Raw genomic sequence first — 72,089 nt, 5'->3', positions numbered from 1 at the left:
TAAATAACAAACTTAATGAAAACATTCTACATCCATTATTAAAAATTTTCAGTTATAAAAAATAAGAAACTTTTCACCTCTTCCGGAATTCTCACTGACAATCAAATTAAGCAATTTCATAGCATCCAAAGTATTTCTTTAATTCAAATCACGCAACGACAAAGGAATTTCATCCACAAACATTTTTAATCCCTTGATTGGAATTTCTTCCCTTCGCATAACTTTTGAAGCTTTACTCGATAAATTTCATTGGGTGGTATTCATGGAAGAGTAAATACGACAAAAATTACCAATAATCTTGACTCTTTCAAAACAATAGTGGATACCTCGACCAGATAAAAAAATTGACACTCAAATGAAATGAACATTTTCAAAAAACAAGAACATTTCAAAATATATTGCTAACAGTTATTTTCGTATAACTAAGTTTTTCAAATTGAGTTTGGGACCATTGACTTCACTACTAGCTAGGTTTTGGAATAAAGTACAAAAATAAAATTATACATTAATGTCTACAATAAAATAATTAAAAACGTTTCAGGATCAGGTCTAATATCATTCTAAACACGAAAAAATGTATTAACATCGTATGAGAGACAGCTTATATGCTCAAGGTTCATATACCTTCTGATATCCCAAGAAAAAAAAAGGCCGATGATTTTCAAAAATAACCAAATTCTTCAACATTCTTAAAATATAAAATTAAATTTTTGCAACTTAAAATTTAGTGAAATTATTGGGTAGACTCTAAACCAGGAAACTGAGTAAAGCGTTTAATTGCATCTGTTGATCCCAGTTTAGTAATTATTAATTGTAAAATATTAAACTTAACAAGCCATGGCTTATGTGTTTCATAATACCATTTCAAAATTAGTCAGCATATCAAATTATACATGCTTATCAGGACCGATCAACTGGGTGAGTGCAGCGGATGCTATGCACCGGGGCCCACCATAGAAGGGGCCCCCAACGTGATCAAGAAATAAAATAATGTTCTGAACAATAATAGCTTTTTGGAAAGAAATTTAACTGGAAAAATTGATGGATTTGTAAATATATGAAGTTAACAGATATATTATAGTTTATTACAAGTGTACAACATAGGGTAAGGAGATATACGGTCATTTACCTAGCCGAATAAATTTGGTTGCATGTAGTATTTTGAAAATTCATACAATAAAATGTTTAAAATTATTAGATATAATCTCAATATTGTTATATCTAATCATGTCCATGAGAAGGAAATATTCCTGTAGGTGTCAAAAAAAGAACATTAGCAAGAAATAAAAAAGAAACAAAGCTAAATTTAAGAAATCATGAGTCGGTCTGCCTTCTTGTCTCTGAAATAATTCTGGCAATGAAGTTACTTTGACTCCAGAAATTACAATTCAAGCATCAACTGTAGAGATTATATAATTTTACAATAAAAATGTGTAAACCGAAATTCGTTGAAGAACTTCATACAAATATGATAGAATCATAAAATAACCACGAAATTGTCGATAATAGATATTGTCAGGTGAATATATAACAATCGATTAGTTTAGAATCTTTTGTGTTAAAACCGGACCTGTGCACCACAAAGGAGTTTTTGATAGGAATATTGAAAGAAGACCATTTTCCACTACATTACTGCTTTAAAAAAGGCCAAATGGTGAAACCCAGCTTCGCAACTGGTAAATTTATTCAAAAATACAAGACTTTATATTTTGTTTTTGATATATGCTATTTTCCAAAAGAAGAGGAAATGAACAATCTACACGATTTATAGGCGACTAGAATAACTGGACAAAGTTTCTAACTGTAATTCGAGATCATGAGAGTTCTATTTGTCACTTTAATTCGTTTATTGCTTGTAAAGAATTATTAAATCGACTAAATTTATATTCGACTGTTGATAAAACAAATCAAGTAACTATACATAAGAAAATGAAACGACTTAAATTACTATTTCAGAAAACTATAGATGTAATTCTATTTTTAGCATGTGATAATTTTCACTTCTAGGAACCCATGAATGATAGGAATGTCTAATAATGGAATTTTGTTTATGTTTAATCAAATTTTAAGTAAATACGACTCAGTTAATAGATCATATAAACAGAATAAAGAATTCGAAAAATAGATTTATACATGATTTAGCACATAGATCACTACAACAAATAATTTGTGCGTTAGGAAATGAAGTCGTTACCGAAATTAAAGACGATATGATAGCACTATCGTATCCAGATATTTCCCGTAACGATCGAACTTCAGTCATTATTAAGTATGCAAATTTTGAAGAGAAAAGATGAACTATAAATAAATTTTTATAGTGTTTATTGAAATAACCAATGGAACTGGAGAAAGGGTAGTAAAAATTATTGAAAAGGTTAAGAGAGTTTGATTCAGATATTGTAGAAAAATGAATGTGGTAGCAACATGGTAGCATGGTCCATGGTCCATGACTACGGTAGCAGCATGGAAGGGAATATAAAGGCTGCTTAATCTAGAATTGTCTAAACCATCAAACAATTTATGTGTCTTGCCTATCACATTCTTTTAATTTATTAATTTGTGATACCGCTTTCAGCAGAATATATTACAATTTTTTTTAGATATTGCAACGTTTATATCGCTTATTTTCTGTATCTACAAAAATGTGGGAAATTTTACAAAAATATTTAAATATTTCCTTTAAACCATTATGCCACACTCATTGGGTAGTCAAAATAGATTCTATTAAAGCAAATAAATTCCATTAAAGATAATAGATTTTATTAAAGTAGTGTACATACAATTTGAACAAACAAATAATGCTCTAGAAGAATTTATTGACGCAATAACGATGACACAGCGGTATTGGAAGCTATAAATATATTGGATTAAATAGAAGAAATGTCATTTATCTTATGTTTAACAATATGGTTTGCAATATTGTCCAAAATTAACACTATCTATAAACTATTATAAGCAAAACTAATTGTTATTGATTGATTTAATTTATAATTCGTAATTTGAATATTTCAGAGCATTTTCCTGACAAACGAACTCGAAAAAGAAAAAGATTATATTTCGATATAGCAGAAGATGAAGTTATAAAATCTCCGATAGGGAAATTTAGATGTTATTTTTTACACTGTAATTGATGCTGTTATTTTACTGAGAAAATAGATTTAAAAGTATTTCACATCAATCACTGATAAAAAAAAAGGAACTTTAGAAAAAAACAGGAATTTGAAAAATGTCCCAAAAACTTTGTAAAGTTTTATAACTGCGATGTAAATGGAAACCTAACCCAAGAAATTGGTTTCCTAGGAGATTAGATTTCGATGGAAAGGGACGTAAATAACGCACAGGACATACTATATTGCTCACTAAATAATATCACCCTATACGTGAAGTTGATGTCAAATTGACTCGCTTCCTTATAGGGCATACTCGCTACACGCATAAACACCTCATTTTTGGCGAGGCGGCACCAAGTGCCCTTCATGTCATGTGGATTTTAACATAAATCACATTTTAATCGAATGTCCATCTTTTAATTCCTCTCGTTCATACTTTTTTTAATCATCATCATTGACTTTGAATAATCTGGTAGGTGAGAAATACCACCCAAATATTTTTTAAATTTTTAAAAGCCATTGGCTTTTATCATCATATTTAGCTCTTTTTAACTTCATGTTTGACCTTCTAACTGGATTTATTGTTTCACTTCTATCTTGCATCGGTGTTTCATTTAAATACATTTAATACTGTACATACTTCATTTTTTTATTAATATTATCATTCTAAAGTTGATATTTTCTTTTACATTTTAGCAAGTATGTTTTTATAATTTTCTCTCTGCCTCCACCATTTGCTTGGCGCAGAATAGCCAAATATGGCACTCTTGCGCCAAAAAACAACAAACAAACAAATCACTAAATGATAATTATAATAAATTATTTCTAAATGTATTAACTGTGTTTAAACATTTCTTTACATTGCCAGTTACTATATCAAATGCTGAGTGCTCTTTCAGAAAAAATCAACCAAGAAATGTCTTCGGTCAAGCTAAGTACAGAACGCTTTAATGCATTTGCTATATTAAGTACCGACAAGGAATTGGAATTTTTCTGAAGTAATTAATAGCAAAAATAAAGTCACGCATTAAATGAACATGCAATAGTAACATATGTTCGTGTTTGCTTTTTTTTTTTTTTTTTTTTTTTTTTTTGCTTTATCAAAAAATTTAGGGCCCCAAATGGTTTCTTGCACCCGGGTCCCTTTATGAAGAAGGCCAGCTCTGATGCTGATCACAAGTCATGTAAATCGATATAATTATATTGTTATTAAAGAAATTCATCTAAGCCGACTTATCAACTTAAACAAAACTAACTAAAAATTTAATTAATAATAAATATGATCTGTTGAAGTTGAAAGAATTATTTTGGGACTATTAGTAGCTTCAACAATAATGTCCAAAATGAAGGTGATTTGTCGAAGCCAAAATATATCTCCTTCTTATAAAGTTTATGAAAATAAATTTATAACTTTAAAGCTTTAATTATTATATTTTGAATAATCACACATCTTGTAACATGATTTTTATCTTAAATTTTAAATTTATAATGTATGCGTGCCCTGATTTGATATTCACGGTTAAATCGATAATGTATCCTCAAGTATATATTTTACTATGGTGTTTATTTTTATTCAGAAATTTTGTAGTTTAATTTTCTATTTTTAAAAGCCTAATTCAATACAGCATTTTGCTTGCATTTGTTTGTTTTTCAACTAAAATTACCGACCAGTCAAATCAGTGCTTTGTATCCTTTGGATTAGCTGAGTCGGCTTGGAAAAATTAATATGTAAATCTCATGTCGACATTTTTGAAACCATATTATCGCGGATCATAAATATAACCCTTTCACCAATAAACTGACACAAATCCACCATCCTAAGTATATCTATAATACATTTGTAAGCATATCTCACATAATCTATCCTGTAGAGAGTCATCCGACAAACATCTTTTATTAATATGAGAAAACAAATCAAAGACAATTTTGTTATCAATAAAAACTTGAATTTAAATATAATTAAATTAAATATGTTGTTAAAGTAATAACGAATTGTTCCGTATGCGAAGAAACTTATTTATTGCACAACTCACGACATTTTGTGCATTTATTGTGGCTGTCTTATAGTATCAAATTATTTTATTATATTAAACAATATGCATAATAAATTTTATTACACTTTTTACAGTTTATATTTATTTTTATGAATCTAAATAATATCATAATGAATATTCACTCATAAAATACAATTGCTTGATACAATACATATTGTTACGAAATTTCCGGGTTCGTTTGGATAGTGGAAGTTATATGGTGTGGAGAACGCTCAATCAGCAGGCGGCAGTAGAAAAAAAAACAACGACGTTTATTTACACGAAGACACACGGGACAGCACAAAGACGACAACTATATACAGCACACAATTATCTTCAGCCGAGACGTGCACATAACAAGACTCTACTGCAGACAGTATCGCACAGTTTAGTTCAGCACTAGCTTGACTCCGTCGCTGCTCTGCTAATCTCTGAAAGACTCGTTCTTCACCGTCGATTCCGACTACTCCGGCAGCTGCAAACTGCCTCCTTTTATAGGTCTTAGGAGGCGGGGCTAGACGCCTCTCAACCAATCAGGAACGTTCGAGGCGTATCTAATGGACGGATCGGGAAAATTCTCGATGTTTCGGGTATAATCTATTTTGGCGCCAAAGTCGCCAAATTCGTCGCCGTCGCCAAACGGTCGCCAAGTTCTGGGACTCCGACGCGACACCCGAATTCCGTCCAATACAGATGACTGTAAAACAGTCTCTCTGATGATGGAACCAACTATGCTGGGAAGCAGCATCACAGATTCGTAACAATATTAATAAATACTTGTAAGGGTATGTCCAGAACATGCATTCCTTTTTTTATATATATGCAACAATCTCATTTAGCTTATCAAATAGTAAAAATTAATTAAACATGTCATTTATTTCTAAAAATTGGTATAATTTATAATTTTATTTTACTAAAAGATTTTTACAATTTCGCATTATTTACAATTCGCATTATTACAATTTATTTACAATTTCGCATTCTGTATATAGATTCTTACAGATTCTGATTTTCCAAATATTACAATTCAGTTATCAAAGCAACGTCACAAATTATTCATCAGAATAATTTTTGAAAACGTTTAGTGTTCAAACTATGCAATAACCCTTGTAAATTCATCATAATCTAATATTTTAATTCCATAGCTGATAAATAAAAAAAAATCAATTGGAATGGTCTCCCCAAAACATTCTCGCATACTCTATGATACACTTGTAATGCCAGAGAACGCATTGCATGGCATTTGCGTACAATAGTTAAGAAATATTAACTTTTGGCGTGTTTAGTATTTTTATTCATGATCCTTGGCGAGATTTTCGACGATTAAACACTGGCATGCGTAAAAATCAAATTTGTATTTTGGACACGTTTTCTTTTCAACCAATTGAGACTAGCATTTGTAGTCATAAAGTCTCATGCGGAATTTTATATATTTAAATCAATACGTTTTTAGATTATCCTGTTTACTTATTTCTGAAAGTTCGGACCAACAGACAGTCAACCTGTAGTTGAATTTGGCTTGAAATTTTACAGTGTCTACACAGCAGATGTTTAATATGTGTGCAAATTTCGTTGTAAATACCGTATATAAAATTTAAACCGTTTATCTCAAAGCGTTTTTGAGTTATCTTTGTCATTTTCCAAAAATGTATTTTTCGAACTGAGGGTAATCTGAAAAGTGGGGATTCGTCAAAACCTCAAGTTCGAATTTTTTAACGATTATTATAATTCTCTAAAAGCGTATACGAGACAGTAAAGAAAAGGTTTCAATCCTATTTTAACTCAAAACAGGAAATAATAAAACCAAATCAGAAAAAACTTTAAATTTTCGAAATCCTCATTCTGTAAAATGTTACTTCCATTTGAACTTAGAATAATATTCCAGTTTTGATTCATTACTTAATGAATAAATCATAATAGTTTATCTAGACAGTTTTGCCTTTGAGCAACAATGCTAAGTGTAATTCTATTCTTCCGTCAGTATGGAATTATTTTTTCAAATTTATAAAATTTGGTAGCAAAATTAGCTATTCGAATAAATCGGATAACGATATTTTGTAGTACAAATTATTGAAAATACTTTAATATCACTATTTGAATATAAATTCAATATGAATATCGATTTCGGAATCAATGCATAATATAACCACTAAATACGCTTGATATCACATAAAATACTTTTAACCTTTTAAAACTAGAATCCGCAAAATCCTTTTTAAAAAAAGAATTCGATATTCACTGTATGAGATGGATATTACTGTAACATCTGATGCAATATGCACATATATTAATAGCAGTTTTACTTATGCTTAACAGGTTTTAATCATGCATTTTTTATTTCACTGTGATTTTATATCTTATGACATAGAATTTGAAAATTTCTTTCTTTTTAAAATAATTTTCAAAGTTTAGCTCAGACTTTGCAATCGTGCATAATTTGCTCAATATTATACTCACTTTTTTATGCATTTGTTTCAAATATGACTCAAGAACAATTAAAAAGTCTAAATCTAATCAAATTCACCGAAAATTAGCTTACAAATCAAAAATAACTTTTGACTATTATTAGAAAGAGGGAAAAAACAGATAAGAAAACTCAAACGTTTCTTCTTTCAAAATTTGCTTCAGATCTGAAAGATGGATATAAAGAAAATTGAAGTAAAAGTCCTTAATTTTGTTTCAAAATAACTTTTAAACATTTAATAGCAATTTAAAAAAAAATTGGGGGGGAGGGGGTTATTTCCAGTCATTAGCAAAATCTGCTTTTAGAAATTGTTTTAGAATATATTACTTGTTATTTTAGAATATATTACGAATGCTATTTGAAAAAAAGTCTATCATTTATTTTTCTCTCTCAAAATAACTATCGCTTATATCATTATTTCTTTTGTACCCCTCCTATAATAAAGAACTCCTCCTACAAAACAGACGAATTTTATTCTATGCTGCATCTATTTCGAAGGTTACAATGTAAAATGATACTGTAGGAAAATAAAAAATAAGACACATAGTTTAGAGAAGCGGAAACAGGCCTCCTATAGTCAAGAGTCTAAGATTTCGTGACCTTGTCAGAAGTGTGACCTACCACCTTCTATGTCGACTTCAATTAACATGAAAGCTTCTAACGATGAGCGTTTTCATTCATTTACATGTATTGCGTAAGTGTTTTTGTAAAGAATGTTTCTGCTTCTTTATTTGAAAAGAACTTTCAAAATAAGTCAGAAAAAAGTGTCAATTTGAAGAATAAAGTTACATCTGTGACGTTGAGCACTTTCAAAGATTATACAAAGTGCCTTTTCAATATGCGAATATTTTATTCACTGTTCCATATGCGTTCTTAAGTTTTAGAAAAATATTAATGTTGTAATTTTATCTAACTGAAAAAAGGATCTTTATAATACTGTCTTTATGACGTGCGTTAACTTTGTTGCAATTGAAAGTTGAATCATGCGATCCTTGAGAAGAAAAAAATTATTTAAATCCTGGCATTATGTATATATTCTCTAGTCAATCATAGTGTGTTTCATAACAGAAAATGTTTTTCATCGCATAAACTAACCGATGTTTAATGTTTAAACTCTCCATTTGATCTCCTGTGCCTCAATAATATTGTTTAAACGCTAATTCGGAATATAATTCAAATAATTATTTATCGAACATTTGATTTGTAAGATGTCTCTAAAATCCATTTTGACTTCATAGAGAACAAAAAAGTTTTCCAATATGAGACATTTTTCATAATCTTGTATATCTTTCCTTCTCTAAAAAATTCTTTCTTCCAATTAATTGCAATGAATAATTTTTATTCCTTGTCATACTGGCCTTTCAATAGTTATCCAAATGGCTAAAATTTTTAAACTGCACGTGAATTAAATTGCAGTATTATATGGTATAACAAAAAAAAAATTCTGAAATTTTGATGTTATACGTCAAAAAGGTTTTGACGTATAACATCAAAATTTCAAGCCTCTTCTATATCTAATATGATCTTTGTCCTATGTAATAATGTCCAATTTAGTGTATGTCTTATGAAATAATGTGTAATGAAATATATCCTTCATGTAATAAAATTATATATTAATAAAATAAATACATTATGTTGCTTTTTTTTTATTTTATAAACTAACCATATTAATATTTAAAATACCCTCGGATTAGTTTACTAAACAATAAAAATTGTTTATTTTAATTATTTTTTTATTATTTAATTTTTTTTATTTTCAATTCTTTACTATAAATATTATATAATCTTTGAATTAGTTTCTATAATAGTTCGTGCCATTCAAATGGAATCAAAATTTAATTATTTAATCGAATAACTTTTAAGGAATTTTTGGAAATATAAACGCAATATGTTTTCATCGAGAAAAAAGGTGTGAATGAAAATTTAAAAGTTTAAACATCCGAAATCAGTCAAAAATCGTTAACAAAAAGACAGTTTTATAAAATGAAAAAAATAAGGTAAATAAAACGAAGTTAAAAAGCATAACTTGAGAATATGCATTAAAAAAGTTTGAGCATTTTAACAACATTATTTTTATTATTACGGTTATATTTTTTCACATCTCTTTTCCTAAAGAGTGGGTCGTTCTCTATCAGTTTTGAAATGGAACTGAAATTGAATTCCAATGGCGTATATTGAGTAGGACATATATATTTGCGTCTATACAAGGAGGCTATCTTCCATTATACTGATTTCTCATTTCAAATGCAAATATAAGTAAAAATAATAGTTATTTGTTTCGCCATTATTTACAGAGCATTAATATTTAACGTTTTATAATTGAAACTTTTAATAAAATTTTGAACTTTATTTATTTTTGTACTTTCTCATCTGAATAAAAGTGAAAAAGTAAATTCGTTCTCATTAAGAAAAAAGAAAATAATCACCGCGGATGTACAGTAATTTTCATTGTGGGTTATAGTAAAATCTGATCAAACCACATCAATATGTAGCAACTAATATCATTTTCATTCGGTAAAAATATTTATGTATCCATCAAAAATCAATGACATCTCTCAAAATCATGCTGTGCTTTAAAATGGAGAATAAACCATGAAATAATTGTTCTTCCTCTATAAAATATATCAGATTTCTTGTAGAAAATTATATTGCAACACCATATATTAGGCCAGTTAAATATATTTTATCACTCCTAAGTTTTGATACTTATTGCGTCATTAAAGAATAATTATTTTTTTATTTTAAATAACTTAAAAACACAATCTTCTCAAAATATCAAGGTTTTTCTCTAAACATTTAATATTTTAAACCATTTTTAAAAGAAAGAAATAAAGTAATATATATATGTGTGTGTGTGTTTGTGTGTGTGTGTGTGTGTGTGTGTGTGTGTGTGTGTGTGTGTGTGTGTATGTGTGTGTGTGTGTGTAATGATATTTTAAATTTTAATTTCAACTTAATTAATTTCCAAGATTTTATCTTAATTTAGCCCATAGTAACTTCATTCTAAAATATTATCTTATTTCGTGATCCAATTCCACTTTCTCTACTTAATTAATTCAAGATAAGCTTTATAAAACTGCTGAATTGTCTAAACGCCGATACTTTCACACGCTCGGCGTGAAGGGGTAAGAAATGACCAGTAAGCACAGTCTTTCTTAAAAGATCCCTGTGTTTCCCTTACATGTGATTGACATGCGTCAGAAATCCCTATCAGAATCTTAATAATATATTAGCACTGTGAAGAAATATTTTCCCTATCAAAATCTAAGGTTATATAAGGCGAGGGATAATTTATTTCGGCCCTTCTTCCCCACTTTGGCTTTTGTATTGCGCTGTGGCGGACGGCTTGTCCGCGTCTTTGCTTGTAAATAATTATGCTTTCCCGATGGATTAAAAAGAATTTAAAATTTTAAAAAGTCTTTTCACAGTATTCGAACTGCATTCTGCTTCACATAAAATAATGCTTACATATTAAAGAGCCGACAGGATTCCGTTAATTGTTACATGTATATATATTCCTACAGTTCTTAGGAATTGGACAAAGGTTCGCCCGCTGTTCCTGTAAAAATGATTGTACTTCAAAAGACGTTTCTGTATGAAAAATGGTTCTCTTTGCAATTCTAAGAGTCACAGCAGTTTGTCATGTGGAAATAATTAATTTGTAAGAACGGTACTGTATTAAATAATATTCAAGTAAAGTCTTTTTTTTTTTTTTTTTTTTTGCAATGATGGGTTTTTTCTTTAAACATTGTAAGTATAGTTTATTACAATAATTTTGGATTCAATTATATTGTCTAACAAATTAGTCAAAACACTCGGGGCCCGACTTAACCTAATTGGCACCAGGGGCAAAAACTTCTTTGGGAGCTCCCCTCTGCTTCATTACTTCAATGATGAAGAATCGTGCATAGAACTTATATCTGGTGTTTTTCGTTAATTAATTCAAAATGCTATTTAAACTTAAAACTAAAAACACGCTTTGTCTTAACTCGAAGTATCACATTTAACCATTGAATTTAAAATGCAATCTGACAAAATGCTAAGGCAAGATTTATATTAGAATGCTTTCTACAACTATCTTAAGCATCTGTCTATAAGAGAAACTCCTAAATCTCATAAAAATTAGCATATTTTTAAATGGAAAATATGCAAATTTCTCAACATTTATTTTCATATGTAGGAGTATTTAATTATTTCTTGCATTTATTGCACACAAACGAAACACATTTCATTACTTAAGAAAGGTAATTATTTTATCAGTCTCATATTATTATGATAAATATTGGAACATTAAAGGTCGAATATTTATTCTAACAGAATGAAAAATATCCAGACCAATGCATTATTCAAATTCCAGTAAAAAGATAATTTTAATATACATGCATTAAAGATAAGTTTTACATCAAAGGTGGATATATATTTATATTCAATTAATTATTACATGCAAAACTTAAAAGAAAAGGTCGGAGGGGAATGCCCCATACTTTTGTTATTTTTTGTCTTTGAAAAGCAATGTTATTTTTACTAATTTATTAATTTTTTCCATTAACTGAATTAAAGATGCATAAAACGGTCAAAAATAGGATAAGAAAATAATTTTCTTTTACAATTTAAAAAAACGCATGCTAATATCATAGCCGTAAATAAAGTGCAATAAAAAATGATTTTTTCAAAACATCTAAAACATTTCTACATTTTACTTCACAGATACATCAAAATAAAGTATTCTTTACTGTTACAGAACATTGTATGAAAAATGAGACTAAAAAGTGTCATTTGTGTAAATACGTATTTGTACTTTGATCTTTTTTTCATATCACAACCCTAAATAATGTTTTCTTTTAAAGTTATTACACGATATTATGCTAGATTGTATTTTTACTATGTAAAAAACACTGAGAATAATAAAATTTATATTGACCTTGAACGATTATGCCTATTTTTAAATCTACAAAACTTTAACATGTTTATTACTAACTCAGTTTTAAACAAGATTTCCTGTTCTTTCAAAATAATTACAATAAATAAAGAAAACATAAATAATTAGAAATTCAAAGCAACAGAGAGAGATTATAAATAGTACTTAATAAATAGTAATTAATGGTAATATAACTTTAATTTTGCAATCACATACAATATTGTTATGAGATAATTTTGCATGTTAATTTAATATTATGTAAAAATAGATCTTATAAATACTTAAGCCAATCAGAAGCCCGTATTTTTGTAAACATATCGATATATAAAAATACAGGCTTTTGATTGGTCAAATTTGTCCATCGTAATTGCGAAAAATTAGCTGAATTCCGCCCTAGAAAGCGATGGATTTACGAAATATAGATTTTTTGTGTTCATACAATAGATTAATGAAGAAGCTAACATAAAACTGATATTTACATTTACTTCTGGTTTACATCTGATTTATTACATTTACTCTGTATTGATATTTTGTTTTAAAAAAGTTCATTAAAGAAGGAAACGTAAAATAAACTTTATATTAGATTTGGAACCCCCCCCCTCTTATGTGCAGGCCCGGGGCCCGTTTGCCCTGCCTTAGTCAGGCTCTGAAATCACTAGTAAAACGGGTTCTCTATAGCGCTGTCAGTTAGAACGGGTTTTCCCTAGCGTTGTCAGTTAAAAAGCGTTTTTCCTAGTTAATTCGCGTTTTAACTAATTTCGGGATTTCACTGTGACATATATATATATATATATGTGTGTGTGTGTGTGTGTGTGTGTGTGTGTGTGTGTGTGTGTGTGTGTGTGTGTGTGTGTGTGTGTGTGTGTGTGTGTGTGTGTGTAACTTATTTCTGGTTGAAGCAGAGTGCAAGTTTAAGACATAGACAATACGTTGTATTTTTAATTCCATTTTATTCTCTCTCGGGAGGCAAACATATTTATTTACATGAAGGCGCAACGCGGCACAAAAACAGAAGACAAAAAGGGCCGAACAAATGATCACTAGTTTTATATAACATAATTTCTGGCCAGGCGCCAATTCAATACACGTGGTAACCTTTGACACCTTTTCAAGGGCAATCGAAGATATCACTTTCGCTTGATACGAAGTACTAATGGCGCATATTAATTACACACACATATATATATTATTTTTACAGAGGAATTAATTAAACCGAAAGTGGAATTGGATCACGAAATAAGAAAATATTTTAGAATGAAGTTACGATGGGCTAAATTAAGATAAAATCTTGGAAATCAATTTGGGTTAAATTAAGAGTTTAAAGCATCATTACATATATATATATATATATATATATATATATATATATATATATATATATATATATATATATATATATATATATATATAAAGTTACGAATCTGCAGATTTGCATTCCAGCACAGTTAGTTTCATCAATGGAAAGACCGTTTTACACAGTTAGTTTCATCAATGACCACCCAGGCTTGGCGGCAAACTTAGCCTACAAATTTAGTAACTTTGGCGATAAAATGGATGATACTAGAATTTTCATTAATTTTGGACTTAGGACCAATAGGAGATAAATTGTTCTTGAGAACTTTCTACACTGGTTCCGGGTGCTATAAAAGGCCGGCAGTCCAAGCCGAAGTCAGTGTTATAGAAAAACATAGTGAGTCAACGGCGAATTAGTTGGATCAGGCCAGCGAAGCGCAAGCGTTGAGTACAGCTCAAGCAATTAGGGAATTAAGAATTTATCCGTCGAGTCTAGGAGATAAGTATTTGCGGCTTCAATACCCATCGTGTATTGAACAACCGACAGATGGGTAGGGAAAAAGCGAAGAGTTTGCGAGAATAGCAGGCATTTGAAGAGACCTTAATTAATAGCTACGTGGATTCCTTCCTCCTGCTAAGCTCTGCATTTCCATTTTGTGCGCTGTTGTGGCTGTTTACTCCCGATAAATACTTGTGAATTGCTGTGTATTTCTTGTGTACATCTCATCTTTGTTTTGTCGCTTGTGTATTCGTCTCTTCATGTTAATAAACGTCGTTATTTTTCATTGAGGCCAGCTGACTGCATAAATATATATATATGATATGATATTCATTAAGAAAATTTTAATGGTGTTTTTCAATACTTGTTTAAAGAAAAGGAAACATCTTATATGTAACATACATTTATTAACAACATATAATCCATATATCGAACAATAAATACAAAGAGTTTGACTCTAAATGTTTCAACACTTATATTAAGAAACTAAATCATGAATAAAATTGGCAGTTACGTTTGTTAAGAATGATATGTAGCGCAAGATTGCATTAAAATTACAATGCCAAATCTTTTCAATCACAAGTCCACTTTTCACACGAAAGCTAAAGCAAGATATAATTTATAACTAAAAATACAGAAAGTCACACATCTAAGATTGCCATAGATTTGCTTGTAAAAGAATAAAAACAATAAATTTCATGTGCAAATAATATAACAAATGCAATACATATACACACAGTTTACATAAATGCGAAAAGAACTTAACAATAAATCTTTGTACACATTATTTTAGTTATGCATGATATGCATTAAAAGATATAGTTTTATATTCATCAAATATTCAATCAAACACAATGTTTATCTAAATTTTAATTTTGTACAAATTTATCCAAGCTCTTCTGATATGTGAACCATTATTACAGATATTTTATTACAGATTACAGATTTATTTTTATTTTAGATATTTTATCAACAAATTTCTTGCAACCATTGATAAAAAGAAAAATGCTTTTAAAGCACCCTTTTGTTCTCTTGAATGTTTCTAATTATTCAAAGCGAACATTTCAAACAACAAATATTAAGTGATTTACAAATGAAATCAAAAGCAATATTCTACCAAAACTGCAAGACCTAATTTAACATGCAATTCTATATTAAAATTCTTATTTCATTATATGAAAAAGATATTATCCAATTTTTTAATCTCATCAAGGACATTTTTTTGGTTATTTGAGGCAAATGTTTTAATTCATTACATAATTTTTATTTTATGTTGCTAAAAATTCATTGAGATAGAAAAAAAAATAATTTTTTCTCAATAATTTTTATTAGACAGGTTTTAATACTTTTTGTGACTTAGAATAATTTGAATTGAAAGAAAAATTAATTGTAAGCATATGTGTCAATGCCTTGAGAAAGTTAAAAGAAGCATAATGTTTACAGAATGCACAATTTTAAAAAAAGCTTTAAATGGGTACACAAATAGATTGATAAAACAATATTCTATACGTCAAATTCAAATTTAAAATTATTCCTGTTTGAGGAATCTATAAAATATTTCTAATTATTTTCACTATTTTTTAAAGAGTCCAAAAATAAGAGGCTTGTTGCGACATAAATCATAAATATTTTATTTAAAAGTAACTAACGAGTATTTTAATAATTATAAATTTTATTTAGTAAATAGTTGTACATACATAGTGGCAACAGTGATATTTTTAGAACTTCTAATTTTGTTTTTTTAAAACGATGTTAGAATTTAAATGAAAAGAAGTTGATGTAAATTTGATAATATTATCTATAATGTATCATTTTTGTCGACACACCAACAAAACAGGCTATAATCATTTAAACTCGCACTGTAATAAATAAATTTTATTTTCACCATAATTAAATAAAAAACAACATTTTGCATTCAATGCAGATCGTATTTTTTCATCTCATTATCTTTCAATGTCTGATATGATATCAATAGTTTACACACTATTTTCTTCAGCTAGGTATTGCCCTTTCTAGACAAAATTTCTAAAGACATGTTTTCTATTGCTAAAAGTATCATCACAAATTTCTGAAACATTTATGTCTTGAATACCAGTACAAAAAAATCATGTAACTTATTTCAGTGGTATATTAAATACATAACAAAAAATCCTATTCATTTAAGTTTCTATATTTAATAATTAACATTCACTTTTAATAATGTCACATCAAATAACTCTAATGTAAATACAAAACTTACTTTGAAATCAGGAAAATTTACAGAAAGTATTCAATATTAAAAGTTCTTCAGTTAGGACATAATGAAATGAATACTTCTTCCACGGGGCTTGAATAATTTGATATACCATGCTTTTATCTCTTATCAATAAGAGAGGATATGGTGACTTCGGGACAGAATTTCGGCTTCAGTATCAGAGGCATGATTTCACAGAAGATCTTTTGTGCATGCAAGTCAGGCACATGTTAAATAGTCAAATATTTTCCCAGATTTGAGGTGACTTCCTCGTAATTTCTCTGCCCCCTCTGAGATTCTATGTTGAGTTAAAATATTTTGATATGAATACTTACGTGTTATGTCAAAACGAGATGTTAATCTAACAGCCTTCTGTAAATTTTTATCATTAAGACATAAAAAAATCAACTATATATAATGAATTTGTATAAATATAGGGACATGTAGCTACATTTATGTGTATGTTGGATGTTATATCTGTTTAACGAAAATATAACTTCTCAGTCATTTTTCTCTTTAATATAAGTAATAAAGTCAGTGCAAAATTCATAATAAATCTAAAGAAAATAACTTTCGTTTATAATCTACCATTGCTTAATAATTAAGTAATAAATATATCAGTCCCAAATAAATAACAGAAATCCCAAATGTAATATCAATTTCGAAAAAAAATTTAATTTTAAATAAAATTGCATTTTGGATACAAAATTAAAAACTGTATAAGAATTAAGATTCGTAATTTTACAAAAATATCTTTTGGGATATATTTGATTTAAATATTTTATAAGCGCATTACAAAACAACATTAAAGGTTTAATCTCTTTTCGAAAATGAAAGCTGAAATTTTACTCGCTTTATTTCTTTAAAAAAAAAAAAAATCTCTGCAAAAATTATTAATAATTCATTTACAATAGCTCTGATTTTATAAAAAAAAAAGTATTCTGTATATTATATTAAGCTTTAAATACAGCATTGTTAGAGTTCTGTTAAATAATTAAGTATCTTTGTTTACAGATGTAAAACGTACAAAATAAATGCAAATAAAAAAAGTTTCGCGCTTTAAAGATACTAATTCATTTTTGCTATGATAAAATCTTAATACCATTCCATATTCCGGAGAATGAAGGCAAATTATATAGAATTTTCTTAAGCGTTTTGTAGCCTGCAACTGGTTAACTTTTTATTAAATTTTAGTAAGGGGAGAAATTAAGATCCCAATGTGCAAAGACTTTATTGGTATCAACTTCCAGCTTTTCCTTTCTATATAACCGAGGGCATTCTTCTGTTGTTGGACAGCCAATCTTTTTTATGAAATCATTAGCAGGAATATTGGTACTGATGGTCATCATGGCGAATCCTTTTGCCTTAGGCAACGAAACTATCAACCTCCTTAATATAACCTCCGCCACAGCTGCATCATCTGCATACAAAGGACCAACCTGCCCACATTTTTGACAACTTATCTTGATAGTACCAAATCCCACGCACTTTCCGTCTTTAAAGGCAACCAGCGATTGGCTATCAACTTCTTTACAATTGAGCTCCAGAGCTAATTTTCTGTCATACCCCATTAGAGCATGGTCATACTCTGACATAGCTGGCAGGAAGGCCTCTTGGAAAGGTTCGATGGTAACTCCATCCGGTACTTGGTCTGAAAGGGGCTCATGGTTTATGGGCTCTTCGGTTTCATTTACAACAGAGGTCCATCTGGTCTCAACAATGGGAAATCCTCCTTTGTCTCGGTATAATTCCAGCTTTCCTGGCACGGCATTCAGAGCTACATTCCTTTCACCAACGTGTTTCATGCATGCATCCCATACCTAAAAAATTTATTTTGATGTTTAAATGAGACAAATTTACATGAAAAAAGAATTGCAGATAATAAGAAACTAAAACACAAATATATTTGCAAATATTTCTTCACATTTGTTTTATTTCAGATTTAAGATCCAGAATTTCATGTTATTGATCTAGCCGTTCCAAACTTGTTCTTAAAATTAACCAAATCAAAAATATTTTTACAAAACATTTTTAAAAAGCCATATAGCTAAAATCATTTTCTAAATATATGCTTTATTTATAAACGTTGCCATTCTTCAATGCGGACGTTGGAGTTTATTATGTGAAAATTATTTATTTGTGTATCATTTGAATGTGTAATTGCTGGAATTATATTTTTAATAGTAGTTTATATAAAGACGTCAACTTAAGATGTTAATATAAAGACGTCAATTAAAACATCGAGAATGACTGTTTCTCCATTTCCAAGGCTGTATTCTTAATTTCCATTATGCAATATTATGTCCAGAATCCTGTTAGATATATACTTACTTTTTTACCGACACCGCAGCCACGGTATTTTTCTAGACAACAGTAGATTCCAACAAACGCAAAATCAGGATGATGAAGAACTGCACAGCACGCAGCTATGACTTCACCTAGAAGAAGAAAAGTTAATATATCATTTTTGATAAAATTTGCATATAAATAACTGTCTGAATTGGATGTAGCTTTTCAAATGATAACCAACTGCCATACATGAATTTAGTTTTTTTTTCTATCTCAATTTAGATTGCATGTGGTTTGAAAAGTAGATTTTTCTATTAAGAACTATATTCACTGCAGAAGTAAATACATCTACTAATGAAAACGATTAAGGTGTGTTTATATGAGGCGCGTATGTGGAAGGTGACAAGACGTACCTTGGAATGAATATGTTCGATTAGAATTTCAATTAATTAACAATTAAACGAAATTTAGGCATTTTTTCACGGAAACTTGCGAAACTATTGTAGCACAACATTGATTTTTTGTATAATTTTAAAATACAAAAAAAAATTGTCTTTTTTTAATGATTTCTATTGTTTTGTAGTATAATTTTTTCTACTTTTATCGATTTAAAAAAAAATCTCTAAACTTATTTTGCAATAATATATTTCATTGCTGAAGTGAAACTAAAAACGTTTTCATTGTTGCTATACAAATGTTTCAACCTCGTTTCTTTCCAGTGTTAATCATCAAGATATGAACATTCGACTTTTCCATGCAGATTAGGTTTCAATATAAAATAAACTCTTGACAAAGTTTTTTGAAATTTTTTTGTGTTTATATTTAAGGTTTAACTTCAGAATCAAGAAATAGCGAAAAATTGTAAACTTTATTCAATTTTGCTGCTCTTTCCTGTGATACAATTGGGTACATAAAGATATAGACATAAAATTGCGAAAATGAACAGCACTTTGAGAATAACAGTGTAAGGCTTGTAAAATTTTGTATAAATAAGTTATATGACTACAAATCTTGAAATTTAAAAATATTTTACTGAGAAAGCTATTAAGACCACGTTTAGAAATTATTTAATCGAAAATTTTTGTCAATCTTTAATACCGTTGAACCAACTGGTCGCCAAATGTGGCTAATCTGTTATATAAAAAAGTTTTAAAGTGTAAAATTTGAATTTTTTTTTCTGTTGTATTATATAAAAAACTATACAATAAATATTCTATAGAGCTAGCTGTTTGATAGTCTAACTACTTTCGAAAGTCTGTTTCAAATTCTAAATCCTTTAATACACATTGGATGTATCTGGTTTTATATTTTAAATTTCATTATATTTTGGAATAACAATTATTATCACATTAACCAATCCTGGTACAGAAGTAGCAGTTTTAAATTTAATCTCGTAACAGACTTGAAAACACTATTTTGGTGAGATGAAATTAAAAAGAAAGAGTTCTCAAAATGGAAAATTATACTGTATATAGAGCCACACAGAATTCCCCATTTCTCTTAAAGATGGCAATAGATTTAAATGAACAACACGCACAATGAAAGAAATGAATCAGATATTTACGCAATTCTTGCACAAAAATAACAGACTGGATGAATTAAATAGATACTCATATCTTCTCAATATCCTGTTTTAATTTCAAAAAAAAATAATATTTTTTTATTGAATGTGAGAAGAGAACTACGTACTAAAAATTTGCTCAAAAATCGAAAAAATGTTGTCAATGCAATTTTGCATGGAGAAATTTTTCATTAAATCATGACTTAGATACCAATTATAATACTTTAACAATTGACCTTAATTCACCTGAGAACTGACAATGATTTTGCCGCACTCAAAGCATTTTGACTGATTCAAGATTTAAGACAGGATTACTTTAATATCCCAAACTTTAATTCAGCAAATGCATCTCCGCTTTGAAGAAATTAGAAATTTTACAATGAATTTTTAATGGATTTGCAAAGCAACTAAACTGCACATAGTTGAAGAAACTGAGATAGCAATTATTGAACAAGAAACAACAATTGCAAATGATGATAATAGTGCACAAATAGTTTAAATATTGTGAATGAGTACTAAAATAAAAGATGTTGCAGGCATTTTCTTTTAAAAAATAAGCAGCTTATTTGAGCAACACCGCCGTTATTTCTCTTATCGACCATCATATTTAGTGTTTATTTTTCTTTTGTAATAAAAAGCTAAGCACCCTGTTGACTGTTTATACAACATTTGTTTGTGATAACGAAGAGTCTTTACAAAAGAAGTGCTTAAACACTGCTTGTTTAGATAAGAACATCCTGTGCTATTCACAAGTGAAATATTGATATCAAAGACGATAAGTGAAAAGGTTTAAAAAAATTAATTAAAAGGATAAATTTAGATACAGGCTTTCATTTCTTTTCTACAAGAATGCACAAATTTGTGACAATTGCAAAAGTGGATGGTCTATTAAGTGTCCTTAAATTTAGGAAATTGAATAAAATTTAATTTATTAGTTTAGAAAATAAAAAAATATAGAGTTGAAATGAACAAATATTCTTCCTAGAAAAAAAATTAAGCATATCTCCGATTATTGATTCCCTTATTAGTCAATGCATGCAAATTTGATAATGAATGATTTGAAAACGCATTTGTTACAAAAATAGCAGAGAGATAACTTCATATAATTATAAAGGTTTCTCTTAAAGTAAGAATTATGTATATATACATAATTCGGATTGATATTTTATGATTGATATTTGTTACAAAAATAGCTGTGAGATAATTTCATATAATTATAAAGGTTTCTATAAAGCAAGAAAAATGTTATATGCAGAATTCAGATTGATAATTTATGTCAGAAATTCAATTAAAAATAAATAGCAATGAAGTATTTCATCTTTTATGAATAATTTACATAATTTTATTTATTTCAACAACAATTTTTTCGTAACAATAGAATTTTTAATTTATTTTTAATACAATTTTTGATGGTTTTTTTTTTTTATGTTTGATGATCGAAAGTAAAATAAATAATAAATTATCTTAGAAACCTTTGCACATATTTTCTCTGCTCATACAATGTTTTAATATTAGGTTTGCACATATAGTTCCCATATAAAAATAAATTTTTAGGACGTTTTAATACAGAAAAAACATCTTTTTATATATGTATCATGCATGCGTTTTTGTAAATGTTTTTGTATACTCATTGAATTTGTCTTTTAAAATATATTTAAGATTGAAGCAAAACATTTCAGAATCGACTTTTTTTGCTTTGTTTCAATACAAAAATAAAATTAAGAATGTCTTAAATTCCAAACAATAATATAAAAATCTATTTTGCTTCTCTATTTTTATATTGATTGCATTGTTTGTATTTTTATAAATTTATGTGCATACATTGAATATGCTTTTGATTATATGTGAAGGTTAGTTTATGTTTTCAAATTCAGTTTCAATGAAAGCGAATTGAAACGTAACATTTCATTTCTTTATTTTCCTTTCGATTATCTCCAAAATATAGAGCATTATATTATAGAATAAAGACAATATTTTTAAAAAAACCAGCGCTAATGTTCCCCCTCAAATTTTCCCTCTTATTCCCCAATAAAGGTATTTTCCCTTCTCTCTCTCTCCACATAAAGATTCGGCAAAATGTCCAGTTCGAAATTTTTGACAAGCATGATACTTTTATTTATATACACTTCGGGTATGAGAAGGTAAAATTCCATTGTTACTTTGAATCCGCATTAATATTCTCCCTTCGACTTTCTCGTATATTGTACAATGTAGTGTGCATTGTGCCTCCTAGAATATTTTCTGAGAAGACTGACTTTCATAAAAATAGTGAAAAAAATCTTGCATACTGCTTGAATGTTTTCTTGTTGATCAAGTGGGACGAAAATTTAGTATATATCTGCAATTTTGATTTCAAGATAACATGCAAAAGATAACATTTCAAGATAAAATTTGTTTATCTTGATTTGCGGTGTCCTTAAGTCGCCTTATTCTTATACATATAGACAGACAAACAAATAAACTGACTTTTCATAGTATAATTTTGATGAAAAATTTAAGGCATGTTTATAATTCTTGAAATACAACTTAAGCCGAATTTCATAAATACAGTTAATCGCTGTGTTAACTTATTGTGTAAACATTTAAAAGGACATCCCAAAGACGAATTTCGTCCAAAAAAGGAAATTTTGATGTAAATATCATATATTAAATTTTTTCCATCCGGATTATTTTATATCACAGAAAGGCAAAAAGAAATAATCTCAAAAGTGACCTGTCAGATTTTGAGGTGTAAGAAGATATTAATTACAAATTCCTCACAATTTTAGATCAATATTTGAAAGATTCCAATATATGTAATGTATGTAACAAAAATGAATTATTTACTTAAAAGTCATTAAAAATATAACACTTCACACAAAAGAAGATGTTAATTTAATTCTTTAAACTAAAGTTCTTTGTCTTGAATTAAAAAAGCATTATATGCGACTATATTGCTACCTCATAAATGTTTAAAAATGGCACACGAAGAAAAGCAATATCGATTTTATGTGCAACTCTTGTTTATCGTCGAAGAAGAATCCTCTACATCTCTTCACCATCCAAGTCAATACTCTGCTCAATATTGCAACAGAAAGAATAAATTCTCAAGGCTGCCCCGCGCATAGTTTCAATTCTCACAAAATGTTTCAATATCGATTTGTCTTAACCGTCCCTTGACAGAAGCCCCCCTCCTCTTCTCTCCCTCCCCACCTCCTTTCCCGGGTTCTGCTTGGATGAATGCGAGCATTTTCTTAAACTCGTCGCCTTGGTTTCCGAGCAAGACTCCAGATGAATGGATTTAAATAATTTCGTCAGGAATCTCCCAATTATTTCAAGTCTCGGAAACATCGGAGGGGGGCGGAGGAGAGTTCTCTTTATATCACAGTTTTCCTTCTTTCATGTTGAATTATAATGTTTTTATCTTTTAGGTTTCTTTGGTCTTTTTTTCTTTTATCTTTGGGTTTCCAAGAAAATATTTTCAGAAAGCTGAGAGCATCTATAATTAAAACTTCATTTCAATCTTTGTATTTCGTCATTTATGTTTCTTGTTTGTTCGTTTTTTAGATTCTTCCCCGTGAAAAAACAAATTATATGAATGTTTTTAACAGACGCATCCCCGTGTAAGAAATGTCTGTCTTCTGTCTTTTAATAAGTGTATATTCATTTCTGCAATGCTCGAACGAATAAGCTTTTCCTTATATCGGTATAAATGCTGTCCCAACAGAAGATCAAGGTTTAGTTCCTTAGATTTCAACTCCTTTACATCTGTCTCTGTTCTCTAACCATTGCATTGATAGTTTTATTCCCTTTAGAGATATTTCTCAGAAACATTGGAAAGAAAGGACATTTTTCACTATGTCACAGTTTCCTTTCTGTCTTGTTGAGCTATGATGTGTTTATCTTCTAAAGAAATGAGTGGGTTTCAAAGAAAATATTTTCAGAAAACTGTAAGAAAAGAATGTATTAATAAGTAAGGCTTCATTGCAATCTTCGTGTTTCGTCATTTATGCTTTTTGTTGTTGTTGTTGTTGTTTTATTCTATCTATATTCATGAAAAAAATCTGGGAATGCTTTTAATAGATATAACTCTGTGTAAGAAATATCAGTCTTATGTCTTTTATAAGTGTTCATTCATTTTTGCAATGTTCAAATGAATAATAATTTACTTACTATGGTATAAGAGGTGTTCAAATGAAAAGGTATGAAATGTCGTAACAACGTAACCGTAAACATATTTGATTATGCCGATATGGGAAAACATAGCGAGATATCTTGGAATGCGATTGGAGTCTCCGGCGTAGATCGGAGGCTGCGCGGACGCCCGTATGCACAGAAGAGAGCAGAGGCTCTTATAAAGAGCGACGTCCAATTGACATTGCAGTGCGTGTAAAGACAGGGTGGCATTCACACTGCAAAATTCAACGATTGAGGACCAGCGTGGCGTTATAGGATTTCTGACAGTGGAAGGTGTTACACCGGCTGCTATTCATCGTCGGATGGTCTTAGTATACAGACACAGTCATCACGGGCGATCTCATAGACAAGGTGGACGACTTATTGAGAAGTGATCTGCGTGTCACATTGCGAATGTTGGCAGCGAAGGTGGATGTCAACGTTGGAACAGTGTGAACAATTGTTCACGACAGGTTGAGTTATCGAAAAGTGTGCGAGCAGTGTGTTCCAAAGCAGCTGACCGATCAGCACAAGGAACTGTATATGCTAGCACTTCAACATCGGTTTCGGTATCATGAAGACCCCTCTTTCCTGGAGCGGATAGTCACAGGTGATGAGAGTTGGTGCCATCACTACGAACCAGAGACAAAGCGGGACAGCTTGCAGTGGAAGCATACGTCGTCACCTCCCACTAAAAAGTTCAAGGCCGTTGCGTCAGCAGGCAAGGTATTGCTCACCGTCTTTTTCGAAGTCAAAGGTCCTCTACTTGTTGAATTCCTCGAACACAGAAGAACCCGTAACTCCGATGTATACTGTGAGACAGTCCGAAGACTACGCAGGTTCATCAAGAACAAAAGACCGGGGCTACTCAAGGAGAGTGCGGTTCTGCTCCATGATAACGCGCATCTCCACACGTCTCCAGGGTCACACACGCGGATCTGGCCAAGTTCAAGTGGGAGAAGCTCAACCATCCTCCCTACAGTCCGGACATGTTGCCCTGCGATTTTCATGTGTCTGAAAGGGAAGCGCTTCAACTCAAATGAAGATTTCAAGGACTCTGTGAAGGACTGGGTCTCGTCACGGCCACAGGAATTCTAGGAACAAGGAATCTTTCGGCTCGTTAACCACTGGGATCATTGTGCTAAGGCCTTTGGTGTATACTTTGAATAAAGTCTTCATTTATACCCATAGTGTCGTTTCGTACCTTTTTATTTGAACTTCCCTTTTATTAACGCTGTCCCAACAGAGGATCATGGTTTAGTCCCTTAGATTTCATCCCCTTTAGATCTATTCTGCTCCTTAATCATTACATTGATAGTTTTACTCCTCTTAGATCCATATCTGCTCTCTAATCATTGCATTAATAGTTTTAATTTCTTTTAGATCTATCACTGTTCTCTAATAACTGCATTGATAGTTTTACGCCCCTTTAGATCTATCTCTGCTCTCTAATCATTGCACTGATAGTTTTACTCCGCTTTAGATCTATCTCTGCTCTCTAATCATTTTATTGACAGTTTTACTTCCCTTTAGATCTTTCTCTACTCTCTAATCAATGCATTGATAGTTTTACTTTCCTTTAGATCTATCTCTGCTTTCGAATCATTGCTTTGATAGTTTTAATCTAGCTCTAGCTCTGCTCTCTAATCATTTCATTGGCAAATTTACTCCCCATCAGATCTATCTCTGTTCTCTGATTATTGCATTGATAATTTTACTTCCCTTCAGATCTATTTCTGTTCTCTAATCACTGCATTAATAGTTTTACTCCCCATCAGAGATATTTGATCCAGTTAAATTATAAAGAAAGAGTAGAAAGATGGAAGAAAAAACTTATGCACGATAAAAAGAGAATAAAGCTTTAACTTCCAACTACTTCAAAATGGAAGAAATTATTTTCCTGTTTTTCCATCAAAATGTCCGTTTTAAAATGCTGTTTAAGGAGTTATTTATCTACACTTACTGTTCAAAAGAAGCTGTTTTTCTAAGTTGTAAGAAATATTATTTTTTAAGGCCAATAAGGAAATGTGTCATATAAATCATTGAAACATATTATTTCATCATCCGTCGTATTTCTTTTACGGTCTCCTGAAATTCCTAGTAATTTCAAATATTACTGGGTCTTTTTTCAAAGGTACGTATGCAGAAAACTATAAATCAAAGATCTTTTAAAAATAGTAATAAAAGTAGTGCTTAAAAATAAATTCGCTCAATTGCTATTATCCAGCCTCCCCCGGTCAAATCTTTGCTCATCTACATCATTTTTCGCTTTTCAATTATTAATTTCAATCTAATAAAATATATTTACAATTCGCTCCGGAACCATAACGAATAGTACATTTGTACAGTAATTGGAATTGCCCACATAATTGTCATAAATACGGAGAAATAGAAAATTATAAATAGGCAGAGATAAAAAAAAAAGTTTTAACTAATTCCTCATTTATAGCTAAAAAAGGCTTTTCTTTCTTTTTCAATATAAAATATAATAATAAAAATGGAATCATTATATGAAATTAATTCAATCTGTTGATTCTTGAAAATACTTGAAGGTATTATAAAACAACAGAATATTATATTAAAATAATATAGAGATTTACAAAATTATTTTTCAATAAAATTACACAGTTGAATTAAATAGTGGATGATTGTTTAAAAATATAATATAACCCGTTGCTTATACTCAGTTGCTTTTAATAATGCTTTTGCTTTTAATAATAATTTAATATAATTAAAAAATATAATAATTTAATAATTAATAACTTAATAATAATTTAATTATTAATAAATTAGTGATAATGTAATAATTCGCTATAATTTAATAATTAATAACTATTGTAATTTAATCCAATGTTAATTATCAGAAATAATAATTAAAGTTGTTAGTGTTACAGCGGATAAAAATCTATCAAAAAAGACGGAAATTAAATTAACCCTATTATGAGAAACAGTTTAATTAACAGATAAGCCTCATTACGGAAAACGTCGCGAAAGCTCTAATTTTATCACAGTACTTGATGTAATCTGAAAGAGATATCAAAAATTACTAATAAATTATTAAAAGACGTTAATATACTGAAAGAGATACTACAAAATTAAATATTTTCAAAAACTAATTCCCAATGTCTTATGCTTAAAACAGTCAGTGATTATTACAAATACTAATTGTTGTTGCAAATAGCAAAATACTAAAATAAAAATCGATTTAAAAAAATTATGAAAATAAATCGACATGCTAATTTTAGAAATTAATTTGAACAGTAGAAAATAATTTAAAAAAATGGTTTGGATTTGATACAAACTGTTCACTGGCAGAAAAAGTTGTTGAAATTTTATTTTAATCAGCTAATCTATAAATAGAATGTTATTAAAACAGCTAAAATATCGTTATAAATTATTTTAAATATCAATTGAATTTAAAAACATATATAATACTAATCAATAACAAATGATATAAGTAGTATACTTCTAGTTGTAGAAGTAGATCTAGGATATTTTTTCATAGCATTTTTTAATAAGTTATTGATAAAAATGCGTCTTTATTTTCATTTCATCAATTAAAAGACAAATACTTTATTTTATCCTCTTACAATTATGCTTATGCAGTTATTTGTGCTTTGGCCTTTAAAGGCAAAGTTCTTCGTTGTAATTATTTTAATTATTTTCTTATTTTAATTAGTAGTACAATTATTCGATCAAATTATACATTCAATAACAAACACATAATTTGATATTTTTTCTGCAACATATCAATTAAAAAATTTTATCAGCTTAATTGGCAAACAAATATATTTTATAAATAATAATAATAATAATAGAATAATTTGAATCATAAATTATTAAGACGACAGCTATACTTACATTGAATTAATAAAATTATTATTTGATGAATTGAAGAATAATTTATTACTTATAATATAATGAAATATTATTAATTCATTTAACAGATTATTACATATTTCACTTGATAGTTTCTGAAAAATAATTCGTAACGTAATATACAGTTAAGTTTATTATTTCCTTTTAATCTATTATAATAAATAATTGTTTTTATTTGTAAGTAAGAAAATTATTGTGATTAATTTTTTAATGAATTTTATTTGCTTGAATCATTTTTTTCCTCGTAAGCACATTTAAAAAGTAAATAAAAACTTACATTTTCAGAAGATTTATTTAAAATAAGAATTCATTAACTTATAATTCATTAATATATTCATAAAAGATAACATATCATTAATAGAAAATATTCATTCGTTAAAATAATTCATTAACGTAAATATTAAGTTAATAATGTGTTGAACTGTGAAAACATGCTGAAAAGTTATTAAAAGAGAGACATCATAATGTGCATTCCATGTGACTGTAAAATGCCTAAATCTAGCACTGCAAACTATACATCTACATTGTGAATAATGCACATAATATTTGATAATAATTAAAGTTATAAGATTCTCCAAAACCAATAGCATTTTTAAATGCCCTAAAGTTTATTGTTTTAAATAAAATTAAAGAAAGTTTAAAAATTAAGACTAATTTTAAAAAACATAAATATAAATTTCATTATAAAATAATGCTAAGAATTAAAGAATGAAAGCGCTTCAGTGAGTTCAGTTCACATTATACATGAGTTACGCAATACCGTTTTAAACAATAGAACTATAAAAATGGAAGGGAATAAATTTAAAAGGAAATGTTTAGATCCTGAGAGTTACAAACGCATTATATATCATGATTTCTCGTGCAAGAGTTCGGTTATTTTACTTATCAATGTCCTTGAAGAAAGGCGATTTTTCAAATCAGATATGGTCGTTACTTTTGCTTTACGAGTTTTGAAGAATAGCACGGGTTTTTGTTATGTCAAATGCGTGTTCATATCGCACATTTATTGTCACGTACACTCTTTTATTTACTCATTTAAGCAGTGCGAACAAAATATTTTGGAAATTTACAAAGAAATCCGGCAAAAAAATATATTTTATAGTGTAATTGTACTTGAATAATTCATATATTCAGTAGAAACCATGAAAGAAAATATACGTGCAATTTCTATGGAAGAGTCATTTTTATTAAATAAATTCATGTAAAAATAGTATTTCATCAGGTCTGTTCTTATTTTCGTTAAGTTACCAAACGGTAATATAAAGCAATAAAATAAATGCAATTTGCAGTAAAGAAAAAATACTTATATTTAAATACTTTCGAAGTTAAATTAATACTACTTAATTAATTCGTAAAAAAAATTCAAAGCTTATTCTATATCTTTTGTAAGCTCTGATAATTCGAAGCAAACAATTTAAAATCAATTATACGTTATGAAAGAAATTTTAACTTTTTTTTCTCTATATTCCCTTTTATTAATTCATTGCTATACTTATTTGATATACTTATTTCTTTAATTCAATTTATTAATCTGTTAATAATAAAATTATTAGAAATTTAATATGTTAAGAATTATTTAAAAGTTTTGAAATTTTAGAATAGCGAAAAGAATATAGTAGTGCACTGGGAAACATAAACCGTAAAAAACCGGGAACAGAATACTGTTCATTCTGAATTTGAAAGTCTTTCAGGCATTTGCGCCTGCATCAGGATGTGTTTATTTAATCAAGATAAGGGTGAGAGGAAAGTTGAAAAGAGGAGATGTTTACATTTAACAATAAGGTGAACTCGGATTATTCGCAAACAGAAAGCGTAAAAACTGTAGATAACTCATATTGTGTGGGGAAAAGGTAATCCACAATGAAATACTTTAGAACAATTTTTATTTACTGTAAAGAGTCTAAACATTAAATTATGATGCATAAATGAAATATTTCAGTTCTTAAGATTTGATCATTCGCTTTTTTGGAAATAAATAATAATTACTTTTTATGTCAGAACACTTTTTATTTTATCTATTATTGGTTTTTTTTTCATAACATTTTGAGATTAACAATACTGAACAATCTAAGAAACGCATTTAATGATATTATATAAAATATTTTTCAGGACACTCCTTAAATCATACTTGCCACTAAGTTGGCCAGTTGGCCATATAAGCAATCAATATGCAATTTTGAGTTCAAATAAAATAATACAGTAAAAAATGACACAGCACTCACATGCATGTAGGAAAAAAGGAACGGAAAAATATATAACGAAGCGGAAACAAAGATCGAAGAATACTAGAAAAGCGCTTATCCTCACTCCTTAGCTAGGTAGAATCGTCGGAGAGTGGTAGTTACGTTATACTGAAAAGAACAATGGATTATTCAATGTACGTTCGAATGGCATTCAAATTTCTACAAAAGGTCAAAAGTATTTTTGAGTTTTTCCCATAAATGCATGACAATATCTAGATGGTATCCTAGAAATCTTTGATGGATTGCAAAATTATGTAAAAATGATAAGGTATAGAATTATAAAGTATGCATCTCAGAAATTATAAGGCAAAGAAACAAACATTTTTAATTACTTTTCGAGAAGTTTAAGTTAATAAATCTGAATGAGAGATCTTTTGATTGCTCATAATATGCCTAAGCAATACTCACTTTTAAGCAATTCATTTATAAACATTTGAGACGCTATAGATTGAATGTCTACTGTGATATTTTAAATCCTACAAATTACCACAGGCACCAGATATATAGACATAATTCTTAAGACCTTAGTTTTGAAAATCGCGTATGATCACCAAGTGAAATTTTCTAATTAAATAACTATCAATCCATACATAACACCATCAATCGAATTCTACGAGATAGCATCGTTGTAAAATAAAATTTTATGCGCCATATTAGTAATATGTAACATAAAATAATAGCCATTATTCCAAAATATTTTTTGCATAATTTTATAATACGTACACAAATTCTAAGACACCCTCCCTACGCCAGGTGAGTTCCAAATCTTAATCATTTGTTGCAGATTGAAAAAGCATCCCCTATTTTTAAAGAATTTATTTTAAATGTTGGGAATTCAAATTGCAGAGAATTATATTTAAAATTATTTAAATTTTCTAAAATTTAAAAAAGTTAATTTTTAATAAATGTGAAGGGTTCTTCTTGACTTTTGATATGTATATAAAATAACAAAAATGCAAAATAAATCAATAATAATTAGTGAATAATAGTAAAATTTAGTTTTTTCTCTGGTATAAATAAGGCGCCTGAATTCAAATTAAATGTCTTAGATCGTCCTATTTTTAATTTATCAGTAAATAATATGGATAAAGTGAAGAATAGTGTGCTCCCGAGTTTGTCGCCAATATTGCAACCCATCGGAACGCTCTTGTAGCAACCCTAATGCTGTTTTGTTTATTACTTTTTGCAATGGTTGAGTTGTACATACACTACAACTATATTATGAAAAATGTTAAATTAAAAATATTAAAAAAATATCGATTAAAGATTTTCATTTTGTTCTTTATTATAATTAAAAGTTTATTGAATAAAGAAAGTTAAGCTTATAATTAAAAGTTATTTCCTTGTTTCTTTTTTTTAATGTGAATACGAACAGAAAATATTTATTTTTTTGCAATTTTTAATTGTCAGGATGCGCTTTAAAAAATCGTTTGCATTCTCACTTTAAAAGACAGCTGCAATGGAATTCTTCTCAGTTCTCGTAATTCTTTTGGTGTTCTAACGGTTGGTTTCCTTCATAATTTGTTATGTCGGGAGTATTTCGAACCTGTAGAATGGATGAAGGGTGAGTTTAATATGTATATATATATATATATTTTTTACGAGTTGATGAAGTTGTGAAAAGGATGTTTGTTTGAAATTTTGTATGGAGAATGTTCCAATTTGCTTCTTTCTCCGTTCTTTCTTTTCAATTGATTATGTACAGTTACTGTTATCCACACAGTCCTTATATTCAATGTGCTAGAGAAGCCGTAAGATGTTTTTTAAGTTAAAAAATTCTTAGAAGGCACCACGCAGTATGAAAAAAAAACACACACACAATACTTATCAGTAAAAAGTCCTAATTATATGGCGGGAAATGGTAATCTTAACTGTTCTGCGGAAGTATTTGTTTATTTTGTTCGCCATTTTTATTGGCGACTTGGCATTGCTGGCGCAGCAGGGGGCACACTATAATTTACTTTTAACAATAATATAAATCAAACTAAAGAGGAATTAAATTTATTTGTTCACAAAATTAGCTTCTAAAATATTTTTTTCGAAATGTTTACAATAAATAGAATAGGGTCATTAAAATATGACAAATATGAATAAATCAAAGCTTGACGAAAAAAAATTAATAAAAATAACAGAAAAATAAGCTATTTATGTTTTTTTTTTTTTTTTTTTTTTTTGTCGATTTTCGCTTTTATACTTTTTTCGAAGACTTTTTTGTGTTGAGAGAATTGTTTCAGAAAATTTAATTTCGTATTTCATCTACATGCAGTTTTTCTATTTAACTGACGATTTTCAAAAATATTTTGGGACTAAAAGGTCACGGTTAAACCAGAGTCTATTCTACATTTCATAATTTGTATATTGTCCTCCCTGTCTTGGATGTGAACTCAAAAAATGAGGTTACTTTATATGAGTGCACGGGACATTTGAAACATGCTTGAATACTTCTAAATAAACTAATTAAAAAATGTATCGTTTAACTTGCATCATTCTTTTTTAGCACCTGAGAAACCAAACTTCGCTCGGCAGGTGGTTTTTTTTTTTTTTTTTTTTTTTTTTTGTGCAATTGTGTTTTTTGGAGAAAATATTTCGATACGAATCGCATAGAGAATACATATGAATATTTTTCAATTTTCCTCCATATGAACTGTTTATTTAAATAAAAAAAATCATGAATGCACCTAGTTTAAGACGTTATTGGAATTGGCTAACACAATAATCGTATTGTTGCTACTGGATGTGAGCCGAAAGTATTCGTAATCGGATAATGTCCATCTCACAAAATTTTGAGGTACCAGTAGGTTATCATCTTATGGCAACTATACAAGTATCACAAAAATTTACGAGATGGCGCTGTATGACATTTTCAGTATGAAGGCAGATAGAAAAAGGCTCTAATGGTTAGTTATAAAAGAATGGTTATTTTTTATGTGTTAAATCATGGGTTTTTTTTCAGGAAAAACACCTATATAGGTAAACTTAAAAGGCAAAACCTTATCTAAATATAAAATTTGACACTAAATCTTTAGAGCTGTTTTCGAGTTACAGCCTATTCTTGCATAATAATTTTTAATATATGCAAGAACTGGCCATTTAAATTTATAACATAATGTATTAAAATCAATAGTATAAATAATGGCTGAAATCAGTGATGGTTTATAATGACCAAATCAATGTGCACGTCGCTACGTCATTCGTTTAATTATGCATCATTCAAATTCACGCGTCACATTTCTAATTTTTAGTAATAGTAACATTTATCGAATTATATAATGACAAACCATTATTCTATTTAAAGGCTATTTTGAATAGAAAAGCCCTTCCGTATTTCTCAAATTGAGAGAAAAATATTTTCATTCACCGATCTTACGACGCACTACGCCTCCAAGAAAGAAACTTTATCTACCATTCTTTTAAGATTGAAACGATGTTTTAATGAGGAAACCATTACTGTCAATGTTAGAGCTTCCTTCCACATACTTAAGCATGTTAAGAGGCTGGGCCTAATATAAAAGCGGTACTTGAAGAAAACCTCTTTTCTTTGTATTCAGCAAAGAAAGCGAGTTGCTTTCTTTCTTCTTTCGTCAAATCCTCGCACAAACTGTTCTTGTAAATGCTTATGTTAACTCGGTTATTATAGTGACATATGAAAAGCAAAAGGAAACTTTATTTTAAAGTGATACAAAATAGCAGAGAAGTTTTTACAAAGTCAGTGTTTTAGAATTTTTTTTTTATATACATCGAATGAATAAAGCAATACCCATCGTGTTTTAGCAAATGATTTTTGTAAAATACTAGAAAAATACCAGTCTTTTTCTGGGTTTAACAAAAAAGAACAGATTCTCTGAACATCACTGTGGTATGTTACGCACCATATGGGGCATTAACTTCCATTGTTACAGAAATGCATTTGTATTCATTTTTTAAATATGGAAACTTTATAGATACGATAGCTTTATAACTATGAAATATCAAAAATATCTTTTTTAGTCATTTAACACTTTTAATAAGAGGCATACAGAAAATCGCACAGAAATATTTAACATATTTCTCTCGCTCATTGGGAATCGGATGGGTACTACACTCAAGGATCTGGGAGTCAGAAGTTACCTATTATCTTCTCCCTGATTAAGCATGCGGAAAAATCTGAATGACTGTCAGCAGGGAGAAGTAACTGAGATTGGAGTCCTAAAGGTTGAGTCTAAATTAGCTACATTCACCATAAAAAAATGCCACGTCCCATCATTGGAATAAAGATGATTCTGGTCCACAACATTACTATACGAATCACAGGAGTGAAAACCTACTTTCTTATACTGCAAATTCACATTTACAAACTCGAGATGCACAGCAGTAACTATAGTTATAAAATAATGAGGGTAAGAGTAAGACACTCACAGAAATACAAAAAAGTAATTCAAAGTATGATGACTAATAGGCATCTGATCGTGATGATCTATCATACATTCCAATTTTTAAAACATGATATCAGAGCTATAAAAAATCTAATAGGCATTCGAGAAAAACTTATTACAGATACAACTACCTACTTGAAAATTTAAACACCCTACTTAAACACTTATCTACATCTGCAGAAACGGGAATTTATCTCTAACAGGATGAATAATCAATATGCATTTCATTCAATTTCATCATTTTTTGAAGTCCTTTTGCAGTGATTAGAGATATTTGAAATCCCACCAAAATCCTAAATTTTCACAAACCTGTTCAAACAGAATTTTGATTGAAAAATTGAGCTTGTAACGAGCGATTTTGTAACTCAAGATAAGTGACAATATACTAAGAAAATGTTTTCCGGGATTGCTTGTCTATTTTCTAATAACTAATGCATTATATCCATAAAATATTTGTATTGTTACAACATTCTCTCTCAAAATATGCGCTCTGGTATTTATATTTTGAACTAATTACTATCAGCCACTGAATGTTTTCTTATTATTTCATTGAACCACTACAAAATAACTTATAAATGATTCAATTGTTAATTGGTCCATGTGTGGGAACTTTAATTATAATAGTCATTCTGCACAATTATTACTGAGTGAAGAAGAAAAATCGGGATTACTCAAACAGAAATGATTTTTATATTACTATTCTTACATTAAACAAACAAAATCAAACAAGAAAAATAAGTATTATTTTTATTCACCGTTGAAATAACCCAAATGATTAAAAACACGGTGCATAATTTTCCACAATCAAGTCTGATTTTAAAATAACCTGTTATTATTTTTAATACAGACTACCAAAATTTATTGTTTCTTCTTCATCTAAGTTTTTATGGACTTGGCAAAATTTCTAAAACCTAAAGAGCTATGTTTATTCCTTTTAGGGGGAAGGGGGGATATTGGGTATAAATTTAGCTGGATTCGCATCAATTTCTGATTTACATAGAAGTTCGCTCAGAGCGGAATCCTTTTAATTCCCACTCATTTCCTCTACTCTCTCTGAACATGCTTGAATTGATCGATCTCAGAGATGTTACTGAATGGTGCTTACCAAATTAATGATTCAATGCAGTTATCCATTACCGGTGTTCATGCTAATAAAACAATGGAAGAGAATCAAAGAAAAGGTCACATTATTGGTAAAGATAATATGGATCGTATAATCGTATTTGATAAACTTCATATCTTTCATCGTAATGTAGAAAATATGCTTCTTTCCTATCATCTTCATATTTTTAGGGAAAAAATGAATTTAGAAGCTTATCTTAAAATTAACACAGCGTCACCATGCAATGCAATATTTATGTTTTATTTGATTTAAGAAATCTTCAATTTTTAGCAGTGTCATCTATGGATACAATGTTACTGACAATTTTTATATCGATAATATTTAGGTTCAAAAAGGATATTAATTATAATCTATGAAGTCATATAAAAAATAAGTGAAACCCTTTTCAAATAGTAACAAAATATTAGACGTCTGTCTCAGCAGAGAGAGAATTATTGAAAAAAGTTATTATTAATTCAATAAGGAAACGTATTTAATACTGCATTTACTATCATTATAGCATTTTTGGGAAAATGATTAACGATTATTTCAAATAATTTCATAAGACAGTTAAAAAATAATATCACAAGTTAAATAATGAAATAAAACAATCAGAAATAATAAAATAAAAGCACAAGTTATTTACAAGTCAGTTTCTGAAATATTTTATGACTGAAATGAATAAAGATTGACAACAATGATTACTATCATCATTTTTTAATGATTTGAAATAAAATTTTTGTAACAACATAATGAATTTCGCTTCTTTTCATAAAACATTCTGACCTATATAGTAGTTTTACATGTAAACAAATATTTTTCAACAAAATGAATGGTAAGCAAATGGTCTACTTCAATGCTCCAGATGGTGGTGTTTCGAAATATTATAAAAATTTACTCAATTTTAAATCAATAGAAGAGGAAAAATGCAGGGGAATTTTATTGAAATATATATTTTATAGATACAAAAAAACTGATTAAAACGGTATAAAACCATGATGGAAGTTGTTCGCATGTGCACAACAGAATTTTGGATTAAATAGTATTAGTCAACAAAAATCCCTGAGTTCTCCTTTTCTCTAAAATTTAGCTATTTAAGCATGAAGTCTGAGAAAGTATGAATTGCCTATAATTATTAAAGAATTAAGCGGTAAATTAAATAAATCAGAAATAAAATTGGTTAAAGTAATATGATTGCTTAACCAATCCTTATGTTGAATAGTTCAAAATATAATCGATTCCTTATGTTGAATAGTTACCAAAATAATTATGTTGCTTTGTTCAACATAATGATAATGAAATAATAGGAAATTTGATATTTGATATTTTTAAAAGCAAAAAAATACTATTAAAGAAACCTGAAGGTTTAATTATTTGTTTCTTCCAAACTTTAAAAATCAAGTTGTTGTTGTTGTTTTTACAAAAAAATTAAGAACTGTTTTATTTGAAATAGAAAACTATAATTTTTTTTTATTTAAATCAAAATTTTAAGAAAAAGTAAATGTTGAACATAAAATAATAATGATATAAATGAGGTTTTTAACATTATATAACAAATTTTAATTAAAAAAACTTTCAAAACTCTGGAAGAAATTTTATTGCAGCTAAATTAATATCATTAAAAAGATGTTTCTTAATTTAAAATGACACAAAATTTATATATGTGAGATAACAGTTTTGTCTATAATCGGGGGAAAACGCAAGATTCTCGTTTAATTTTTAGTTAAATTTTTAAAGCAATCTTTTCAAAATTCAAATTCCAGACCTCCTCAATATATTTGCATCAAATTTAGTTACTCTAGTGCAAACTTTTAGAGACTTTTATACATACAAACGCGCACATATTTTTATTCTGTACTTAATTATCTATATACTATCATAGTTTTTATATGGAGATTATTTCTATGCTATACAGTAATTGTGAATTAGAATAATCTACAGAAATATCAAATTATTTCAAGGAAATATTTCATATAATAAGATCAATTGTTTTCGTTTCAGAAATCCATAAATTAGAAAAGGATTTGAGTAAAAGAATAGTTCAAAATAAAAATTTCTAGACATTCTTTTATTTAGTAATCATAATTACTCGAATTCCCTGATTCTTGTTCAACTTTCTTTTTACTTTCTTCAACAAATTTTCACATTTACATAATTATTGCTCTTTAATCTTATTTATGAATCTTAACGATTGTTCAAACTCAATGTCTTCCCCAATGTTTCCTGGAACAGTTATCCCATTTTTAATGCCTTAACGGCGACCGAGAGCAATTAGGGCGAGTTATACGATGCTTATGTCGCCAAGTTGCTGTAGATGGGAGTGGGTTAGGGCGGGGGTTACATAAACGGTGATTAAAGCTCATTCGATTTCCTGAAACTAACGATGTTAAAACATTGCTGTTATTTTTATCATTTGTTCATATTGTTAGATGGAAATGAACAAAGGAAGTGAAGCGAATAAGGAGTATAAAAATTATGAATGCTTCCTCTGAAAAGATATTGTGTTGGAACTAATTGGTGACGATATGAATTTTCTTAAACGAGGCTTTTAGATTGCCTGATTTATTGAGCTGGTAATTATAATATAAGAATTTGTTCAGTGGTAAGACAGAATTTCAAGATTTATGCGGTTCGAGTAAGAAAATAAAAACATTACTTTCACAAATATTTCCTATGCTATAAAACTGGAATAAATAATTTTTTTCAATCTCTCATATGTGATTAGTTTTATTCGATATACTTGTCCTATTTGGTATGAAGAAATGATCATGTCTTTCAAGAAAAAAATAATTATGTAATTATAAATAAAAATAATTATATAAATATAAATTATAAAAATTAATACTATCAAAATACCTTTCACAAAAACTTATCTAATTAAACTTTTATTTAATAGGATTTTTCCTAATTTAAGAAATAACTAGAGTTTTGAATTTTGAATATAAGCAGACATTATATGAGATGTACAATGTAGAAAAAGTAATATAAGAAAGAACTCGACAATTAATCTGAATTCCAAATTATTAAATAACAAATATATTATCGAATCAGCTAAGTGAATTTATAAATGAATTCCTAAAAAATACTTGATTTGTTAGTAAAATAATGTCTCCTTTTAAAATGCATTTGTTGCTCATGCATATATGTAAATGGCGAATGATTCGGTTAAAATGGATATCTAAGAGGATCTGAACAAAAGAAGAAAGAAACTTCAATGGAAGAAGTCTTTCTTCCAGTACCCAATAAATACACCATCAATCACTTGCAGCAATTCATTATTTGTCGGGTGACGTAGTTCTCGGAAGAAAAACTGTACCATTCGGAACAAGGACGAAAAACATGGCCGTGCAGGAAAAAGAAGCTAAAATTATGCGTCGTAATTGAAATGTAACCTTGTGGCAATGCTAATCTCAATAGTACAATTACATCATTTCACTGCCATAAAGAGGATTTCAATTTTGCCTCGGGCAATGTTGTGGTATTAAGTTGTTTGGCGAGTTTTGCTGTGCAATAGCTGTTTCATTTTGTCAATTTGTTCCTTTCATTTTATCAATTACAAATTCTACGATGGTCACAGAAATATTTTTAGTTACTTATTTATATTTTTTCCGTTACTTGTGATAGCTGTTAGAATAATAATTGTGGCTTCTATTTCCTGGTCTGAGTTATAGTTTATATTCCTGAATAATTGATATTAAGTTTTTCATGGAAATTTTCAGACACAAAAAGCCAATATCTTTCCTCGTAAAGAAAAATTATCAAACTGTAGCAGAATTTTAAAATGTGACATTGACAATTTGAAAAGAATTTTGCGACTTAAAAGTCCTTAGAGTTGCAAAAATAAAAAATAATAATAAAAAAAAAATTAACAACTGAACTTTCTTTCAATTAAAGATATAAACTTATATATTAATAATTTTTGTAACTCAGAAAAAAATGAGAACGGATAAATAAGAATTTTTAATGAATAATTCATTGTGAAAGGCATTCTGAAATTTACAAATGGATAGCCCTTAAGTGTTAAACAGAATATATCTGTAAAGAAGTGACAAGGCAATCAGCGTTCCAAATTTTATTAGAATTGATCCATGAGAAATTATATAAATTCTTTGTATGTTATTAGAAATAATAAAATTGGCTTACATTGAACTTATACAGCTAACAATTATATCTTTTCGTCTGTGAGATTTTCTCCAACATCCTGCAGTGCGACCATAAAAAAGTTAGCCAAGTAGAAAATGTGTGAAAATGGGAGCAATTACATTTTAATTTACAATTAGAACTTCGGGTCATAATCCATTCGTAAGACTTCTAATATCAAATTTTTCTCCTTTTTTTTTTTTTTTTTTTTTGTTTGTTTGTTTGTTTTTTAGGCCATCTTATCCTTGAAAAGCAAGCGTTCAAAGAATCTTTTTGACATCTGTTGAGGAACTCGATAAAGTAAAGAAAATGAAAGCTATTATAAAACTATTTAATGCTAAAGGCAATGTATTAGCATTATCACTTGTTTTTGTAGTTTTATTCAGTACATTAAAACCGGGTTCGAGTCTCGGTTTGGGCATGGTTGTTCTATCGTTGTGAGATGTGTGAATGTGCCCTACTGTAAGAAGGGGTTGTGCAAGCGAATGAGTGAAGCTTGAGTAGCAAAGTCGTACTCTTGGCCCTAGTTGGCGCTACTATAAAAACAAGAGACGCCCCCCCCCCCGTAAATCGCTGTCTTCGTAACAGTGGGCTTGTTCATGGCAAGTGCCATAAGAAACAACAACAACAAATTACACAATTCAACTTACGAGAAGTTAGTGTTTTAAGTCCTCCATTCGATGGCATCCTTCAAACTGAATTAATTAAATATCTCTTCTAAAAACAGCTTATATAAAAGATATGCCACTTATATGGCCATCAGTATTTTTAACTGCAAATCTTAATTTCTTAATACTTGATAATAAGGTGTTTTTAAGTAGCGCACTGGGTAGCAAACAGAAGCGCTATAATTTTCAAACAGAAAATATTTGGGAGGAAAAAACATATTAATATTTTTGCTTATTGGAAGCAATATAGATATTAAGAAGATAATAGGATTTTACTCATAGATTTTGTATAACTATGTTTGAATTTCCATGTACCAAGTTATGACGCCAGGCGAAGAGCTGGACTAATATTTTTTGACAGATAACAAGATTTATAAACTTACATAGTCTTTTATGGAAATACCACAATGATCTGTTTAAATATTTTTCTATTATATACAATTCTATCACAGTCTCGCTTTACTCTTAAAGATTTTAATGATACTCTTTGATATGACGCAAAACCTCAGTATAAGTCGTTTTCTCTTTTTTAAATATTTACTAATTAGTCATCAATCTGTTTCAGTTATTATTTCTCTATTCTTTTTAAGGAAGGAAACTTTCGTGGTATCAAGCTTATTCGCAAATGACGAACTAACAATTCGGTTAAAATTTTTGCTAATAATAATTTAAATGATATTGAAGAAGAATACGGAAAAGCTATTTCACTTTCTTTTCAAAGATGATAAAATCTAGTAAAAGGCTTCGAACTTATTTTTTGTCAACTTTTTAATGCAAAAATATTCAATTAATTTCATTCGAATCGTATTGATATTTAATATGTTTAATACTCAATACTCACAGAAAACTAGTATGTGGCAAGACTGTTAATGATGTTGTTAATTAAATGCTTACTTGAATATAAATTATATAAAATAACAAACTTATTATTTTACTCAAAATATGCAATAAAGATTTCATATATATATATATATATATATATATATATATATATATATATATATATATATATATATATATATATATATATATATATACACATTTTTTTTAAACTTTTATGAAATTTTTAAAATGTATTATTGTTTTCAATACTATGCAATAATATTCAAGATATGTCTCAAAAAATTTTAGGATGATTGTTTTTAAATAAACCATCATCGAGTTTGTGGTAATCAAGGCAGTTTATTAAAATTTCAGTTATATGTGTTTTCACTTATACATTGTTTTTCATCAATCCCTTAATAAACGTATAAATGTTGTTTCACTATACATTATGTTATAGAAATTTTGAAACAACTGATTAACATGTCAAATTTATATTAATCTAACAAAAAATATTTATTACTTTTGATATTTCATCATTTTGCATGAAGTAACTCTCCTAACTTTCCTTTCAAGTTACCTTTCAAATACATTTGTAAATTAAATTTTTAAATACTCTTCGAATATAATAATAAAATAACATTCGAAGCCTTTTCTTATAACATTTATCTCGAAACAAAAATACAATATATTCCTAATTAAAATGTAATTCTATTTTTAAATGAATACGGATAACTCAAATGAATGTTCAAAGCAGTAATATGATATATTTTAGTCAAAACAGCCGTGCTTTTTCAAATCCACGCATTCCATACATGAAACTTTAGACCTTAGCATTTCCATGCTATGAAACCACTAGTCATTATTTTATTTTATAAGTATCTGATCCGTTCACTCAGCACATTCTAAACAATGCCATCCATATTATCTAGAGCTCATTAGTGCTCTCTAGTGGCCAGAATAATTAAAATTTTGTATTAAAAGCATTTTCTTTTGAGCGTTCGATTTACGTTGACTCATCAAAAAGCAAAAATATAGTCGATGAAATATGTAGTTGCTCAACTTAAATAAAACATAAACAATGTGAAATACAGTGAATTATAAATTGAAAGCTATGGAGAAATAAAAATTCGTAATTAAATTAGTTTAGAGCTTAAAGGAGTGGAATGGAAACAAATATATAAAAATGAGGCAATATTCCCTGAAGTATGCTATTTGTTATTTCTTCTTTTCTACTTTATAATTGGAACTGTAATCAAAATAATATTGTATGCTAATAACGTCGCAATCAAGTACAATTAGTGATGTTTTATTCCTCATTAGATAAAAAATAAAACATCACTAGTTGTACTTTCTCTCTCTCTCTCTCTCTCTCTCTCTCTCTCTCTCTCTCTCTCTCTCTCTCTCTCTCTCTCTCTCTCTCTCTCTCTCTCTCTCTCTCTCTCTCTCTCTCTCTCTCTCTCTCTCTCTCTCTCTCTCTCTCTCTCTCTCTCTCTCTCCTATCTCTATCTCTCTCTCTCTCTCTCTCTCTCTCTCTCTCCCTATCTCTATCTCTCTCTCCCTCTCTTTTTCGCAGGAAGCTTCAGGCACAACACTTACTTTGAACACAAAACAATTAAAAAAAGAATATATAAACTGCTAATTTATATCAAAAAAATAAATTTTACCAAAATAAAACAATTTGCAACTAAATAAAAACCAAACGATTTTTCTTATCCTTCTGAAAAACAAACAATTTTATTTTATTTTTGAGTGTAGTATAATTAACACATTAAGAAATTTCTCTCGTAAATAAAAGGTAAAAAAAGGATTCTGAAAATTTCGCTGCATATAAATTTTGTTTTATTGCATAGTGAAAATAATAAAGTAGATGAAGAATCATTAGAAATGGATCGAATTTCCAAGTTTTTGACAAGGTTTACTAATTAAATTTTTTAATATAAAAGAGACATTAATGCTTTTGAAAATGCCAGTAACAAAATCATAGCTCAATATCCGATAAACGTCTTTCCATTTATAAATTTTATGATGCAAATTTATTCTTTCCTTTTCATTTTTTTCAAAGATTCTAAGTAATTAATACGCATATTATTAATTCTTAAGTACAACCACTTACTAAATAATTTCATTGCCACTTAAATGCCCTACTCACTTGTCTTGTCTAGAGATTGAGAATTTCAAGTTCGCACACTTCCCTCAAATTGCAAAAATCTATTTATAAAGCTATATTTGATACTCACTGATAATCAGTGTATGAAATAGCGATTAACGATTTTTTTAAACTAAATACCTAATCTTATTCAGATAAATCGTGTTAATTATGTGCTCAAAGAAGACAGTAAATGCATGATAAATATTTAATTATTGTTTTCAGTATTATGTAGAAATATATTGCTAATATCTTAAAAGCGTTAAAATTATTAATTTTGATACATTACCATTAACTGAATTCAATTTGAAATACTCATACTAATAAAATTTCATAAATGTATTTTTATTTTAAATACCTCTAAATCTTCAAAGATGAATATAGTGGTTTATTTAATAAAAAAATATTTTTCATCATATTTCTCATTTCGGGTAAAAACAATTGATCCAGTATATATAAGAGGTTATTCTTTCTATATTCAGTAATAAAAAATCACTTTATATTCTATATAGTATTCTATACTCTATATTTTGTAACAACATTCTTGTAAGATAGGGGGTTTGAGAAAAAAAAATGTTTCAGTTTTTACCTTAAATAATTAAAAAAAATTAGAAGTAAATTAACTTATTAAATATTTTTCTCTCTTTTCCTTAATTTTTTTAACACTCGAAATACATTTCTTTTATGTAATAATTTTGAAAACGAATACATTTATAAATATTTACCCATAAAAAAATACTTATTACGACATTAACTTATTAAAAGGCAACCGTCTAATGTTTTAATTTTATATTTCTTTATAAGTATTGAACTATTATGCAAAGTAACATTATCTTACATCTGTTTCAGAAAGATAAATACTACTGGAGGAAAAGAAACTTTTTTCCTTTACTATTTTGTAACAGATGTTTCCTGTTTTTCCATTCCTTTATCTAATATTATTTTCTTACTGCTTGCCTCCATGTGTGAAGAAATATTACAGGAAAACTGATGACATAAGCTTAACCCTTTGCACTCGGATGTCTCTTTACAAATGCAGTTCTAATATTTCTTAATTTCAATAGTTACAAAATCATCTGCAGAGCTATAAGAAGAAGAATATTAATTTTTCGAAAATAACGACTTATAAAAGTATTCTTTCATTCCGTGGGAAAATAAAAAAAGCCCTCTTACATAGTAAATAATTATTCATCTGATGTAAAGAAATGAAAATAGTTAAGATGAGAATTATCAAAACTATTTTGTGTCTTCAAAATAAAATAAATTTCATTTTTATTATTTGGGGCTGTCAAACATATCATACACTCATAGCGAAAACTGATGCCTTGAGTAAGAAGATTTGTAAACTAAAAATAACTAAAATGTTTAAAATTTTAAATAAGTTGAATAAAAAAATTTTGAAGCACTCTTTTAGTAGCCTAAAAATTATTTTATTTATTTACCACTTTTTAGTCTATAATTTATATTTTATATTTATCTCTACAGCTATTCATGGAAAATGTAAGTATTTCTCTGAGTGTATTTGCGTGTTTATGTTCTTCAAGACATACCGCAAAACCAACAACTATGGAACTTGGCATAATTTGGGTAAAACTATATACCTCAGGGTGATTTTTTTTAAATAGTTTTAATAAATTAGAAATTAATTGAGATTTTGGCACTTTATCCAAAATATTGCAACACTGTTACGAAAAAAAATAATTTTAATTATTTATAAATTTGAAAATCAATTTAAAACACAATTATAATCAATTATACCATAGTATGGGCTTTTTAAGATCTCAGCCGAAATGTATAGTAGCTGTTTGAACTTATTCGGCGTAAAATAAACAATCCAGCGTAATCTCCGAATACATGACAAAGTCTTTAACAAGACTTTCTTCTGGCTCTCCTAACTTGCATTAAACAGGAGTACAAAAAAAACACATCTATTATACAACTGCAACATCACAAAACGCTCAAAGCGTATTCACTGAAAAAAACGACATACCAAAGAGGGATTTCACTCAACTATTCGTCTCGTTCCACTATTAACGACTGGCACATTCTCGTCTATGCGCCTCCGCCTTTTACAGCTTCTGTGATAAGACATCGAATATTCCAGGAGAAGCATTGAAATGGAAACATCACCAAAATTCTCGAATATTCAATATCCTTCTATCGCCAAGTCGCGAAATGGTATTCATTATCGTCTTGTATCGAATGCATCTATTGATCCCGCATCCCTTAAAACTAACTGCAAAACTCTCTTCCTTACTAAATCTCTAACTGCGCAGGGAAGAAATATTACAAATTCATAACAATAGGCTGTCTTGAAAATTTATTTGTTTCGTTAAGTTTCATTTATACTGTAAATGCATTTTTATAAAATTTTATATTTTAAATGCATTTCAATAAAATTTCATACTTTTAATTAATTTTAATAATCAATTAAAGGAAGACATGAGTCTAGTCCGATCTATTTTGATTGGCCATACAATTAAGCTAAAATTCCTTTAACATGATAATGTACATAGATTGTTACTGGAGTAAGTCAGATTTTAAAATTTAATGTAGAATTTTTTTATTAAATTTTTTAAGTTATTTTGGAAGACTTGTCACTCATAACTGTCATAGCATCGTTTCTAAGTGTAGTAAGCAAATCACGAGTGCATCATCTGAAAAAAGAAACATTGTCTTTTTAATGAAATTTGTTTTGAGCCTCTGAAAATTTGTAGAATTTTGTAAAATTTTTCTTAAAAATAATCATTTTTCGTTAAAACATTTAAGTATTAAAACTAAAATCTTACAAATTCTGAAATTTTTTGTTACCTTAATCAATTTTTTAAACCGTTATATAAACATGTCTTAGTATAGAAGATATAAATTCTTTTTATCAATAACTTTTAATCATTTTTTCCTAATGAATTACGATTTTCTTCTTTTATCCACGGCAGAAAACGCGATTCTTGGCGAATTTATTGAAATTTTCTTTTCTGTCGATTTGCCAAATTAGGAAATAAAGAGTCATGAAAATTATTTTACATAATTAAAATTCTAATAGCATCGTTTGCAGCATCGCTCCATTATTCCTCTCACGTTTTAGATCGCCTTGCGTTTCAGTAACATGTTTCTATATTTATCGTCTAAAATCACCAGACTAATTCAATGCCATGATGAAAAAAAAAATCCATATTCTTTTTTTTTTTTCTTTTTTTGCTTGATTTCCATTTTAATTTTATGTTATAGCTTTAATATTCATCATGCCATGGGCAGCACATACGATTTCTGTTAGTGGTAACATGACTTGAAAATATCCACAATATTTAACATCATGTATCTTAGATCAGCGATCCATGGTACAAAATTATTTGTAATTAGTGGTACAAGAGGTGGCATATGCAATTATAACAAGTGGAAACGTTATAAATTATATTAAACTTACAATGTATATAATATATAGTATATAAAAATTGCAAATACTTTTTCTCTTCCCTAATTTTATTTCTACAAACAAAATATTAGAAATTGCTTACAGAATCGGCAAAATTATTTTTTTAAAATGAGTAAAACATGTTTTTTAGCAGTATATATAAAGTATAGCATATATTTGCATAAAAATATATAAAAAAGAAAGTATTATTTTGATTTTTAAAAAATATTATTTTGGCATATATCTGCCAACATTATTTCAAAAGTTAATATGAAACATTCATTTCCAAATGCAAATACAGGAAAAGGATATAAATACATATTGTAATAATTATTAAATGTATGGAAAATTGAAAATTGGCGTATAAAAATATTCGCAAATTAAATTAAAGGCAAATTTTTGTTAACAGATTATAGTTAATTTAATAAGCTTTTCGTCAATTTTTATATATCTATAACCTAACCTAAGAAACCTAAAATTTTTATCATAGATCCTCTAGCTTATGAAATAAGTTTTGGTAATAAAGACCAATTATGTAACTGTATAAAGTGAACATTGAAATTCATATTCATATTGACCATGTTCAATTGAGCAAGTCAATAGTTACAGTATTTTGAAACTTCAAACATAGTCAAAATAGTATTCTTCCTGATCGATATAACTGTTTACATGTTGCAAAATGATACGTCGCTTGTTTCATTTTCTCGATGTTTACCGTTCTTCGAGGAAAGATCTGGAATAAAATATTCCTATGTTTGCAGCAGAATTTCAGATTTCTGAGAAAGCAATATCCAATTCGAATGTTGCAGGCAGCATAGTTTCTACAGCCATGTTGCCAAATGGAAATTCTTCGGGTATAAATTCAATCTAAGTAACGATTATCCTTTACTGAAAAATACGCAATGGAAGTTCAGAATTCTGGAAAAGCTTTTTTTTTTCAGACTAAAGCAGATTTAATATTTTTTGGAGTGGTTGAAAAATGAATAGTGTGGACGAAAGAAAATACTGAAATGTGTCTAAAAAATGTCGACGAAATTATGTTTGTTTGCAATCTTATGATAAGTGCATGGAAATTTACCTTTTATGACTGAATTATAAACCATCATTTTTTTTGACATTTTGAAAAATAATCTTCAGTTTGCTTCGAGGAAAAACATAAGATTATTAATAATTATTTTCTTATATGCAGTAATGATCATTAAGCGTACAACTTTGAATACCAGGCTCTGAAGGCTTTAAAATACATCAAAATTAATTTCTTTCTAAACCACTTGACCTCAATCCCATCGAACATATATGAGAAATACGTGATCAAAATGCCGTGCACAGAAAATTTCCAAAAAAAAAAAAAAAAAAAAAAATCAGGCTTAATAACTTGTTAAAGATAACTGAAACTCCATATCTAGATCAGAGACAGCAAATTTAATTGAGTTAATGCAACAGAGGTTCATAATTATTTTTTGTAAAAGGTTCTAACCTGCTATGCATTAGTTAAAAAATATTTGTGAAAACTTTCAAGATTATGTACAAAGCAAGAATAATTTTTACACCACAAGACATGATGGATTACTTTGCTTTTATAATGTTTCTTTTTCTTTTCTTTTTTATTTAAGTGGTCTACAACTTTCATTAAGTACAAATACAATAAAGTTTAATCTTTTATGCATATAATTAGTGAGCAATTTATGGTTTATTACAAATACCTTTTAAAATAATTCATGAATATTTATTTCATTGACTATATATTTTTTTCTTATTCATTTCTCTTTTTATTAACAGAGAACAGAAAAGTCTTAATTTTGAAATCGATCTTACATATCCATTTAAGATTCTACTTAAAATTCAAAAAAATGTATACGTCACGGAATGAAATACATCGCTTCTGTAATATAGAAAAAAAAATTATTTTACATTATGATTCTTATTACAGTGATTATCAATGAAAATTATGATTTTTAATTACAATGAAAATTATGATTTTTAATTACAATGAAAATTATGATTTCAAAATAAAATTACAATTACAATAAAAATTATGATTTTTTAAATTTATTTTTATTACAATGATTATCTATTTTAAATCTAAATGAGTTAGTTCTTAGAACTTTAAGAAAGTTTAAACACTACTAAATAAAAATCATTATTACCTTTTTGAGCCATTATCTATTTATAGATTGTTGTTTTAATTTAAATTGATAGCATTTATAAGCCGAATTTTCGAAATTCCACTATAGAACAACCCTAGTATTCATAGATTTCGGGGAAGGAACTCCCAGACCTTTCCACTCGCATATTTAATCGATTACCACACCTGCCGGTTTCAACATCGATTTTCCAATGCAAACGGGCAGCTCAAAGCAAATGAAGCTTCAGATCACGTAACGCGTAAAGAAGAAAGGTTAAGGCAAGCTTTAAATTCTTAGACGTAGTCACGCTATATGATAATCTATTTTTAACTGACGCTCTTGTCTGCATAGTTTCTTAAGAGCAGACTGTTGACACGTTTTTACCTTGGACTTAGATTCGACAAGATATCTTCCACTTATTCAGCAGTAAAATAGTTTATTTTTAACTAATTCTACTGGCTACAATTTTTAACTATTAATGCTTTATACGTTATTCTAAAAATATAAATGGCATTAATAAAAATCTTTTGTGGATAATCTGAGCAATAATTAGAGCAAAATAATAAAATTGAAACGAATTTTGTTACATTTTTTAAAAATTTGCTTTTGTTTTTTTATATTATAAACAACGGAAGACATAAAATAATATATAAATAGATATTTGAAAACAGGAATCGCTTAAATAATTAAATTGCTTTCGCTTGTTTGAAGGAATTATGAACTATAGCTGAAAACAATTGCAATAAAAATGCACTGACAAATATTAACTGTTAATGCTGTTAACCTTTATTATAATAATATCTTCAACTTCACTGAATGTAGTCAAAATTATACAATTTTAAATATGATAAATATAATTAAGAATATAAGTATAATAGGTATAATATTATAAGTATTCCTCTTTTACAATTACATGACCAACTCCCTAAAAAAATTAATGCTTAATTGACAATCTAAGATGACACCGATTTTTAAAGAAGATTTCATTCTTTAAAACAAATAGTTTCCATATAACATTCTATTGAAAAAACTGTTTCCATTTAAAACAATTCAAAGATTGGAGCAGGCTCCGACAGTACGGATTTCTGAAGCACAATATGACTGAAATTCTAACTGGTCATGGTAACTTTAAAAGTTACTTGTACAAATTTAATTTGTTTCCGTCATCTTCCTGCGATTGTGATATTGGTGGGGAGGAAAATGTTGAACATGTGCTCCTTCTATGTTCCAAGTTTGTCAAAGAAAGACGGATCCTAAGACTGGCTCTTAAGCACATGAATATAAATTGGCCTACAGAGTTTCACCAACTTATTTCCACTAGAAGTGCTTTTGAAAATTTCTGTAAATTTATTGTTGACATATGTAATCCTTCATAACTGTTAAATTTTCTTATTTTTCTTTTTGTAATGTGTTACATACTTACTTCTGTAAGCCCCGTGTGATACTTTGTGGTGCACGGGGGATTCATAAATGTTCAATAAAAAAAAAATATGACTGAAAAAATACGAGCGTTCTTTATACAGAGGGGAATTTTACGTTACATTGTTTTTTTTTATGCTAATACCTAAGACCTTCCAAAGTTAAAGTTCCTGATAGTACAATTTCAATTAACGATGTTACACCTTTATTTTGCCTCACAAAAATACTGCAAAAATATTTATACAAGCAGCGTTCTTAAAACAAAACGTATATTATTTGAATGTCAAATATCACATCTGTTTTTAAAGATATCCTCCTATAAAGATATATGATTTCCATGAAACTACTCAATTAAAATAAACGATTTCCATTTTAATTAACGCGAAGATTGCGGCAGCTTTCTTAAAACACGGCATTCTGCCGTTGAATTTTTCTTTCAATACTACTAATCAAATATTATTCATTACACAGCGTAGAATTTTGCGTCACTCTATTTTTTTATGCTAAAAGCTAAAGAGTTCTAAAGTCAACATTTCACATAGAAGGATTTCAGTTAACGAAACCACCACAGAAATACTGTTTACAATGCGAATATTTAATTTCAAATATGGCATATTTATTATTTCTTATTTTTAAAAGCTAGTTATGGAGGGCAGAAAATCTACGCTTTTTATGATGAATCTATGATTTTTTTTTTGCATTTTCTACGTATAAAAGTATAATTGCAAATGCACTGATAAAAGTTGTATTCTTTAATTTTCCGTACATAACATTTTTATTTTACATTGCTGATTATCAAAAAACAACGATGTACAGTCTTTCGTTTAAAAAACAATACAGGCTTGTATGAAGCAGTATTTGTTAAATACTGTCAAAAACATAACAACAGAGTTAAATCCTACTTGCTGAAACCTAATAAATCGGAAATTCAGATCTCCAAGCCATAATAATATGTCTTTCCATAAAAATATTGAAAACAACAATTATGAACGAAAAATATAACTTCTCTGAATCAAATATTTATATTTGAAAAATAACCATAGTGTTTTATGTCGATATAATATTACATCGCATATAATGGCGCTAAGATATTATGTCTATACTAATATTTACGTAACATTATTAAAAGTAGAGGTATCATTGAAATGCTATTTTCTTTTTTAAACAGCTAAATAAAGCATTATTTCAGATAGCCTTCCTTTTAATTTTTAAACTTCTTTTAGCATTCTTTCTCCTTTCTTTCGATTTATTCGTAGAATTAAACAGAGATTTATGCAAAGAATATGTGTTGAATTTATTCAGAAAACAAAAGTGGAAAGTATCAGAAGGATTTCAACTGCATAATTTGAACTTGCGTAAAAATTTGGAGTAGTCACACTCTGGTCGATCCAGATTTTACAAATTTTCAAAAAATTAATACAAATCAGTTTCTTTTTACAAAAGCAATGAATTAATTAAAAGCAATTAAAAAAGATAAATCATTTTTAGAAATATAAATATGATTGAGCAAACACGGCTTAAAATCAATCATTTTTAGAAAAATAAATCTGACAATCCATCTTTATAGTGATTGAAAAAAGACTAAAATTATTTTTGAAAGGAAAAGTTAATTTAACAAAATTATTATTTTTAAGAAAATATTTAATAATATAAAGTCGATAAAATGTACTATAATTTCAAATTTCGTTCGAAAGAAAATGAAATTAACATTTCCTTTTTTTAAAAAAGATTGAAATGACTTATTTTATTTTGTATCACAATTAAATAAACTGAGTACTGCTTCACAGTTAAATTAATTAACAATATTTTTTAAAGTTTTCCATTCTTTATTTCTCTTTTATTTGTTAAAATTCTTCATTTCTCTTTTATTTGTAAAATATTAGCATGATTGTTGAAATAATTCTTTCCACTCTAAATAAACGCATACATCACAAAAATTAAGTTATCACGTGAATGATAAAGGGAAAAAAATCTAAAAAATCAGCTTTTAAATATTTTCTGTAACTAATTGGGTGCTGCTGCATCTTCTAGCAAATTAATTAAAAACAAAACAGAACTACCGGATATATGTAAAGAAAGTATATGTAAGAAAAAAGATTTGTGATGCTTTGTTTTTTCTGCTTTATTTTTGCGAGCCTTTTGTTTAAGAAGTTTTATATTAACTCGTTCATTAACCAACCAAATAAGTTTTCTAAAAGATTTTTTTACAAAACATAGGAAATTTTTTTCTTCGCCATTATTCTTTTTTTTTAAATTTTTTAGCGAATGCACTTCTCTGATCTTTTCTTCTTTAAAAAGTCAAATAAAGTCTCTTCTAATAATTAAATTATGGTAGGCAGAAGTTTTAAAATAAACAATAATTTTTCAAGTGAAAGAAAAAATTGCATTTTTCTGCTACCAAAATTCAAATATCTGCATAATAAAAACCGATTTCATTAAAACTGTGAATTCATTGAATTCACGATTTCATTGAATGTGTTACTTAGCAAACTACTGTCCTATTTTTTTAAGTTAGATTTTATATCTACATGTTACTAAATATTTTATATCCCTGGTATACAGCTAAAAATGATCAATTCAATAGAAATGGAAAAATTCAATATATATATATATATATATTTTGCAAAAAGAACATTTTAAAATAACAAAAACACATTAAGTCATGTTTTTCTTTTGATTTAATTGATTTCGCTGTGTATCAACCGTATAATTCTTATTTTTATTTACAAAGGTGAAATTCTACACTAGTAGTATATAAATGTTCTTTTATTTTTATTTTTTTTAGTTGCTGTATTTTGTTAAAGATTAGCCAATTCCTATTCCAAAAACTACAAAGAATACAAAAATTTTAGTTAAATTATTATCATATCATTAACTAGTAACTGCCATAGGCGAACAACTCACTGACAGCAGTATTATTGTTTTTAATTTCATATGAGTCTTTTATGCATAAAAAGTGTCCATGATACTCTCAATAAAACATTATCCAACATTAAATTGTGATAGATTATATAGATATTATAGCTATCTTTTCTCACTAGCGTTACACATGTTCTGTTTAGGGTGCACATGAATTTTCTATTGATGTTATGTCCCAAGACATAGAAATATTAAAAACAAGTGTACGGGTAATTTGTTTTAAACTATTCGTTTGGTTTTGCGTTAATGTAATTTCACGATTTGGATCATCATATAAATAGGCAGAAACTTTCTTACTTAAATTTCAGCAACGAAAGAAACAATTAAATTTCATAAAACAATAGAAACGGTTTGAATTTCAATGCAATTTCCAAATCTACTGATATAAATTATGCCAAAAATATTTTTATAATTGCGAAAATTGGAAAAAAAATGTTCTACTAAATTAGCGTGATTAAAAAAAATTTTACTGGTGTTAAACTGGTAATTGCATTAAACTGGCGTTTAGTGCAATATTATTTTCATCAGTTTCCGGGGGAATGCTAAAATCTAGTTTAAATTATATTTAATTAAAATTCTATTTTAAATTTGGAAAAAAAAATCATTTCGATATAAAAATTTTTATCCCACAAAGTACAACGGTTAAACCTTAGAATACTAACACACATACAGTCTTCTTCATTATAAGTAGAGATTTACCAACAATACTTTTTTGTGAGTAGATTATTGGTAAAGTCTTTAAAAATACATGGATAGTACATAAAGAAGAATTCCCAAGTACTGCAATTTTTTTTTCCCAACTACTGCGGTTCGATTTTTAAAACTACCAAATTGATAAATTTGATGTGTAAATTCAAGTTTTTACCAAATAAATTTTGATATGATTAATTTATTTTTTCAATTAATACGAATTACTGAAAAAAATTAATTCATATTAGCTTCATATCATTTCTATGTCTTTTCATTCGGAAGCAAATTAATCAATCATCACAAAATTTCTAATCGCTTCTAACCAAACATTTTAATATTTTCCGAAATTTAATTTTCATATCATAAAGAAATGATTTTGAATTATTATGAATTCTGAGTATTTTAATCAGATAAATAATTCGAAATGAAAGACTATCAAAATATTGCTTCAAAGTTTCGACTTTTCATTAATCTCTCGACTTTAGAATTTCTTTAATATACTAATTTGATGCTTATATTATTTGCGATAATTATTCTTTTTTAGAAAAATTTGAAGGATTCCTACTAGATTTAAGTGTGTTCTAGAGAAAATATTATATTTTAAATTTTTGCTGTTTTGAGATAATTACATATTTAAATATCAAATTCTGTAATTTGGTGCATTAATCAATCACGGTGTTTACTGAAGTGGTTATATTTTCTGCACTTTTACATTATTTTGTCTTCATCATAATACTCAAAAAATTTCTCTACAAAAAGAATGAACCTTAAATAGCATATTACATTTTTTTATTTATGAAAAATATGTTAATAAATTTATAAGTAGTAATAAATATCATTGCAATAAGCATAATAGCATAAAGAAGAAAAAAACAAGCATTTTTTTTTCAAAGAATAGACTGCGCCAAAATTTAATGCCGGTTATTTTTAATGGTGAGATGCTTAAATATTCAGATAATATAATTTAATATAAAAAATAAATGACCGTTATATAACAGAATGAATTTTCAAAAAATTATTTTTTAAAAATTGCAAAAAGTATTATAAATAAAAATGCATAGCAAATTTAAATACATTAATTTCTAGAATAATGGAATATTGAATTAATATTTTTTAAACATTTTCATTTCTTAACGGATAACTGTGGGGAGGCCCTCTGTTATCACAAATTAAAATTACGGTGATTGTAGTTACACACACACACACAAAATGAAAGCACATGATTACTATTACAATTTGGCCTCTTTAATTTTAGAAAAAAATTTTTTTATCAATTTGGCTTTTCATTTTTAAATCCAAAAAATTCACAAGACACCTTCTTTTAATATTATACAGCCAGTGAAGACAGTTCGACTATCTTTCTAATTTTCTTTATAAGAATATTTCTACTGAATTTTATTTCAATTCAACCAAAAGCAATAATAAAAAGACATTTTTTTATTATTTTAATAAATAGATCTACTTATTTCTATTTAAAATAATTATAAATAAAAAAATTACTGAACATTAAAATTTAACCTATCAAAAAGTTACAAATCATCGACAAAACAGAAATATCGAAATAAAGATTTTAAGAAAAAAGTTATGAATTTAGAAGGAATTGTTTGATGCAATACTACCACCAATAGAGACGGTGATACATACATGATACAAATCGATTTATGAAAACTTTTGTGATTCATTCTGGAATCATATATGTTTAACCCTTTCTAGGGCCGTGGAAAGTATGCTTCCCACCAAATTTATCAATCTTTGTATGAAATTATGTAGGTTGGCATAAGTTCTGACAAATTTTTTAGTAAGTCAGAAACTTAGATGCTTCAGCTCTTTATCTCAGACAAAATGATGTGTCTTGATTTGTTACTTAATTATTAATTAACCAAATTGATCAATTAATCAAATTAAATTTATCTAATAAGCTAAATGAATCCCTTTTCTTATTCTAATTTCAAGCCTAAAAATATTTTAACATAATATGACTAGAAAAAAAATGGCCCTTTAAAGGGTTAAATAAAATCGATTATATATCATTAAAAATAATTTAAAAAGCAAAGTATGTTTCATAAGAATAGTGCATCATTCGTCATGAATAAATCTTCTCAAATTCAATAGTACATGATATTTCTTGATTTAAGCATTAAAAAAAAAAGAGTAAACTTGGTGAACAGAATTAGGACGGTTGCCTTAATAAGCAAGCAAAAGCATGTTTCCTTATCCACTAGAAAGATTACTGAGCTTGGAGCGTTATCTTAGCGTTATGTCTTAGTTTTCTTTTCAAACTCATAGCCGTTTACTTATGAAATTCAAGCTCGATAGATACCTTATTTAATTGAAAATTGTTTCGGAAATAATTACCTGAGTCTAGCACAGCAATGTTAAATGCTTCTTTGTCCACTTCTAGCCATGTATACAGACAATGAGTGCCTTCCTGCATTCCTGTTTGTCGCCATACCTCCAAAGTTCCGGGTACATCATCTTTGGTCATCGGACGCACTGTATACTTAAGATCTGCCATCTTTTTTTCACTCTGAAAATATAAGCATAAATATGTATATACCAAAATTAAAATTTAGTGCTAAAAATTGGGCTTAATATAGTAAACAACGTAAATTTCTATCTCATGAATGGTACTGAAGTTGCTTTCGTAGATCATGTTACATAAGTTTTTCTCCACATATGGATTTCTAATGATGCAGCACCATTCAGGGATTAGTTATCATTCCGCACTAGGAAATAATCTGTATCACCTCTTATTATCTATATATAGCTCTACTTTCAGTTCATTTATCATCATTTGCAATGCTTCAATTCCTAAAGAGTGAAGAAGATATCTAATAAATAATTCCGATGGCTGTAAACATTCATTCTAGTGTCTTGAAAATTTCTTCTAAATTTCTGTCCGCTATCGTTTTATTTTCTCGTAACTGTAGTAAATAATCATAAGAAATATTCGAAGCTTTAGACCTCCCTGAGTTCGAAAAACGCATTTTTGGAAAATGACCGTATGTCTGTCTGTCACAAAATGCTTTGAGTTAGACGGTTGAAATTTGGTATTCGGTCTTTAGATCAAATTTGCAAATTTTAATCAAATTTTGAGTGAAATCTGTTTAGAGGAAGGCCGCCTGTTCGAATATAACACGATAGCTTGCCAGAGATTAATCGCCAAATAACTCGCCAAGGATGGCACGACAAATTCAGTAAAAATGTTAAATTCCCCCAAAAGTTAATATTTCTTAACTATTGTACGCCAATGCCATGAAAGGCATTCTCTGATATGACAATATTTATTAGAGAGAATGCGAGAAGGTTTTGTGGAGATCACTCCTGCAAGATTTTACAAGAATTTCCATTTTAAATTTTCGTTTTATAATTTGATACCCACACATAAGTTACAAATAACTATGCCTTATTTTTTTTTTAAATTGGTGATTTGCGTAAGTGTTTTGAATATTGCTATAATTTGACACTAATAATCTCAATTGTTTTAAGTGATCAGAGATGTTTTAAATCGAAGTTTGGCTGAAAATTCTTCTCAAGGTGTAATATCAATAAACCTTCTTTGAAATCGGATAAAAAATTAATTAAGAAAGTGTTATGGAAAATTTTTGAAATTTCTAGAACTTTTAAACATTTTAAGAATTTATATAATTAAGATATTTTAATTTTCTAGCTTAAAAGGATGCCATCAATCAAATATGTTGAAAAATCAACTGTCAACACATAGGATAGTAACAAGTTTGAAGTCTAGTTTATAAAATTTTGATATGAATCAAATCTGCTGGGAAATCAAAAAAACACCATCATGAAAGTATTTCCGATTCACGTATTGATAATTGATTTTTCAACAGCAATATTATCTTTTGAAGCTTGAAGCAATTTGAATTCTAAGAATATTTATTTAAAATATTAAGTATTTTAGAAACACACTTCTTTATTTTCTTGTTGTAATTCAAAAGCTTGAGCGAAAAAAATACTGCAACTACAAGGAATCCTCCAAGTCATTTCTATGATATTATTTTTTTCCTTCTTATTATTTATTACGAATATTTGTAAATCAGTAACAATGTGATCGAATACCAAATCTGTTATCCTCCTTGTCATATTTCTGATATCCTTTTTATTTTCTAATTATGTATTACTAGTATTTATTTGTAAATTAGTAACTTTATGACCGAATACCAAATCTAGAAGATTTGAAATTCGAACATCAGAATTTAGGTTACTTTTTTATATTCAATAATTTAGTGTGTGTGATGCATCAAATATATAGCGAAAAATATAGAATCCTTCGTGGAAAATACAAATACCAAATCTTGAAGATTGTTTAAAATATTTCTCTGTGGTTTAAGATTTTGAATATAAGGATGCGTGGGTGGTAAATCTGGTCGATCGCTATATTAAAAGGAACCAATCTGACACAAAGAATGAAAAATTGGATTGGCTGATCCAGATGTTTAGCTATCTAATATTAAAATGGAATGAACATGGGTATAGCAAAATTTTTAATAAAAATAATTAAAATGTTGAGATGACATTATTCATTAAAAGCCATACTATTATATCATATGCAATAAAATCAAAACAAAATCGATCGTTACTAACAATCGTAAATCATACAATAAAAACAAGGTATTCTAATCACGATAACGTATTCCATAACATATGTTTCCTCAACAAGTATTAGTGGTTGTATAACGTTGTATATGTAAATTATAATTAAAATTTTACACATTTATAAAATAGAATTATATAGATAAAATAGCCATAAGCTAAATGGTGCTTGATAAACGAATTGTTAAATTCATAACACATTTTTTTTGTGTGTGTGTTAATCGAAATATTTAAAGTGGGAAGATTTCTTTTAACTCCAACATGTATTTTTAAATATAATTGATTTACTTTGATATAATTAGTTTTCTCAGTCGCACATATGTAATCACTCGGCATATTTACTTTAACACAATATTTCCAGAATTTAAGTTGTTATCAATCATATTTTTAACAACTTTTAAATTTATAGCATATTTCTTCAAGAAATATTTAACTGTACTTTAAATTAACTCATTTCTTGTGATTTTAAGTTAAATGCGAATATCTCATTTAAAAGTTATTATAAATGAATTTTTTTAGTTCCGATTTCACCTTAAATTTTAGAATCATTTACATTGTTTATCGGAAGGATATTTTACATCAATAAAGTATAAATTACTTCTTAATTATTAAATTTATAATATGCAGAATATTTTAAAGTACAATCTCTAAAAATAAAATTCTCTATTATTATTTTCCAATTTAAAATAATTGACCACTTCTTTCCTATTTTTTTGAAAATAATACTCATTTCTCGAACTTCAGTTTCCTCAAAAAATTATCAATATTAGTTAATACGTCAACAACTACTTATAATTTTTCTCTTATTATTGCAACTATTATTCACTTGTAAACGACTTTTTTTAAAGAAAAGGTGAAATAATTTATTTCTTTATAATTAAATTTATTATACGCAGGTTATTTCTTAGTGCAATCTCTAAAAGCAAATTTTTCCATTATTCTTTTCATATTTAAAATAATTGACCACTTCTTTCATATTTTTTCAAAATAATATTCATGTCCAAAACTTCATTTTCCTCAAAAATCCATCAATATTAGTTAATATATCACCAACTAATTATAATTTGTCTCTTATTATTGCAATCATTATTCACTTATAAGTAATTTTTAAAAAAGTTTTAATAATATATAACTTTCTTTACCTCTTACTCTCAAAGGCAACAGACGAAAAGGTTATTTCTTTTTTTCAAACGTCCCGGAGCGTGAATCCTTCAATCAACCGGCGTATCTGTTTCAAACAAACAATCAGCCTGCGATCCACCGTGATTTACACAAAACCACTTGAGCTGCTGTTGTCACATAACACAATGGGACGATTTTTTCCCTCTCTTAAGAGGCCGTTTAATAGGCAGCTCATAAAACTAACTCCCCTCTGAGATGACAGCGGAGCTACAAGCGTCGCAGCGGATGTTTCGCTGTCTGAATTGGCCCTGAAATCCCTCGGAAGGAAGCAAGGATAGGATGTTACAGAGTGGATGATACTCGAAATGTGCTTAGGCACGGTCGCCTAGCAACGGCGCGTGCCAAACACTCTAACTTCCTTCCTCTTGGCAGTATCCATTTGGAACCACGCCAGACAAAACGGACTGACGTCACTGGAGCGGGAGGAGCTGCTTGCTTACTGTTTCCAAAGGATGGAGAAGGGAGGAATGAGATTGTAGAGGAAGTTATATTTTTTTCTTAAAAAATGCTTGTCCCCCCCCCCCCCACCTTCTGGTATTTTTCTGCTTTCTATGTTTTGCTTTGAAGATCAGGGGCGAAAGGTACAGGTTTTCATAAAAATAAATCTTAGTTAAAAAAATGATGGTAATTTTTTACTTTCTCTTAAACGGAGTATTAAGAAAGTATAGTAATTTTCCAAAAGATTCCAACTCAAGATTTTGACGAATCTCCGTGTTCGAAAACACATTTTTGGATAATGTCTATCTGTCTGCCTATCTGATCCAAAGATAACTCGAAAATGCTTTGATCTAGACGGATAAAATTTGGCATGCGATCTTTACACCAAATTTGCAGATTTCTATCAAATATTGAGTATATTCCGCTCAGAGAAAGTCTGTCTGACCGGCTGTCCAAATATAATTTAACATGCTGACTATAAAACGAAAAGAGCTGGAGGGATAATATTCTATACATAAAAATAATTTCTATAGTCTAGACACCTATAAAATTTGAGCCAATAATTTTTAGCCAATCCTGACCAATAGGGATTGACCATTAGTTGATCTGTACTTTTAGAAACACGTAAATGCGATAACTCAAAGATGCAATGACTTATATACATCATTTGGTATGTGATTTTGTAACTACAAGTCTAGTATTGTGTCAATTATTTTTTTTTTTGTCGGTTGAGAAAACTGCATCTAAAACACAAATTTGATTTTTACATGCTATTAACCGCATAGTAGGGATTAATCATCAAATAACTCCTCAAGGATGACACGATAGATTCAGTAAAAATGCTGCATTAAAGTCAAACGTTAATATTTGTTAACTATTATACGCCAGTGCTATGGAAAGCGCTCTCTGGGATATCATTTTTATTAGAGTATATGTGAGAAAGATTTGGAGAACCACTCGCACTGTTTATAATTTGGTTGATTATTTTAAAGATCGAACAATGCCCTTTCAAATTAATTCATTACGAGATTTACAGTTTCGTTTAGCACATGTTACCTAAATCAGTATTTCTAAGAAATAAATAATTAATTATTACATATACAATAGATTGTATATTATAAATTATTAATTATTTATGTTCAAAAAAGAATAGTTAATTTTACACACTTAATGCTCCAGGTGAAAACATGAAACTTACGAAAATCTAATATAACAAGAGAAAATAAGCTTAATGTGTCATATACATTTGTTACTTAAAAAACAAATGTGTAATTATAAGTTATCTATACCACACAGATACTGAGAAAGAGCACAATAAATGGCTTCTGTGAACTTTGTTTTAAAATCTGCATTGTTTTTATAAAGAATTATTTAAAACAGTTTATTGCTGTTGCTATTTTTATCCGCAACAAAAGAAATGCAGAAAAATCAGTACAATTTTCTTCCACCAGCTGTTTAACGTCTCTTAAAAGGATGTTCGTTACCTTCAGATCCAAAGAATTAAGGGACCAAAATATGCTTTATCTTTACTAATTACGTTGCTCCCGTTTTTAGTATTGATTTCGCTAGAAATTATTTCAAATAATTTGGAATTCCATTTTAGATTAATAAATAAATCGTTAAATGGATAAAACCTCATTTTTCATTTTTTTAAAAAATTTTCTGGAAGTAAAAGAGCATTTTTGTTTTTAAAAAATTTAATAATAGTGCCTTCGGGACGCTTTTAAAGAAACCTTGACGCACTATTACTTGCTTGGTTAGAAATAGCTATGAATTATGTCTCGCCTTTTTCTTCTTATTATTTATTTACGTTTCGAATTATATAGTTTAGAGCTCAGAATTCCTCAATAAAAAATATCCAGAAAATACATAAAAAAGCAATTATGTAAAACAAAACAAATTTTACTTTACATTTATCAAAATTACTACTCCTGTTAGGATCTTTCTAATAAATAAAGGGTTTGTGAATTAACGATTTGATCCCAAACCTTATACTCAATTATTTTTTTTCGACATGTTTTATTCAAGTCATTTACTTTGATCTTTAGTTATTAGAAATTTCGCACGTAAACAAACTTTGTTTTGAATTATTATCATGAGTGGCACGGTTAATTTTCTTAATAAGAAGATTCTTGAGTTAATATCACTTATGTACCGTGTATAATTCACTATAAAAAAAATTAACTTTTGTGCACATGAAATTCAAAATTTAATGTACTCCCATGTTCGTTTTAAATTTAAAAGTCGATTTTTAAATGTCACTTTTTTGACACAACAGGAATATCATTGCTTTTAATAAAACTTTCAGGATGATGATGAAGCCCACAGATACTGCGAAACCGAATGTCATTTTATGATTGATAAAATAAGATAAATCTTATCATTTCAGCTCCTATAAAACTCATATGACGCTTGGACAATGAATGGGAAAATCATCCACATATAGCGAACTATTCAAATAAGGGTAATTGATGGTTGTAATGGTATAATGGTAATAATTTTCATGGTAATAGATGAATAATAGCACTTAATGTGAATATGAAAAAATTAATGCTTTAAACACTTTTCTCTGGAACAATTCAAATCATTTTATCTTGCCCAATAAAATCTCACCTGTGGTAACTTGAAATTTTTCCATCTGTAGAAAAAACATTTATTTAAGTTCGCAAGCTTCCAAAACTAATTCACAATTAATGGCTAGTGTGGGTTTAATGTTATAAAAAATAACACATAATACAAAGCCAAAATAAACAGACCAGAAATGTAAATACAAAAGTTTTAAGAAAAGAACCACTAGGACAGTCCGATATCGCAAAATTCGTGCCTTTCAAACGCAGAAAACCGTTTAAAACGAGATGAAATCTCCGGATGCTTCAGAATTACCTGTACTCAGATAATGAATGTGAGTTCTTAATTCTCTGTACTTCAAGAATCAATGAAATCGTGAAATTGCAAAAGATGAGACATGATCTTTTTCTACAGTTACACATGTTATGTCTCCACCAGTATAGATAGAACGCATCTCACAAGATATATAGTAAATACAATCTGTTCAATTATGAACTATCAGTAATATTCTATTATTGCAAAAATTATCTTTATAATATGTAAATAAAATATTAAAATAATTAAATACTCATTTCATGATAGTGGAATTGTAGAATTTATATTTAACATAATATAAATGCAACATTTATATTACGTTACATATGCATTTATATAAACGTAAAAAAATGGTATGTAATCAAATTATAAAATATAAGGTTTTTTCAAACCCTACATACTTTTTGGTAGCGATGAAAATTAATGATGTTTTAGATTAGAAAATAAAATGGAAAATCAAACTAAACGAAGTGATGAGGGACACTCATATTCATCAAAATTGGAGCACCCATACTCATCAAAATAAGTTGAGCAGCCTGTCATGGACTCAGTTTCTTTAGATGAGTTTTATGAGTCGGAGATATATGGAATTGGATTATATATGGAACTTTATGTTTTAAGGATTTACTATTGTTGGTAGACAAATGTTTCTCGATCCTATGGCTCTGATAGATTCGGATACCCATCCCTTCCCTATGTTCTAGCCATCCTTCACTTATTATAATTAGTTTCCAATTTCTGTTTTCCATAGGATTAGAATTTAGGCCTCTTTTCGTATTATAGATTTGTATTAATTTTTGTATCAAACATTAAATCCATGTGTTAGCTGAATTTCACAATGTGATTAAAGCAAAATGGAATTCTAGATTCTCATTCGCTCACGCTACTCTGTATGTCGAGCAGCAGGAGTGAGTACGCTTTTACCAATCACCTAGTTGTGCGCTTCTTTGAGAGCAAGAAAAAACTTAGACTAAGACATATCAACAATGGCGGCAGTTGCTTCCTCTTGTTGGACTCAAAGGTGGAAAGGGCGTGTTACCAAGATGGACAGGAGTTACACATTCAATTCCCGAATTTCAGAAGGGAATGACGGCACACCTCTTTACCGTCATTCCCTTCTGAAAAAGGAAAACGCGAATATTTCATTACAATGCGAAATATTTCATTATGAAAAGAAAACCAGGTAGTTTTCACTTTGTGTCGCCATCTTCAAAGCTTAAAGTAATATTGTAATTTTGGAGAAGTTAAATTGTTAACAAAATGAAAATATTTTATTATGTTATTTAATTCTGAAAAGAAAAATAGATAATTTTCATTTTGTGTCACCTACTTTAATGAGCAGAGTAAGATTAATTAATTGTGGAGAAATTAAATTGTAAACAAAATGGAAAAATGGTAATATTTTAGTAAAAATGAAAACACTAAACTACTACTTTAATAAAAAAAAAATTACCAATTCACAATTTTACTCAAGCTTAAATTTCTCTAAATGTTTTATTTCGGAAAAAAATTGCAAAATTATCTAGCAGATGATATTCTAAATGATCAGGAAGATTAAAATGTTATAAGAGTGAAAAGGATTCTTTCTATAAAATATGGAATGTTAATTTCCCTGCCCCTAAAAAAAGTTTTTCTAGAATTCAGTAGAGCTTGCATTTCAACGCCAAATTACAAGACCTATCAAGGCGAATATCGTCATTATTCTAAAGTATGATCATATTGGAAAGAAGAGAAGGAAATTCATTTAAAAAAATTTACTGTAGACATTTTTTCTATAGATACAGGAAAGAAATTACTGACCTAACCTCACAAGAAAATATGTTTTATACAGTTTAAACAAAAAATTTTATAATATCAAAGTTCACACAATATGAAACAGAACTCCAACAAATAAAAAATACCATCCCCTTTGTTGTAAACAATGGCAATGAAAATAAATTTATTTGTGTTAGCAAACATATATATATATATATATATATATACAGTAGACTCCCGATTATCCGCGGGCGGGTTATACGCGCCTGCCACACAAAGTTTTTTTTTTTTTTTTTTTTTTTTTTTTTGACTGATTTCTTCAAAAAGGTGTAGTTTTACAGTTATGCTTTTGTAATTACATAATACATTACAGTATTAAAACAGTACATATGTATTAATTTTTCTGTGTATCCTTGACGCCTCTCGTAAGTACAAAGCATGTTTTCATTAACAAAATGCATTTTAGGTTAGTTTTGAGTGATATACTAAAATATTAAGCGTTAGTTAAACATACCCTGCTGTTTATTTTACGTTTTATTGTACATAAAACGATTTTTCAAAGTTGGAATGACTGTTTTCTCTTTTGTTATACCCGTTTTTAGCTTTTTTCGGATTATTCGCGATTTTTGTTATCCGCGAGGGCCGCGCCACCCAATTCCGCGGATAATCGGGAGTGTACTGTATATATATATATATATATATATATATATATATATATATATATATATATATATATATATATATATATATATATATATATATATATATATATATATATATATATATATATATATATATATATATATATATATATATACAGGATGTCTCAAAAACCTTGACCGCGGCTTTTATTCCTTAAATATTGATCACAGTCATATACTGTAAATTACAAAGTTGCGTAAAAAAAGGTGCAAAATATTATGAAATCGATTAACATTTTCAGGGGATTAAACTTTAAAAAATATAAAATTTAAATTTTTACAAGGACCTAGTGCAAAAAAAAATCCCAATGAGTAAAATGTGCCCCATCCTTTAATAAGGTCGTGTACAAAATTTCAGAATTTTATCATGAAAACTCTCAAAGATATGTTAAAACAAAATTGGTGAAGGGTCGATCACATATTAAAATGCAAATGTTTAAACAGCTTCAGGGCAGATGACGCGAAGCAGGAATGCATCATAAGGAAATGAAATATGCTTTATATCTTTAGTTTTAAATACAAATTTTAAAATCTATGCTTCCTGAAAATTACTTTAAAATTTTATATCAAGAATTACAGAATATAACTTAAAAATAGCACAGTCAATGAACTTGTAAAAAAACTTATGTAATCTTTTCTTTAAGTAATTTTTCCGTGTGTAATCTTTTCTTTATGTAATATTTCTTTTAAATTATGTAATCTTTCCTTTAAATTGTTATTTCTACACATTTTTAATACTTTTGAACCAATAAATAGCAAAATTATTAATTTATTCAATCATTACTTTCTTTGTTAATTTGTGTACGACCCCTAAAACACGAACATCCGACATGATTTTTTCTCTTTGCGAACTCATATCCAGGCATCGAAAAGTGGTTTTAGTCAGCATTTATGTAGTTTCATATCTTTGAGACATTTTGTGATAAAGCTGAAATTTTGTACATGACCTTCTTAGAGGATGGAGCACTTTTTTTTTTTTGTACGGGGTCCGTATAAAAATTTTAATTTTGTATTTTTTGAAGTTTAATCCTCTGAAAATTTTAATCGATTTCGGAATATTTTGCATCAACTGCGACTTCTAGGACGATTCTTCCAATTTTCTAATATAAATTTACTGACTTCTAAGGCTGAGGGGAAAAGAAAATGTTTTTCATCGTTTGAATTATTCTTTGTTATTTGTAATCCATATGAAATATTATGATACGTTTTGCTAATTTTCACGGCTTTGTGGAACCATTTATACTAAATAAATCATTAAAGTAACCAAGTAGTTGTCTTTGAATTTTGATTCGTGTTCAGCATTTTCCATATATTTTCAAGTTTTTTTTTTTTTTTTTTTTTACAAGAAGAACTATTAAATCAGACAATAAATAATGAAAGCAATTTAAAATATATTGTTACGGAATTTCCGGGTTCGTTTGGATAGAGGGAGTTATATGGTGTGGAGAACGCTCAATCACCAGGCGGCAGTAGAAAATAAAACAACGACGTTTATTTACACGAAGACACACAGGACAGCACAGAGACGACAACTATATACAGCACAGAAGACGATTATCTTCAGCCGAGACGTGCAGCAACAACAGCATACACAGCAGCATGTAACAAGACAGACAGACAGTAGCGCACAGTTTAGTTCAGCACTAGCTTCACTCCGTCGCTGCGCCGCTTATCTCTGGAAGGCCAGTTTTTTATCGTCGATTCCGACTACTCTTCGACTCCACTGGTCCACGGCTCAATTCACCGTCACTCCCCGGCAGCTGCAGCTCCTTTTATAGGTCTCAGGGGGCGGGGCTAGAAGCCTCGCAACCAATCAGGAAAGTTCGAGGCGTATCTCCGTTCCTACTGGACGGATCGGGAAAATTCTCGATGTTTCGCGTATAATCTATTTTGGCGCCAAAGTCGCCAAATTCGTCTCTAAGTCGCCAAATTGTAGCCAAGTTTGTCGCCAAGCTCTGGGATCTCCTATGGAACCCACTATGCTGGGAAGCCGCATCACAGGTTCGTAACAATATTAAAGCCACGTTATCTCATATTAATAACTTTGAGAAATGAATCCTGGATGGCTTTAATATTGTTACAATATTAAAGCCATCCAGGATTCATTTCTCAAAGTTATTAATATGAGATAACGTGGTCAATTTAACCACGCTATTCCTTATTTAAAAAATCAGAATTTATTGCCCATAATCTATCAACTCAAATTTCGGATAGAAAAGTTAATTTTGTCTCCCAGCGCATATTTTTCAGCTCAGAGATATACTATTCTGACTTTAAAAGAAAATCCAAAATTTTCACTCAAAGAACTAAAAAAAAAGTTAATGAAAAATTCGAAATTTGCTCAGGGCTGCGTTTAAAAATTTTTTAATTAATAGATCAGAGCCAAATTTTAGGGTAGTGTTAAAGAGTGAAAATCTATAAAAAATTCTAAATTCATTTGAAATAACAGAAATCAGATTTCAAATTTATAGCTTTTAGAATTCTGGAAGGTTTTCTACAAATCCCCAATATTAATTTTTTTCAAAAAAAAAAAAAAAAAAAAAAATCTTGATGGTTGTTTTTTTTATCTGTGTATAACTAAACGCGATGATGATCCATTATACATCACCTTGAATCATTCACACCTATTTCCAGATACGAGTCAAGCTGCGTTCAAACCTGGGTTCTAGATTGTGAAGAGGCAGCAAATCAAAGGTAAACCACATCAATAAACGAAAAGGCTCCCAAATATGTTTTTTTATAAAATTCAGGAAACTTGATTGAATTGCAACACTTCAACTCAAATCTATCTACTGTCAATTTCTACACCAAAAGAAACGGAGTATTTAAAAATGAAATCAATCTTAGATTAATTAATATTAATAGTGGTGCTTACAAATGATGGAATTTCTCAAAATTAAAAAAAAAAAAAAATGTGGCCTCTGAGTTTGAATCAGCTAATGAAGTTTCAATTTCAGATGGCAAATTGTTTCTAATTGGGAAACAAGTGAAATACAGATATTATGAACTACCAATTCATTTTGCATTTTATTGATTTACTACCTCTATTTTCTAGAATAGATGGGAATATGGGAAGACATATAGTAGTTGTCAACTTTAAGTTCAATACAACAGAACAGTATATTCAATTGATAATTTCAATTATAATACTGGTGCTTCTTAAAGCATTCAGTATTCTTCAGGCAAAAGTCAAACTTTTAAAACAGTATGTTCATGATTCTTTTTTAAAAATTCAACAATATCACCTAAATTTTAAATATTTGTAACCATTTTTTTCAATCATCTTATGTTTGAATCGGGTCAATCCAATTATTAGAATAAATTTTATCAAAATTGCATTGATGCTGATTTGACTTCATAACATATTAAGTAATTTTACAAATATTTTTTAATTACTTTCTGTTTTCATAAACTAATTCTTAAATATTTGCAATAAGGTGCTGAAGTACGATATTATGTTTAAAAAGTATAATATAAACAATATGAACACAATAGGATTTTTAAATAATTTTCCCTCAACTTTTTACACTCAAGTTACTTAATAACCCGGGATTACTAAACGAAAATTTCCAAAACATTTTTGTGTGGCAATCGTCTTTCTCTTGAATAAAAGCAACCAAGCGCATATTGCATAAATATAAAATAATGCATTTTTTACTCTACTCAAAAAGTTTACGCTAGATATAAACTCAAAGTTATAGCGTAGATTAAAACGCTGAATGATGAATGCGTGTACAATTGTACATTGTGTCACTCAGTGAAATAAGTAATTGCCTGCTTAGATAGCAAAAGTAGTTACGTTCGTCAAGAATTTCATGAACTTGATTCTATTGTGGCATAATAATGCAAAATATTATTTAAATAAGAGGACACGCCTCATGCTTTTTGACAAAATTATAACCAACAAAAGAATAAATTAATTAAGTTAACTCAGTTTACTCAGAATTAAAATATTTTATTTTAACAGTAAAAAAAAATCTAAAACATATCGGTTTGAAAAAGAATAAATTTAATGATTTTCAAAAAGCCAGTCTATTTCCAATATTTCTATATATTCATAATATTAACGTTCAAATCAGCAAACCAGAATATTCCCAATACTGAATACTTATATAGATTTTTTTTTTAAATTGCATATTACAGAATAAATCCAGTTAGCGAGCGTTTTATACAAAATGGGATTATTTAAGAAAACATAATGAACACAATTTTTTCCTTTGTGTTAAGACTTAAGGAAAATATTTAATTATTAAACAAATTCTTTATATCTTAGAATATTAATACTTGAGAAAGTATGGTACAATATGCCTAATACGATATTCATACAAAAAAAATGATTCTATTATGAAACATAAATGTATATTTTCTGTTTCAATGGCATAATAAATATACAATCTATTAATTTAAAGAAGAAACTGATTATTAATTCATACATACATAAAAAGTATTCTCTCAAATGTTTAAAAAAATAAATTATGTTTCCCAAATGCATCAAGTATAAAAGTATCAAGTGCAATCGAGTATCAGTATCAATATGTACTGATACTCGATTAGCAAAAACGGCTATCCACAAAATCTTCGAATATATCTTACAAGGTTGTTACTACATCACATAATGTACCTCTTAATTAAATAGATTGACCAAAATAGCTTTAGGTTCTTCTATATGTTATTAAACAAAACAAAAAAGAAAATAGTAGACAATTCGACGGAGTTCTGTGATATGTTTTGGCTTTTCTAAAATAAAAAAGGTCTTCCTTAACGGAAAATAAAACGCTAGAGATTGATGGATTATTTTTTTCATTTATTTACTACCAGCCGCCTTTGGCGACCAGCCGGTTCGCCAATCTTAATGCTTGTTAAAATTTTAATAATTAAATATTTTATGTAATTCCTACTTTAATAGCTTCTTCATTACAATATTTTAAAACTTCACATTTCAATTCACTCATAATATTATAAAGGTCTTCAGTCATATCTCTCCAATTTTCTGTTAGGTCTTGTAGAATTTATGCTTTAAATTAAAATGGAAATGATTAATCTGCAATTAATATAATAATATTCTTTACTGAAACAAAGCTTTTTTTTTTTTTTTTTTTTTTTGTAATATGATTACTGAGAACAGAGTCACTGAGCATTTAAACCTTATGGGCACTAAAGAATATCCTTCTTAATTTATGTAATATCTCAAGAATTTGTCAACAAACAAAATTTTTTCAGATTCATCATGAGCAGATCTATTAATTAACAATGTTTAGTTTTAAATGCATCAAACACTAAGAAAATAAACAGAATCGTTTAAAATAATCGGACGAAAACAGGTAAAAAAAAATGTGAAAAAACGGTGAATTTAAACTAACATAAATACAATTTAATTACAAAAGCATACAAAATAGATGTAAACAATCAGAACACTCTGCGCATGCGTGAATTTTCAACGCCAGTTATGATAACGCAAATGCGTGAATTTTTCTACGCCAGTTCGGGTAACGCTATGCAGATTAGAAATTTTTAATTTCCTTTATTCTGTGTTATTTTAATTCAAAAGTACTTCAGAATGAATCTGAAAGATCTATTCATTAACAATGTTTAATTTTAAAAGCATCAAACATTAAGAAACAGAATCGTTTGAAATAATCGGCCGAAAAATGTTAAGCCTAAGCCTCATTAGCGTAGGAAAAAAATGCTGAAGCCTTACTCATTTGGCGATGGGGAAATGAAGACTTCTTTGGCGGGAAAGTTAGTTTTTAATTAATAATTAAAATTCTAATTAAAATTTCAAAAAAAAGGTATACCAGGTGCACATTCCCGACCACCAAGGTATGCACGTACCAAATTTGGTAGCTGTAGGTCAAATGTTTTTTTCTGTAGAGCGCCAACACACACACTGGTGATTCACCTGAACGCCAACAAATGGCGCAATGAAAAATCCAGAACTTTGAACTCTTGTTTTTGTTCAGGGACTGGCATTCTTAGGGGATGC

The 72,089-nt window shown here is 28.4% G+C and overlaps 1 protein-coding gene across 2 annotated transcripts; it reads right to left on the bottom strand.

Moving 5' to 3' along the window:
* Nucleotides 1-14,687: 14,687 nt before the first annotated feature.
* LOC129961572 (uncharacterized) lies at nucleotides 14,688-60,663 on the bottom strand. 2 transcript variants are annotated; one of them, XM_056075068.1, is made up of 4 exons: nucleotides 60,290-60,663; nucleotides 56,892-57,063; nucleotides 18,882-18,988; nucleotides 14,690-18,370 (listed from the first exon to the last, which is right to left on the bottom strand). In XM_056075068.1, the coding sequence occupies exons 2-4, from the start codon at nucleotides 57,049-57,051 to the stop codon at nucleotides 17,741-17,743; spliced, it is 897 nt and encodes a 298-aa protein (XP_055931043.1). In that variant the 5' UTR covers nucleotides 57,052-57,063; nucleotides 60,290-60,663; the 3' UTR covers nucleotides 14,690-17,740. The 2 variants fall into 2 exon arrangements, with proteins under 2 accessions (XP_055931044.1, XP_055931043.1); XM_056075069.1 differs by lacking the exons at nucleotides 56,892-57,063; nucleotides 60,290-60,663 and adding an exon at nucleotides 49,530-49,656 and having other exon boundaries at nucleotides 14,688-18,370.
* Between the last annotated feature and the right edge of the window lie 11,426 nt (nucleotides 60,664-72,089).

The sequence above is a fragment of the Argiope bruennichi genome, chromosome 2, assembly GCF_947563725.1.
Source record: "Argiope bruennichi chromosome 2, qqArgBrue1.1, whole genome shotgun sequence".
Taxonomy (NCBI): domain Eukaryota; kingdom Metazoa; phylum Arthropoda; class Arachnida; order Araneae; family Araneidae; genus Argiope; species Argiope bruennichi.
The sequence above is the reverse complement of the archived record's forward strand: the minus strand, read 5'-3'. Positions and strand labels throughout refer to the sequence as shown.

Bases quoted from the DNA above. Each gene is read 5' to 3' on its own strand.
- LOC129961572 (XM_056075068.1), bottom strand. From the start codon at position 57,051: ATGGCAGATCTTAAGTATACAGTGCGTCCGATGACCAAAGATGATGTA. The intron at 18,989-56,891 runs GTAATTATTTCC...TTCTTCTTCTAG, and splicing joins CATTGCTGTGCTAGACTCAG to GTGAAGTCATAGCTGCGTGC. The intron at 18,371-18,881 runs GTAAGTATATAT...TAAATTTTTTAG, and splicing joins GCTGCGGTGTCGGTAAAAAA to GTATGGGATGCATGCATGAA.